General features: G+C 41.5%; 1 long non-coding RNA gene across 1 annotated transcript; it reads right to left on the reverse strand.

Annotated features, from left to right (window-relative positions):
• Positions 1 to 15,921: 15,921 nt before the first annotated feature.
• LOC115471019 lies at positions 15,922 to 35,779 on the reverse strand. Its single transcript, XR_003942271.1, has 4 exons — positions 35,769 to 35,779; positions 29,842 to 29,844; positions 16,190 to 16,270; positions 15,922 to 15,933 (listed from the first exon to the last, which is right to left on the reverse strand). It is a non-coding gene; the product is annotated as an uncharacterized LOC115471019 (long non-coding RNA).
• Positions 35,780 to 72,089: the final 36,310 nt, after the last annotated feature.

Consider the following 72,089-nt stretch of genomic DNA (forward strand, 5'->3'; position numbering starts at 1 on the left):
CAACATTATTTGTTAACTCCCAACTCCTCCCCTACTCTCATTGAACAACCAGTAACATTTTACTTTGCAACTTATCCGGGAACCCATTCCCCAGATCTGGATCCTTCACCACCCACAATCTCAGAATCCTCCCCTCAGAAACTCCGGAGAATTATTGGATGATCTTTAGTAATCCCCATTATAAAGGGGATTACATATATAAGAAATCCTTTAATCCTCCTTCAACGAACAAAGAAGGTATTTACTAAAATACATTAGTCACATGCTATGGTGTTCATTTTGAAAACAGATTGATGTCTCAAAATGCCCCAAAAAGGTCCATCTGCCAAAAATGACCAAAATGTGATTTTAAAAAAGGCAGAATTTGGACATTCTACACTGTAGTTCATTTAAATATCAAGGGGGGTGTTGTGGACATGTTTAGGGTGGGATTAGGGAAGTCCAAATTTAGGCTGTCCAACAGTGATAATTGAATAGACAAAATGTCCTGGTCTAATAATAAGTGCGTCCTAAATTAGACCTGTTTCAATCATGTCCAGGTTGCAAAATAATGCTCTGATCACTAGAGGCATTAAGGCATGACCCTCCCTCCTTAATCTCCAAATAGTTACTGTCTCCTTCCTTCACTCCTGAAAGTGACAAATATCAGGTATTCTGGGCATTCTGAATATAGCAGCAAGCAAGGCAAGCAAATATGGACACACAGACATCCCTGCAGAGCAGAGGGGCAGCCTAGTGGTCAGTGCAGTGGACTGTAAATCAGGGGAACCAGGTCCAAAACCTACTTCAGATTTCTCCTTTTTTTTCTTTAAATTGTGAGCCCTATGAAAACAGAGATAAACCTACTATTCCTAAATATCAAAGACACCTGCAAGTCTGATGGCCATTGAGGTGGTATACAGTCAGGTACAGTAGGTATTTCCCTGTCTCTGGAGGGCTCACCACTTAAAATAACAGAGTTGCAGTGAAATATGAACCTGGGTGCTCCGGATTAAAGTCCACTGCACTGACCACTAGGCTGTCCCTCTGCTCTGCAGGCATGTCTGTGTATCCTTTTTGGTACAAATGCTGCCAGACAGACATTCTTGTCCCTGCTTTTTTTGGCGTTTGTAATTTGGATGCTTTATTTTGGAAAATAGTTGTTCATTTTGGATGTTCTCGTGTATTTTTGAAAAGGAAACCAAGTGTTTTTCCTGTTCGAAAACGGATGTAAGATGGACCTTTTTTTGTGGAAGTTATAAGTGGGATGTTCCAATTCTGACTTGGATGTTCTTTCAAAAATGCCCCCCTATGGGTTTTAATGTGCAGTAATGATAGTCACCAAAAAAATAAAGACAAAATAGAAAACATTTTTAAAAAATCCCCATCCAGGGTAGGTTTAGCAAATCTAGACCACTGCAGGACGGACAGCTACCCCAAACTATCATAATGGAATAAGTGTTAACATGCTGTGGCCATTTTAAAACCTAGTTTCTGATTTTTACTTTCATTGTCAGCTCTGCGCTAAGAACAACAGAGTAGAATTTGCTCTTTGGTATTTGCTCTTTGGTATTTAAAATACTTTTCATTCAATATAATAAAGTGTGAAGAGACTTTTGCAAAAGTGCACTTCACACATAAAATGCTCTGAAAATGTGTTCTGCTAGTGTGTGCAGCACTGAACTCATGGTCAAGATTCAATAAAAATAATAATAATTATTATTATAATTATTATTATAATAATGTGTAATCTGTCATACTAGTACTACTTGACTATCACTAGTACACTTATTGGGGTCAAAATTCAAAGGGGTTTAAGCAGGCAAGAGAGGATCCGGATATTCAGTGGCATTTAACCACACAGCACCACAAAATAAGCAATGTGACCATCATGGCACTATCTCTTTAAGGAGTCCTTTTACTAAGCCGCGTAAGCACCTATGCACACCCAACGTGTGTCAATTTGGAGTTACTGCCCGGCTATCGCGTGGCTCAAGCACTAATTTCATTATTTATGCATGTCCACTATGTACGTCGGAAAATGTATTTTATTTTCTGGCGCGTGGTGAAACCCGGGCGGTAATTGGCATTGTATGCATGTTGATGATTACCACCCGGTTAACACGTGAGACCTTACTGCTAAGTGAATGGGTGGCGGTAAGGTCTGAGACCCAAAATGGACATGCACCAATTTTTATTTTGCCGCACGTCCATTTTCGGTCAAAAAAAAGCGCCATTTTTTACAGGCGTGCTGAAAATTGGATCGGCATGTGTCCAAAACATGTGCCTACACTAGCACAGCCCATTTTTCAGCACACCTAAAAGGACCCCTTAGTGAGCAAAATCATGGAGAAGCCAACAGTTTTGTAGGCACTGATGATATTCACTGCCAGTGGCAGCATAACAAACCAGACAGGTCAAACCACACTAGGATTAGCCTAGTGGATAGCATACTGGTCTTGACATTCAGAAGTGGCTGGTTCAAATCCTACTGCTGCTCCTTGTGATCTTCGGCAAGTCACAACCCTCCACTGCCTCAGGTGCAAACTTAGGACCTCTTTTACCAAGCAGTGGCAAAAGGGGACTGGCATCAGAGCATGTTTTACACGCCCGCCAAGGCCCCCTTTTATCGCAGCTAGTAAAAGAGAAGTCTCGCCTTCCTGCTTCCTGCATGAAATGGCCTTGTGGCAAGTAAAGCACTTGCCGCGTGGCCATGTTGTGTGTGTGGGGTGGGGCCCTTACCTCCACTCATTGGGGCAGAATCAGCCCATGGCAGTCAGCAGCTTAAAAATTGCTGACTGCCACAGACTTAATATTGACCCAAGTATTTAGCCACATAAATATATCTTTATAACCTAATAAGGCCCACATCTGAAAAACAAACACCTTTTACTGCTTGGTCAGTAGAAGGTGCCCCATACTGAGGGTAATAAAAAGGATCCTTAGTAAAAGGTTATAAAAAGAATTATTTTTCTAAAATAGAATTAATTTTAAAAAATCTGTAGTATTTAATGAGCTAAATGAACACCGAATAGATAGAAACAGAAAAACAAAGACAGAAACATTGTATAGCCTATCCAGTCTGCCCATCCATGCCATCTACTATCTCTTCCTCTCCATTACAGATCCTATGTCTCAAGCTTTCAGAAATTTAGATACATTTCACCACTCTTGATCTTGCTTGTACATAGCAACAATATCTAAACAGGATGAATCAATATAAAATCAAATTATAGTGTCTTTCTCTTATATTATAAGACAGCCCAGAAAGTTGCATGCATACTTCTAAATGTCAACAATTCCTTAAATAATTAAAATAAAATATCATGCAGAGACTTGTACTTTGGAAATGAGTTGCCATGATAAGGCTAACATCTCATAATTATAGATTATCATGAAAATCCCCTCAGGAGAGAGAATCAATTAAATTTTATTGCTCAAATTCACTGGAATTCTGTTTGAAGAACATTTTTTTAAAAACTAATCCAACATGTAGCAATTCCAAAACCTCCGACTAATGTATGTTGTTTATTAAGCTCTTATCTGCAAACTAAACAAGTAACTTACTTATTTTCCCAAGATAGCAGCTCTAATTCTGTACCTGACTGAAGTCTTCTGTTTTAATGCATTTTCCCAGAAATAATGGGAGGCCTGAAAACAGAAAAAATTGAAGAGCAAGAAGCAAAGGCTACGGCAAAGGCTAAGGGCCTGATATTCAAAAGCATCTGCTATACGTACCCTATCTGTGAATTTTCGGTGTCTCGATGCAGAGAGTGCCACTGAGAATTCTCACAGCCTATTTAGGTATTATTTATTCTATTTCCAAAATTTACAGTCCACTATTTCCATTAATCAGAGTATAAATCAAATGTGTATAAAACAGTACCTAATAAATATCATACTAAAATAAAACAAATATACAAAATTACATACATAAACAATTGCATAATAAAACAAAAGATAACTCACAAAATCAAAATCAGACAAGAATCACAAAAAGACAAGTGACTATTGTAACACAAATGTTGTTTTTGGCTTGCCCTACGAGGCCCTCTGCTGTGATCTAGATAGTGCTGGGGCAGAATGAAAGTAGTGCATATGCAGTTTGTCTAATTCTAAAGGATCCTTTTACTAAACTGCTGTATGTTTTGCACTTATGCATAACACAAAAATTAAAGTGTGGTAACTGCCAAGCTTGAACAGTAAATGCAAGGGGCATAGGCACCCTGTAAAAGAGGCTTGGACAGGCTAAGCCTCCCCTGCTGTGCTCTGAGAGGTTTAAATTGTTGATTTACCTCCATCCTCACAGCAAGAGCTGCAGTGAAAGCCCTCTAGCCTTGTGTAACCAATTGTAGAAATTGATTTATGGTTTGTTTACCTTACTGCTGGGAGAGCGGGGGGGGGGGGGGGGGGGGGGGGTTGGCTGGGTTGCCAGGGAGATATTTAAGGAGGATGACTTCCTGACCTGCACTGAGAACAGATAGCAGCAGAATCGGACAACCAGACAACAAAGGTAGAAAAGATCATTTTATTTTCATTATAGTGTTTGGAATATGTCCACTTTGAGAATCAGGTGCTCATCATTAAAAGTTTATATTTATTTACTTATTTATGGCATTTTATCCCACATTAAACATGAATTAGGGTGTTTTGTGGCTCTGCATGAGAATTGTGATAGTCTGATCCCTTGTTTCATATTGTTGACGATCTGCATTTTCCACATGGGTGGTATATTGGTGTATTAGGTTCTGCCCAGTGTAACATTTATGGTACAGTAAGGTTCTGAGTGTGTTTTTGCACAAAGTGTGCATAGTGTTTTGCAGTTGAGCGATTGTGCTTAGAATATGCTTTGAGCAACCACTTTATTCTTTGACATATGATACATATCTAATATCTAAATTTAATAAAAGGTATTAATTGTGACTTTTATTTTTTTATTGATTTTTTTCTGTGTGTTATCAGATAATTATGGATTTAAGCTCCACTCCTGGCCCCACCCCTAACCCCACCCCCTTTAGCCTCCCCAAACAGTTGGGCCACCAAACGCCTATGGCAAGGGGCATGCACTATATCTGCCATGCATTAACAGCACAGAGCACACAGTTATCACAAGGCCACCGCATTACATGCCCATGCCATAGTACGTGCCCTCCACATTGTTGGCCCAGCTGCTGTTGCAATGACAGGTGGCTGGTGCAGTGCAACTGATTCATGCCCCCCCCTCACTCAGTGCTTCCCCTCCCCCCAATTGCAACATCACATCCCCTGGTTGTGCCGGGTTCTTGATGTTGAAAGGGGTTGTCAGGGCTGTCATAGAGTGTTCTAGGGGTGTTGATTGGAAGGGTTCGGGGTTGTCTCAGTGTGCTATGATTGTGTCAGGGATGGTCTGATGTAGGGATTGTGGTTTCTGGGCCTGAGCAGGAAAGAAGACCTGATTGTGCCATCAGGGGTGCCAAGCCTGAGTGGGGGAGGAGGATCAGTGGTCTGATTGAAGGGATCAAGATGTTTATTGGGAGGGGTGGGTGTATCATGATAGCACCACTGCATGACCAATGACTGGGTGCTGTGCTACTGGATTGCCAGTAGCACAGTAGCACCTTGCATCTCCTCAAGGTGGCAGTAAGTTCAGTTGTGCTATTGGCAGTCAGGACAGCTAGCATATGGTACAGACCCATGCGCTAGCTGTCACTGCAGGCCATACCTCCACCCATCCCTGTGACAATGAGATCCTACCCATTAAGTAGGTAACTTGGAGGGGCATAATCGAACGGCGCTGGCCATCTATAAGGCCGGCGCCGTAAAGAGCTGTCCCCGACTGTATTATCGAAAAAGATGGGCGGTCATCTTTTGTTTCGATAATATGGTTGTGGCCGGCCAAATGTCAAGGATGGCCGGGTTTGAGATGGCCTGCATCATTTTTTGCCGATAATGGAAACTGAAGCAGGCCATCTCAAAACCGGCCAAATCCAAGGCATTTGGTCATGGGAGGAGCCAGCATTTGTAGTGCACTGGCCCCCCTCACATGCCTGGACACCAACCGGGCACCCTAGGGGACACTGCAGTGGACTTCAAAAATTTCTCCCAGGTGCATAGCTCCCTTACCTTGAGTGCTGAGCCCCCCAAATCCCCCCCAAAAACCCATTCTCCACAACTCTACACCACTACCATAGCCCTAAGGGGTGAAGAGGGGCACCTACATGTGGGTACAGTGGGTTTTGGGGGGGTGGGGGGGCTCACATTTACCACCACAAGTATATCAGGTAGGGGGGAATGAGCCTGGCTCCACCTGCCTGAAGTGCACTGCACCCACAAAAAACTGCTCCAGGGACCTGCATACTGCTGTCAGGGAGCTGGGTATGACATTTCAGGCTGGCATAGAGGCTGGCAAAAAAATATTTTTTAATTTTTTTGTGTGTGTGTGGGAGGGGGTTGGTAACCACTGGGGGAGTAATGGGATGTGATCCCTGATTCCCTCCGGTGGTCATCTGGTCAATTGGGGCACTTTTTTGAGGCTTGGTCTTAAAAATAAATGGACCAAGTGAAGCCGGCGAAATGCTCATCAGAGCCAGCCATCTTTTTTCCATTATCTCATAACCACTCCCCCGTCCCGCCTACCCTGCCACCACGCCCCCTTTAATTTTGGCCGGCTCTGCGACGGAAAGCAGTTGGAGCCGGCCAAAATCGGCTTTCCATTATACCGATTTGGCTGGGTTCAGGAGATGGCCGGCCATCTCCCGATTTGTGTCGGAAGATGGCCAGTGATCTCTTTCGAAAATAAGCTGGATAGGGATTTTTTTGCTATGGAGGCTGCCTTTATAGCACAGGAGATTGTAGCATGGGCCTTCTCTACTGTCAACTGTACTGAAAGCTGCTTAGTAAAAGGGTCCCTAAGGATGATATTCAGCTGCTATCTGTATAGCTTTGCAGATTAATTTGAAACAGCAAAAAGGTGGTTGTAAATTTAACTACACAGCTATACAGATACCCCTGGATTCTATATATGGTGTCCAAAATTGGGTGCTGATATTTGGGTTCCGATCCAAGCTGTACACCCAACAAAACTGGCTAACTAGCCTATTAGTGCCAATAATTTGGTATCAATTAGCATTAATTGGCACCAATTTGGATTTGCATGCACATCTTGCTATGCACTATTCTATAACAATGCACACCTGAACTCTATAGCATACATCCCAAAAGGGGGTGTGACCATGGAAGGTGCATGGATGGGTCAGGGACATTTTTAAAATGTGTGCACAGTGTTATAGAATACCGGGGATGTGGTTTTCAGCAGGCATAAGTCCCGGTGCCTAAATTTGGACACAGAAATCAACACTCAATGTTATGAATGTCCATTATAGAACAGCATCGGGTGCCAATTTTCTCAGCACTCAATGCTATTGTATAACACTTTTGAGTGCAATTTACTGAATTTTGCCCATTGTGGCCAAATATCTCTTTTATCTGTATAACCAGTGCTGGATAGTGATCTCTACATATATTCAGCTCCACTCACTTCATACTGACTTGTGAATTTGCAGGTCCCAGCTGTTCATACCAATAGCATGGTCTTCTGCTCTGCTCTGTATTCTTTCTTAAGAAAGCTGATCGTTTGAGTTGAATTTCCTTACACGTACCAAATGTATATCACTAAGGGATCCTTTTACTAAGGTGCGCTGAAAAATGGCCTGCGCTGGTATAGATGCATGTATTGGGTGAGTGCAGGTACATTCTTAAGCGCAAAAGGCCTTTTTTGAGCCAAAAAAGGATATGCGGCAAAAATTAAATTTGGCACTCATCCATTTTGGGTCTGAGACCTTACCGCCAACCCATTGACCTAGCAGTAAGGTCTCACACGTTAACTGGGCGGTAATCTTCAGCACGTGTACAATGCTGATTACCACCCAGTTAGCGCCACACGCCGGAAAATAAAAAATATTTCCGGTGCATGTAGCAGATGTGTGTAAAAAATGAAATTACCGCCTTGGCCACGTGGTAGCCGGGCGGTAGTTCAAAATTGATGCATGTAAGAGGCGCGTAAGTACTTACGTGGCTTAGTAAAGGCCCCTAAGGCACCAAGATTTATTGTAGAGTTTACTGTAAGTAAGTAAGGAAAGTGTACCTTTCTTCTGTGCTTGTGTGTTCAAATTTTAGAACGCATTCACACATAAGATTTGTTACATGGACATGTGCCCAGCAATTTAGTAGCTGTAAATAACAATAAAAGTAGAGTGTACCTGCTAAATGATTACTGAGGAATTCTCTATCAATATTGTTTGAACATTTTTCTACACAAATTGCAGAGCATTCTATTATATCCTGTACTTTCAGAAAGAAAGTCAGAACTCAGGTATATCACTTTTCAAAATGATTAATATGGGTTGATAGTAATGTATTCACTTCAATTGGCAGCCTGAAAATTGTCATCCACCAGTGTAGCTAAAAGTCTTCATTCATCTTAAGGTGAGTTGGTTCACGGAAGTTAAAATATGCACATAGATTTTCCACTCTAGATATACTTTTTCCAACAAAGTTCTACCCAGCTATAAAGAGTCCTTATGAAGTTAGTACTTTAAAAATTGGTGTAAAGTTCATGTGCTCAAATTATCCATAAGCTTGGGGTCCCTTTACTAAAATGTGTTAGGCACTAAGGAGGAGATTCTATATATGGTACTCAATAGAAATCAAACAAAATAAAACATGGAAAAGAAAATAAGATGATACCATCTTATTTTCTTTTCCATGTTTTATTTTGTTTGATTTCTATTGATAACCTTAAGAGTGGACTAACACGGCTACCACACTCCTCTACTTATATATGGTACTAAAATCAGTGCCGACTAAGCATATTCTATAATTGATGCCTAGATTTATGCATCAGTTATAGAATACACAGTTCATATTTTGCACCTAAATCTACACACATCCATTTATACCAACAAGAACTTGGTGTAAATCCTTACACATAGATTTAGGCACACTAGGCTATATTCTATAACTAGGCATGTAAATCTCAGAATGCCCACAAAACGCCCATTTCCCCACTCATGACCATGCCCCTTTTTGCCTATGCACGTTAGAAGTTTGGCGCACATCGTTACAGAATATGCTTAGTGAGTTGTGCACCTAAATTCTAATCAGTGCCAATTAATGCTCATTATTGCATGTTAAGTGCTGTTATCAGTGCTCATTAGCTTGTTAAGCTTGTTAAATTGCATGCATTGTTGTAGAATCTGCGCCAGGGGGTTAATGCATATTTAATGCATGAAAACAGACTATCATGCAACCACATTATGGCACTTTGTGGGGTTTACCTGTTATTACCCAGTAAACTACACATTAATGAATTTCTCAAATTTTCTTTCTCAGGTGGCATGGCATGGGCATGTTATATATTTAGTGCAACTTGAGTTATGTATGCAAATCTGAGCGTATTGTAATTTGCGCTTGATAATTGAATGTTAACAAGCAATTATCAGCACTAATTGCCAGTAATTAAAATGTACACGCACTATTCGCTAAGTGTATTCTATAAAGTAGTCAATGTAAATTCTACCATGCGGATCTGAAAAGGGGGCTTGGGTGTTCCTAAAATTTACAAACATTGTTATAGAGTAATCCATTCCGCACCTAAAGTTAGGCATGGACATTTACACCAGGTTTTTATTGGTATAAATAACAATGCCTAAAATTTAGTCATATGGACAGAGCTATGTGTATTCTGTAAACTGTGCAGTTTATAGAATATGCATAGCCTCGTTTTCTCTCGGCATTGATATTTTTGGCATCAAACATAGAATCTGGCCCTTAGCACATTATGCTTATTGGGGGATAACTGGCTAATGCACAGTTAATGCAGGAGCATGTAACACCTCCTAAATAGGAGGCACAAAGTGTTCCCGCATTAACTGTAAGCAGATTCCACACTAACGGGAACATTAATGCACAACTTGAATTAAAAAAAAAATACTACAAATACATGAGATTTGCAGCTAACACACAGTAAATTCCTGCATTATCTCACGTTAACTGTAAATCTGAACACACTTTAATAAAGGGGCCCCTTTGTCTCAGTGAGAATTGTTTGAAAATTGTCTGCTATATAATGGATGTGGATGTAGGAACCATTTCTTTTTTACCTCATTCATCATCCTTCTTTGCTGACATTCTCACTCCTTTGATACCTGTTCCAATTCAACTCATTTATTATGACAGGAAATCTGAACCTGCAGTGCTGTGGGCCATCATTGGAAGCCTCTTGGGTCTCTTCTGTTATGATGCGTAGTTTACTTTTTCTGTGATCAGTTCATTTCAAGCAATAGTTTTTGGTAAGAGGTCAAAGGCTCAGTTTTGATTCTGAACATCATGCAAAGGTATTCCTGCAGAAAGACTTTTCACAGCCTCCGATAATTTGAAAAGCAAAAAACACTGGTAAGGGGGGTGTGCACCACCAAAAAGAAGCTTGCTTTATGATTGTTTAAAGCACATTTTTCTTATTTTGGGGCATTCTTTTGTTCGCTGTACCTATTTCTTCTTTGCACATGCATTGTCCCCTAATTTTAAAAAATGGCACCTGAAGTTAGGCACAAAATTAGGTGCACAGTTAAAGAATAGGGACAGTTATGGAGAGGGTAGTCAATGCCAAAAATAGTAATGGAATTCAAAAAGGCATGGGATGAACATAAAGGAAACCTATTTAGAAAATAGATGGTAGAAAACAAAAATAAATTCAAGAAAAAAACCTTAAATGGCTGCAGGGGGTGAACGTGTGAGTGACACTTGGACGGCTATTCCAACTTTGAAGACCTAAGGCCAGTGCCAGGCAGGCTTTGTAGGTCTGTGTCTGTATATGGCAATCCAGTTTAGGATAGGCAGGAAAGGGCTTCAATGGCAACTTCAGTAGCTGGAAGTGCTAGGCAGACTTTTACGGTCTGGGTCCTGCAAATGACAAGATGGATTTGGATAGGCTGGAGTGAACTTTGACAGCAACTTCAGTAGGTGGAATATAAGGACAGAGCAAGGTGGACTTCTACGATCTATGTCCCAGAAACGCCAAAGAAAACTTGTGATAAAGTATATAATATCACATTCAGTGTAGATTTAATCATGAATTGATAATGTGTGACTGTTGGGCAGACTGGATGGGCCATTCAGGTCTTTATCTGCTGTCATTTACTATGGAATAATTAATTGTCACTGAACTGGAAATAATTGGTGATAAATACCAATAATTAGCATTATCAAGCTCTAGCTAGTGCTAATTTGCATTTCAGCACATAACAGACTTATTCTGTAAAGAGCACACCTAACTTCTCTCATACACAACTACAAAGGGGCATTCTGACTTTCATTGCATGCACTTTATAAAATAGTTGCATTTACACATCCAACTGCCACATTTAGATGTCCTTTTACTAAGCTGCAATAAAAATTGGCCTGTGCTAGTGTGAGCACGTGAAATTGGCACATACTGGGCCATTTTTTACTGCAGCAGGTAATAAGGCCTTTTTTAAATGGAGCAGTAAGTGGTCATGCGCTAATATTAAAAGTAGCATACGGCTATTTACTGCCTGAACCCTTACCGACACCTATTTACTTGGTGGTAAGGGCTCATGTACTACTCGTGCAGTAACCAGTCAGTGCGCGGCAATGTGGACGCGCTGCCAATTACCACCAGGAATGCCTCCTGCAATAGAAAACAGAAAATTATTTTCTACTGCGGGAAACAGCGCGCGCCAACTTCAGAATTACTGCCGGGCACCCGCGCTACCCCGGCGGTAGTGTTAATTTGGCACACACTACCCATGCATTGGCCCTACCGAAGCTTAGTAAAAGGGCCCCTTAGGTGCCATCATTTACATCAGACATAGACATGGCATAAATGGTTGTGCCTAAAGTTTAGCATCTAACTGTAGACTTACACTAGTATTCTGTAATAGATTTGGTGCACAACTCTGCCATTATAGAATACTAGCGTAGTGTACAGTTTTTTGGCACCTATCTTTTAGCAGCTGATATAGAATGTACCCTCATATGCAGGGGCAGCCCGACCATTAGGCCACCTGAGGTGGGGGGCTTCAGGCAGCATTCTTCAGGAGTGGTATCTCGGGGAGTGGCATCTCCCCCTTTGCAGCATTTTACCCCACCATGGTGATGTTCTAAACCTGGCAGTGATTCCCTAAATGCTGCCCTGCCGCCGGTGGCACCTGCCTCTTCCCTTTACTGTGGCCACCGCTCTGATGTAACTTCCTGTTTTGTCAGAGGCTCAAGCAGTCGCAGTAAAGGGAAGAGGCGGTTGCTGGCGGCAGGGCAGTGTATGGGAATCGCTGCTGCTGCAGGGTTTGGAAAATGACGCGGTAAAAGCCACCCAGGGGGAGTGGCATCTCTGCCCATGGCAGGTGGCATGTTAGCTCCGCCTCAGGCAGCATCTTGCCTTGGGCCAGCCCTGCCCATATGTGCGCTAGAACTTTTCTAGGTATGTAAATTGATTATATGCACATTGATTTGTGAGTGATTTGAGCCTACTTTAAAGCATTACAGGGCCAATTCTTAGTCTGCAGGGAGGCAGCCCGGCTAACTCCTGCAGTTGGCGATGAGCCTGGATATTCAATGCTGGGCCATTTCTGGTGACTGGCATTGAATATCTGTTTTATTTTTGGCTGCTATAAACTTAGCCAGATAGGTCAATATTCAGCTCTAGCCAGCTAAGTTTATAGTGACCAAAGATAGCCCTGCTATTTCAGTGGCCCAATTTGGCCAACGAAGCACTGAATATTCATGGATAGCCTGTTATATCAAGTGATATAACCGGTTAGCTGCTATGCACTAACTGGCTATCTCCCACTGAGAATTCATATCCTAATATTGTGGCTAATATATCTTGATTTTCCTCTTTTCTAATAATAAATTACTCATACATTATTCAATTATTCAATTTGCATATATTATCATCCAACTTATTCAAATAAATACAATAACCAATACAAAAATTGAAAAAAATACAAAATATATCACAAACAACAAACAATACCAAACAGATGATGTACGACGCTGTCCTTGTTTTGAGTCAATTATCAAAACGTTCCTTCCATGATTCGCTCACTGAATATCACATTGAACCATTGTAGTAGGTCATTCGTAAATCCTTATGCACAATGACCAATGTACCAGTAGTTGAAAATGTCACTGTAGCTGAGTCAAAAACACTGTATTCCCAGTCTCTAATTATTCACAGCTGAATCGGAAGTCCAAAGTTAGACGAATCAATCACCGCCGCACATCAGATAGCTGTTTAAGTGCTATTTAACCAGACAGAAGCTGTTCCAGGCAGGTTAAATAGCGCTGAATATTGGCCGGTAGGTGCCCAAAGGTACCAGATACACAGTCACAAATACACACCTCTAGTTTATGGATTCTGGTTTGAAATCTGTCCTATCCATTTATGACTGAATCACACATATTTTTCACTTCTGACTGACTTTACCACATGCATTATCTTTCGTTATAAGATAAATCAGTTGCTTTGTTTGTTTAAAAAGTGACTGTCATAAATGTTGAAGAAATGAAACTGAACCATAGTTAAAATACACATCTATCTAAACCAGTTAAAAGATGCTTGGCATTCTGAAGCATACCTTCATTCATAAGCAATTGGAAATTTGCATGAGACCATGATTTCTCACTGGCTAATAATAAAAAACTTTTAAAGCCTAAAGGTGTGGTGAAAGCAGTCAGCAGCTTAACATGATTAGGTAAGGGGAACTGCTTGTTTCTTTTACATAGATCTAAAGTGCTAATATATTTATTCTGACCAATCCTTCCAACTGGGTTATCTGCCCACGGCATGAAACAGTTCTTTTTATTTTTCAAACTATTGCAATTCTGTCAGTTTACTCAAATATTTTTCTCAGGTGTCAGTGTAATTGGGGCTTAGTCAAATGACAATGAATTTTTCCAGGGTGTTCAATAACCTGCACATTTTACCTAAGGGGTTTGTCTAATTCAGTAGATTGTCATTTTCTATTAAATATGGTTATGAGCCTGAGTGCTTCTGCTACAGTATTGCAGCCTGGATGCTTTGTCTATAGATGAGAATTCTATTTTGAGCCTAGGACTGATGAATAAGAGCTGAATGGAATGGTAAAGCTAAGAGAAGATAGAGAAAAAGATACATTTTAGATATATACAATTAGATTATTATATATGTAAAAAAATTATGGTCAAAGATACATGTGAAGAACAATTCTATAAACTAGGGGGTCAATATTCAAACTCTTCTGTGTACAAAGCCATGTGGCAATGCCGACACAACCCATTCAAAGTGAATGGGCTATGTCAGCATTGCCACATTGGTAGCCACACTAGTGTGGCTTTTTAAACAGGGAGGAAATTGATTTAACAGGCCATAAAGGCCCCTGGCACCTTAATTCACCTGTTTAGGGCTAACTGCTAATTTTCAGTGGCGCTGAAAATAACCAGTTTGTGCCAGACTGAAAACCGGCTATTTTGGGGGCATTCTAGGTAAGGATTGGCACTTGGCTGGTTTTAAGTGATGGTATTCAGATCAACCACATAAACAGGACTGCATAAAAGTCAGTCCTATCTTTATGTGGTAGCCTATTGCCGGTTAAATGCTGAATATCGCACTTAACCGGTTAAACGTTAGCCGGCTCCAGAAACTCAGAAATTCAGCATTGGTGCCTGGATACGGCACAGCATTGAATTTATAGGTATAACGCTTGTGGTGGTCAGCAAAATGTACTTACACGCTTAACTTAGATAGTATGTATCTGCAAGGGGGCATACACAGGGGATGAACATAAGTGAGACATGGGTAAGCCTCTCTTTATCCAAGTTACAGAATTTGTATGTTACATACATCCCTTCCATATTTAGGTACTTGCATTTACACCAGCTCTATGGCTAGCATACATGTGGGTGCCTAAATGTTAGGTGCACTGATATCCTATCATGCCCCTCAGAGCTTGAAGATGGAGATGCCTTGTTATAGAATTGCCTTCATGGAGCCCCATTTTAAGGCAGGTTTCACTTAGAAATCTGAATTGGAATTGTATGAATATACTGAAAACATTCAACCCCTGTGTGCTTCCTTCTTACAACTTGAAATAAACTTTAAACTAGGTTCCATGTCATTAATCCTTTTTTTATTTCACAATTCTCCCACATTTGTTTGTGTCAAAAGCTCAGACATGCCAAACACAGGGGCTGGAGGTTCTTGGGACCCCCCAGACCCCTTTGCAATGCAAGGTCCTGGTGGCCTATTGCCCCTCACCCCCCACCCAAAGCCCGTGACATGGGGGCTGGAGGTCTGGTGGACCTCCAGTCTCTTGATCCCCCCCCCCTGACACAAGTGCATAGGGAGCTGGAGATATGGTGAATCTCCAGCCCCCTAACCCCCCTTGCACCCCAATAAAAAAACCATGCTGACCCAGTGGGCTGCAATCACAAGCCCCCCAACTTAGTGGTCTAGTAGCCACATTTCCCATCCACCCCTATATCTGAATGGCGAAGAAGGGAGTAGTACACTCCCTCCTCTTCCAGCACCGCCTTGAAAATGGCGGTGCCCAGCTTTGCCCGTCCATGGTGGTGATGCACTGTGCAGGGCTGGGCACCACCACGTTCAAGGCTGCACCGCCATTTTCAGAGCTGCACTGAAAGAGGAGGGAGTGTACTATTCCCTCCTCTGCCACTCAGATACAGGGGAGAGGGTAGGGAGAGGACTGCTATACTACCAGGTTGGGGGGTTTGTGATTGCAGCATACTGGGCCACCAGGGCTTTTTATTGGGGTGTGAGGGGACTGGAGAGCCACCAGATTTCCAGCCCCCTATGAATTTGTGTCGGGAGGGTGTCAGGGGGACTGGAGGTCCTCCAGCCCTCATGTCACTGGCTTGGGGGTTGGTGGTTGAGGTTCCTGTGAGGGGGCTCAGGGGCTCCTATGGGGGGGGGGGGTCCATTGGGGGGATGGGGCACCGCTAGAATGCAAATGCATGCTGGACAGGGCTCACCATTGCTCCCCAATGTTCTTCAAACCCTAATGCTAGCTTCAAGATGGTGTAGGATTTGCCACAGGCAGTGCACCAGTGTTTGGTGTGCTGCCTGCTGATCATTGGGGAGGAATAATAAATTACCTGTTTAGCATGCATTTGCATGCTACTTGTGGTCTGAGCCTGTGAACGCGTTCGGGGACACTGATCATGGGGCGGTAGTAAATGTGGACACTAGTATGGTGCTATTAGCCTCTGGCACCCGCATTTGCTTCTGATCATTAACCTGCAAGTTAGTTACTAGTGTGGAACTTGCATTAACTGCTAGCATGTGTTAATTGCCACTCAGCTTAGTAAATAGGCTGCAAAATTAAAAAAAAAAAATACCACAAACCATTATCAAACAGATTTGTTTAATTAAATGTAAAAAGTCCCATGAAAGCTTTTTTGTTTTGTTTCATTTCATCTTCAGCACATGCTATTTGCTAATCGTGCATGTGGAGTGTAATTTACAAAGAACAATCCTAGGTTTCAAGACACATAGAGGTGCATTTTATACAAGACACACAACTTTTAAATGATGAGTATGTGTGACCTGGGAAGTAGCAGAGCTACTATAATGAAGATTAACTTTATTTAATCTGTGTCATCAATACCTCATTAGTTACAGTCCTAGCCAAGGGCAGAAAGACAGCTCCAGTAAGTCATTAAGAAAACAATAGTTCAGGGAATAGCCATCACTATTGAGGCTGTATTAACAGACCAATTAACATTAGCAGTGGTTTCATGTCCTAAAAGAGGGTAGCTGTGGTCCCATTTCTCATGACCAGATAATTCAAGCTGGTTTTGTTGCTGTATATTTATTAAGGGACTGATGATATTTTCTCTTTTATTTGCAGACAACTTTCAACACACCTGGGGCCCTGTGTACTAAGGCACGCTAGCATTTTTAGCGTGTGCTAAAATTTAGCACGCGTTAACACTAGAGACACCCATATATTTCTATGGGTGTTTCTAGCATTAGTGCGCTAAGTTGTAGCATGCACTAAAAACACTAGCACACCTACAGCGTGGCTTAGTAAACAGGGCCCTTAATCTATTAGCATTAAAGCAGAAATACTTTTATTATCTTTCTTTCCCAAGTTTCCCAGGGCGATGATGTCTATCATGTTGCTATTCTTTAATATGCTTTCCTTTTGCAAGAAAAGCACATTCTGTCTTAAGACCAACTCTGCTTTATGTATTTTTCATTTCTTCATTGAGCTTCCAGTTATATGTCATTTTTGTTATGATTTAGCAGTATCGGCTGCAAGCTTAACCTTTTCTAAGAAGTACCGCTATAACATGATTCATCTTCTTGGTTAGATAGGAGAAATAGAACCTTTATCATTATAAACATGGTCTTTCCACTCTACCTGGGGTTGTTTATATGGTTGCATGTGTTTATTCTTAACAGAGTAATTTTAGATACAGGATCAGCATTACTACTGCTACTTCAAAGCAAAAACAATAAAGTGCTTCCATTTGTCATCCTTCCATTCTTTCCTCAGAGAAACATGCTTTCTTTAAATTTGTAATGCCACCGGATTTCTACTTGAGTACTTTCTGTAGTCAAATGAAGGTCTGCCCATTATCTAAATTGTTCCTTGTTTCTTGTGGATGTGTCATAGAAATTCTGCCATTTAAAATAAATGAGGTTGCATATTGCATTTATTGTTAGATACATGGTATTCTATATTTTTGTTAATTGTATAAAACATTTTGTAATGCTAAGTTTGCTAGATCCATTCCTTGCACTCTAAAGAAAAGGAAAAAGAAAACAAGAGAGGAAGATTCGCAGAATAATATATCTAATAAAACTTTTCAGATACCATTTAGAAGAGTCTTTTCAAGACTGCAATAAAATTAGAGCTATTGCTACTGGAAAAATGTTCATTTTCTATCCAGACTAGGGAAGCGCAATTATTCCCAGTTGCCATTCAAGTCTGTTAAACATAAGTAAACCTGTTATTATATCAAATGAAATCTTTGTTAGTCAGTCATATTACAACATTACTGACCATTCTTTAATCACAAAAGCATAAACGCGAATCAGAAAGCAACTAATTCACAAAGCCTTAGCAAATGTTTTAGTTAAGTAGAAAAACTGTGGCTCATACAAATGATCTAAATGCATTTTAAACCAGAAAGCTCTATAAACTGAAAGGTTTACTAAAACGCTTTCCTGGGCAGTGGAATTTGATGAAGAGGTTCTGGTAGAGATTTTCTTTCTGAATGATTATCTGCGTGCAGCTGTATATCCATAATGGCTCAGTGGGAGCATTTCAGTGCTGTTCGGCACAATCATCAGGACAACTCTTGTAATAGACAGCATCATCAAAATTAATGGTATTTTTCAAATGTATGAAGCAGTCTAAAATATAGAACTCCAGTTCTTCAACATAGAGGATTTTAATTCAATTCCCCAAAGTGGAACCATGTTGGAAAGCTAGCTAGAGGCTAGAGTGCTTCCAACACAATGTTTTACTAATTTTGCTAAAATAAATTGGAAAAGTCCAAATATGGAGGGGGGGGGGGGGGGGGGGACACAGGGTTTTTATAAAATTACCCAGAGGACATGTATGCAAAAGTGACAAAAGGCCTACTTTTACATGACTCAAGTGTAGACCTGTTCAGAGGTGGTGTTTAGGCAGAGCACAGGGAAGCTTCGATTTATACGCATCCTATATAATAATTCTCACCTCCAACGTTCCATGCTTGGGACCGTGGCTCCCTGGCTGCAAGTGGTCTGCGAGGCAGACATGCACGGACGTCACTGACGTCAACACAGCTGATTCCAAGGCAAGGGGAGGAGTAGGGAAACATGCACAGCGTGTTTCCCTACTCCTCCTACTGCCTCGGAATCAGCTGTCACCCCCCCCCCCGCGCTATGGCCCCCTCGAAACCCACCCCCTCCCGCGAACCTGTCGATCCCCCCCCGCCGGAACGCCGAAAACTGCCGCCGCCGTTGTTGTGCTATCTTCCCTTCCCTTCCCTTCCCTTCCCGTAGGTTATTCAATCATCTTCTTAGAAAGTTTAACTCCGTGCGTCTGACGTCAGACGCACGGAGTTAAACTTCCTAAGAAGATGATTGAACAACCTACAGGAAGGGAAGGGAAGGGAAGGTAGCACAACAACGGTGGCGGCGGCGGCGGTGGCGGCAGTTTTCAGCGTTCCGGGGTGGGGGGGATCGACAGGTTCGTGGGAGGGGGTGGGTTCGAGGGGGCCATAGCACGGGGGGGGGGGGGGGAATTGCCTGCCTAAGGCCCGTTTCCTTGCCTACAGAAACAGGCCTTTTTTACTAGTTGTTTATAAAATACTAGTAAAAAAGGCCCGTTTCTGACACAAATGAAACGGATGCTAGCAAGGTTTTCCTCGGAGCGTGTATGTTTGGGAGAGTGTATGTGAGAGTGACTGTGTGTGAGAGAGAGAGTGAAAGTGTGAGTGTGTGTATGTGTGAGAGAGAGAGTGAGTCTGGGTGTGAGTGTGTCTGTCAGAGTGTGTGTGTGTGTGAGAATGAGAGTGTGTGCAAGTGCGTATGTGAGACACAGTGTGAGAGAGAGAGTGTGTGTGTGTGAGACAGTGTGTGTGAGACACAGATTCTCTGTGAGAGTGAGTGTATGAGACCAAGCGAGTGTGTGAGTGACTGTGTGACACACAGAGAGTGAATGTGATACAGTGTGAGACAGAGTGTGTAAGAGTGAGAGTCAGAAAGACATTGTATGTGAGAGAGAGAGAGTGTGTGTGTGTGACAAAGATACCTCCCTTCCTCTCTCTATCTCTCTGGTATCAGCCCCCCCCCCCTCTCTCTGTTGTCTGAGATTCCCGCCACTGCACCCAAGCAATTGGTGTGCTGGAGGAGGGGGAGAGAGAGAGAGTGTGTGTGTTGGTGGGGGGTGGGGAGGATGTGTTGGGGGGGGGTCAGCTTGGAAGAAGAGGGGTGCGGGGGGTTCATGAAGCGCTACCAGATGTGAGTGAGAGAGTGAGTGTGTGGGGGGGGGGGTTCAGAAAGCGATGCCAGATGACAGAGTGTGTGAGTGTTGGAGGGGCAGGGGGTTCAGGAAGCGCTGCCAGATGAGAGAGAGAGAGAGTGAGTGAGTGTGTGTGTGTGTGTGTGTGTGTGTGTGTATGGGGTTTCAGGAAGCGCTGCCAGATGAGAGAGAGTGAGTGTGTGGGGGGGGGGGGGGGGTCAGGAAGTGCTGCCAGTTGAGAGAGTGAGTGAGTGTGTGTTTGTATGGGGTTTCAGGAAGTGCTGCCAGATGAGAGAGAGGGTGTGTGTGTTTTGTGTGGGTATATGGGGGGGTTCAGCTTGGAAGAAGAGGGGTGTGGGGGTTCTGGAAGTGCTGCCAGATGAGTGAGTGAGTGTGTGTGTGTGGGGGGGCGGTTTATTAAGCATTGCCAGATGAGAGTGTGTGTGTTTGGGGCGTGGGTTCAGGAAGCACTGGCAGAAGAGTGAGAGTGTGTGTGTGTGTTGGGGGGGGGGGAGGGTTCAGGAAGCGGAGCCAAATAAGAATAAGTGTGTGTGTGTGGGGGGGGGGGTTCAGGAACGGCTGCCAGATTAGTGAGTGAGTGTCTGTGTGTGTGTGTACGGGGGTTCAGGAAGCGCTGCCAGATGAGAGTGAGAGAGTGTGTGTGTGTTGGAGGGGTGTGTGGGGGTGTGTGTGTGTTGGGGGTTTCAGCTTGGAAGAAGAGGGGTGTGTGGTGCTGCCAGATGAGTGAGTGAGTGTGTGTGTGTGGGGGGGGGGGGGCGTTTTATCAAGCGTTTCCAAATGTGAGTGTGTGTGTGTGTGGGGGAAAGGGGGGGTTCAGGAAGGACTGTCAGATGAGAATGTGTGTGTGTGTGTGAGTGTGTGTGAGTGTTGTATAGTTCAGTTTTGTGGGGGGGGGTCCTGCTTTAAAGAAGAAGGAAGGAAGCGCCTCCTCAGCGCGATGCCCCCCCCCCGCCGCCATCCTACCCATTGCAATGCACCCGCCCGCTGCCATCCCACCCACCGTCGCCATCGCACCCACCATCGCGTAGTTTTGCTGGCGGGTGACCCAAAATCCCGCCAGCAGAAGTCCTGTGTTGTCTGCTGAGTCTCACTCCAGCAATCTTTGGCGTTGCTTGCTAGCCTGTGCAGGGCGTGGTTCTGTGCGTCTGACGTCCTGCACGTGCAGGACGTCAGATGCACAGAAGCCCTGCCTGCACAGGCTAGCAACGCCGAAGATCACTGGAGTGAGACTCAGCAGACAACACAGGACTTCTGCTGGCGGGGTTCGGGACCCCCGCCGGCAAAGCAACACGACAGTGGGTGGCTTAGGGGGGGTGTTTTGGGGGGGTGTTGCGGGGGGGTGTTGCACCTCCTGCATTCTGTGGGCGGGGCTTCTTTCGAACTGCAGCTTTGGTGGGTGGCTTGGGGGGGGGGGGGTTGAACCTCGAACACTGGTGTCCGGAGTCATTTGGACTCCGGAGCTTTGGAGGTGGTTTCCCTCCAGATTTTTTCCGCGGGTGGGTCTGAAGGTTGGTGGGCTTCGTTTCCTAGGCAGGGGGAGGAGTAGGGAAACACGCTCTGCGTGTTTCCCTACTCTTCCACCTGCTTGGTTGCGATCCCTTTCTTTAGTTTACTGTTCTGAAGACAACATTCTGACGTTTGACGCATGGGCGGGGCACGGGTCAGTGGAGTGGCTTCACCACCATGAATCCACGAACCCTTCAGGGAGTGATTGAGTGACTTCAGAACGTTGTCTTCAGAACGTTGAGGGTGAGTTTTATTATAGTACATATGTGTTACAAGAAATGATTTATTTGGGGAAAAGAGCTCTAGAGAGCACTCGCTACTGTTTATAATTTAAGAGCAGGTGCTGTATTTATAAGTTTTAGGATATTAATTTCTCCACCAATCACCAAAGGTGATAATTGCAATAAATTAAATAAATTAAGTATATATAAAAGATACCATATACTCAGAACACAAAGAGACCGTAATTTTAGCTTCAAAAAGGTTGATTTAATATACAATTGCACACGAGAGGTAGGTTTTAAGAGATCTTTACAGATAATCTGTGCTTAAGTAAGGCAAAGTAGCAGGTCTAGATCAAAAGTTATGTTACTTACAAGTCCTTGTTACAAGCATGCTGTGGTCCAGCTGATTGATGAGCACATGTTTCAGGAGCAAGGCATCAGCGGACCCCAAAGAGAGCAGCAGGTCCCAAGAGGAGGCAGGTTCCAAGAGAGCGAGCTGGGCTGTTTCCAGGCCTTTTATAATGTTAGCAGAGAAGCATGGTGTGTGCATGTCCTGGATATTTTGCAAGGCATTATGGTTAATGTAGTCTGTTCACATGACCACATTATAAGTCCTTCCTTTCTGCACATGTCTGAAAGCTGATGGGAGGGGCAGGTATACCTTTGACAAGCAAATGTCCTGTTTATGGTTTCCCCTCTGAAGTCTTTGTCTTCAATGGGGTATTGCAGACTTTCAGTCTCTTGGGTCTTTGGTTTTCAGAGATGTCCTGATGAGCGTCCAGGTACCCACCTTAGTCATGCTTTTGTTCAGTCCTTTTAGGTGGGAGGGCAGAGAGAGTTATATATCTCTCTTTTGTCTTTGTTAAGTGTTTGTAATTAACTATCCCTGCTATCAGAAGTTCCCAGAAAAAGGAATGGGGAGAGAGGGGCTTGAAATGAAACTATTTTCTCTGCTGCAGTGTCAAATATATAAAAGCTGCACAAATATATTGGTGTATATATAATCCAGCAAAATATAATAAACTGATACCATTACATATGCATACATCCAAACATGTGGGTCTGCATCTGAGCAGGTGTACATGTCTGAAGCTTCAATCTAGGTATGATTTCTGCCACTTTGCTCCTAGTAATTTATAAAGATAGATAGGTGATTATCCAGCTTATTTTCGAAAGAGAAAGACGCCCATATTTCAACCCAAATCGGGAGATGTGCGTCCGTTTCCCGTGGGCGCCCAAATTGGTATAATCAAAACCCGATTTTTGGCGTCCTCAACTGCAGTCCGTCACGGAGACAAACAAAGATCATGGGGGTGTGTCGGAGGCATGGCAAAGGCGGGACTGGGGCGTGGTTATCGGCCGAGGAGAGATGGGCGTCTTTAGCTGATAATCGAAACAAGAAGGGCGTTTTTGATGAGAATTTGGTCCGCTTTATTTTGACCCTTTTTTTTCCAGGTCCAAGTCCCAAAAAAGTTCCACAACTGACCAGATGACCACCGGAGGGAATCGGGGATCATCTCCCCTGACTGCCCCAGTGGTCACTAACCCCCTCCCACCAAAAAAAACCCACTTTACAAACTTTTCTTCCCAGCCTGCATGCCAGCCTCAAATGCCGTACCCACCTCCATGACAGCAGAATGTGTTCTATCCTCTGACAGCCTTTCCCTGGTTCTGATGTGGCTCTCGGGTGAGTGTGACACCTTTTCTGTTAAGGGCACTGCAGAGTCACATCAGCAATGCATTGTGGTGGGTGTAGGGTATTGGGCTCCGTGATTCCAGTAGCTTGTGTTAAATGCTCACAATGTTGGTAGTTGGTAGGCTCTACTCCCATGGTGCTTTTCCCTCTGCTTACTGGGTCAGAGTGTGCCCTGTTTTGTTTCCAGTAGTCCATGAGGTAGTGGTCATTTGTGTAAGACACTTTTAGATCCCTTTCATGTGTTAGCCACGTTACAGCACTTAGTTCTTACCTTGAATGTTGCTGAAAGAGGGCATTGTACATCATTCTGCCAGCTCGGACCTACTGCTAATCTCAGTACCAGCGAGACTCATTGCCAGTGGGGCACAACCTCTGATCTGCAGTTAACTGTGAGTAAATGTGCTTATTCAAATAAAGGACATTTTCAGTGAGATTAGTCTTCAGGTGTGAACTGTTGTGCCAAGGTTATACACCAGCAACAAGTCCTGTCCCTGGAGCACTTTTAGTGGGTACTGCAGTGCACTTCAGGCAGGCAGACCCAGGCCCATCCCCCCACCCATAACACTTGTGGTGGTAAATGGGAGGCCTCTAAAATCCACTGTACCTACATGTAGTTGCCCCCTTCACCCCTAAGAGCTATGGTAGTGTTGTACATTTGTCCCTCCCACGACCAAATGGCTTGGATTGGGACGTTTCTGAGCTGGGCGTTTTTAGTTTCCATTATCGCTAAAAAAAAAAAAAACGCCCATCTCAGAAGGGACCAAATCCATGGCATTTGATCCGTCCAAACCGTATTTTCAAAACGAAAGATGGACGCCCATCTTTTTCGATAATACGGTCTGTCCCGCCTGTTTACATACCCGTTTTCAGACATTGACACCCATGGAGATGGGTGTTCGCGTTCGATTATGCCCCTCCACGTGTGTTTATAAAAATAGGAGGTCACATGTCATTGTCTTTTTGTGCTTTAGGCTCCAGTGTACCTACTTTTGCCAAATCACATATGGCATAGCATATTAGTAAGTGTTTTTTCTTATTCATTCAGTGGATGCAGATGAATTTAGCAGGAATATGGGCACCTCAGTAAGAGATTAGTCTGCTAAATTTCAGCCATATCTGAAAATGGATTGTGCCACAATCTGTGTGTAGGATGGACAGACATACAGATCAATTGAGCATTGGCAATAAATATAACCTCAGTAACAGGCTGAGCCCACTCCCCACTTCATCATATAGATGGTTTTTGGAAAGATGGGTTTTAGGAGTGGGAAGGATCTTAAAGAAAGGAACTGTTTGAGTAGGAAGACTTGAGGTGGATTAACAGTAGCCTAATTGTTAGATCAGTCGGTTGACAATCTGGGGAACTAGGTTCACTTCCCACTATGGCTGCTTATGATCCTGGAAAAGTCACTTAACTCTCCATTGCCTCTGGTACAAAAATGAAGATTGTGAGTCCGTTAAGGAAAAAGAAAGAACTGGAATATAATAACAGTAAACTGCTTTGGTTATACCATAGAAAAGTGGTATATCAAATCCATGACCCTTTAACAGTTTAGAACTGGGCAGTGGGCTGAGAGGAAGGTTAGAGATAGGAAGAGGGAAGAACTGCTGTTATGTTTGATGTTGAATAGGGGATTTTCAAGTTGTGGGTTAAGGGGGTACTAGTGTGTTATAGTTTGTACCAGCAGAATATAATGTAGCAAGCAGGCCTAGAGCTCAGGTAGAGATAATTAGCTACTTGAGGTCTATTAGAAAAGTGTAGTGGTGAACTTAAAAAAAAAAGTTAAATAGTTCTGCATAAAGGCAGGACAAGACAAAGAGAGAGATGGCAATGGTAATCCCTGTTGTAAAGCTTCAGGAGAAAATCAGAGAGATGAAATGCAGTGAGTCTAATGGATAGACCCCTGAGGGGAGGAATTCTTGCAGGAAAGAATGCTGTGGTGTTATTAAAGAATTGTCAGAGTTTGGGGAAGCGGATTAGAGGCAACATGTTTGCCTTGCAAGCTCTGGAGTAGAATCCATAGTAATAATAATCACCTGGTGTTTAAATGCCTGGGCATATAGTCTGTGCTAGAAGAAAAAACTATAATACCTTTTGAGATACACTCAGTTCAATTGTTCTCCTCATATTAAAATTGTTTAAGTGGCCTAAAATGCATTATTAATTTAGGCACAATAAGACAAAAATTGCCAAGGAAATTTAATGGATGAGTAGCTGCCTCCTTTTCATGTACACCATTTTCAGGTCTGATCCTTGCCCATTGACAATCATCCCCCTCCCCTCAAAAAAAAAGAGGTCTTAGAAATACAGGCTGATAACCTGTCCTTCCCAGAATGGCTAAATTCCATTTGAGAATTATGTTGTTCAGTGTGCCATCCTTTGACAGTGCATTGACTTTGATTAGAAAGTGCAGTCAAGGCACCCTCCTTGCTAAGGCAGACATTGAATCAGGTTTTGTGTTGCTTCCAATCCACCCAAACAGTTTCTCCCAAAGTTGGCACAACTATCAAGTAACCTAAAACCCTTTTGTTTCTTAACTATATCTATGACTCTATCTATGTATAGATAATTGATTTTAAAAAAAGGCAGATTCCTAAAGCCATTTATCTTGGTAAATGGACAAGTTGAGAAACACCCATTCTTCCTGGGGTTAAAAATACACATTGATGGATCTCTGAGTGGAGCTGTTTTGCTTTGAATGTATCTGCTCTTTGCTATCCCTAAAAGATGTTTTAGGTGACCACCTAGTCTGCTTAATGGTTAAGCCTATTCTGGCATCCCTTCGTTGGGATTCCAGTTCTAAGGTTTCATTTACTATGATAAATGCATGCAAGTGTACTGATCTAACTCACGTGCAACCTTCAAGGTGTTCAGCATATTTGCCAAATAAGTGGTAGAGAAGCATTCTAGTTCTGCATCTGTGATTCTTATTGATTTGGCTTTCTATTTACAATCCAGGGAGGGGGGGGGGGGGTACAATAGGTTGTGAATAGTTTTCCCAGGTCTTCTGGGCGATGTCTGCTGGTTTCAAAATTCCTTTGGCTATTGACAAATCACAAGGTATCTGGATTGCTTGTTGATAAGCTGATGAAGATGTCGGCCTCATTGCTACCAAATGGACATCAAAAATGTTGCAGGTAGGATATTCTTCTACAGTCTAACTAGAGCAATTGCTGGTCTCTCCCTTGATCATGCCATATGTGAGTTAGGAGAGCACTGGAGAGGGAGTTGAAAGAGGAGGGTAGAAGGAGAATTAGAATACTGAGATGGAAAAAGAGAGGATTGAGGGAAACCCATTTTAAATGTGGTAAGCATTTTAAACTGTTGTAAGCTTGCACTAGTACTTACCACATCTTAATGAAATGACCCTTATCAGGCTTATTTTCAAAAGAGAAGGGTGCCCATCTTTCGACACAAATCGGGAGATGGGCGTCCTTCTCTCAGGGTCGCCCAACTCGGCATAATTGAAAGCCAATTTTGGGTATCCCCAACTGCTTCCCATTGCGGGGATGACCAAAGTTCCCGGGAGCATGTCGGAGGTGTCACGAAGGTGGGACTGGGGCGTGCCTAAGAGATGGGCCTCCTCAAGTGATAATGGAAAAAAAGAAGGGCGTCCCTGATGAACACTTGGCTGACTTTACTTGGTCCTTTATTTTTTATGAGCAACCCACAAAAATGTGCCCTAAATGACCAGATGACCACTGGAGGGAATCGGGGATGACCTCCCCTTACTCCCCCAGTGGTCACTAACCACTTCCCACCCTGAAAAAAACAACTTTAAAACTTTTGTCTTTTTTTTTAGAGTATGGGTGACCTCCTTTGCTATGCCTCCGTCCCTGCGACGGCAGTTGAGGACGTCCTTCGCTATTTATTTATTTAGATTTTACTCACACCTTTTTCAGAAGTAGTTCAAGGTGAGTTACATTCAGGTACACTGGATATTTCTATGCCTCCATCCCTGCAATAAATAGCAAAGGACATCGTGAACTGCCGTCACAGAGGCATAGTGAAGGACATCCCTCACCCATACTCTAAAAAAAAAATACAAAAGTTTTTAAAGTTGTTTTTTTTCGGGGTGGGAGGTGGTTAGTAACCACTGCATGCCTTTTTCCATTCAGTTAGTGCATCAGTTAGTCCACTGCAGTGCCCCCTAAGGTGCCCAGTTGGTGTGCTGGCATGTCAAGGGGACCAGTGCACTATGAATGCTGGCTCCTCCCATGACCAAATGACTTGGATTTGGTCATTTTTAAGATGGCTGAAAACCGGGGATGACCATCTTTAAGGTTGACCTAAATGTTGAGATTTGGGCATCCCCGACCGTATTATCGAAACAAAAGATGGACACCCATCTTGCTTCGATAATACAGGTTTCCCCGCCCCTTCACGGGACGTCCTTAGAGATGGGTGCCCTTAAGATGGTCATCCCCGTTCGATTATGCCCCTCCACATGAATTAGTCAGCTTTTCACAAAAGACAGGGGGACCATCCAATCTGAGGCATCAGCTTTGGAAACATACCTGACTGTCTCTAATTTGACAATGCACAGGAACTTATATGTTGATTCTATAGTTCTACTGAACATCATGACAAGGGTTTAGAGATCTAATGTTGCAAAGCAAGCCTGTAAAATGTAATTATTTATGGAATTGGAAAACATTCTGTATCCATGCTGATTCATCCAGATATTACTTATTGGGGAAATTGTTACAGGGGATCAGAGTATACTGACAGGGGGTGTTTTCAATTCTTTCATCTTATTTTCCTCCTACAAGATATACATGAATAAATAAATAATGCTGACTTCAGAGTTTATCCTAGAAAATGTCAGAGCTTATTCTACAGGGGATAAAATATGATAATATTTTTGTATTTCTTTGTCTTCATCTTAAGCCAAAATAGGTGTCTCTGATCATAGGCATAGCATTGTCTCTTAGGGGCCCTTTTACTAAACTTTGTTAAGCACTAAAATGCACTTAAAAAGAGAAAAAAAGGCTTACCACAAAATATGTTAAAGTATTTTGCTGTAATTTGCCTATCAGCATGCACCCCATGGGCAGGAAATTCACATGGAAGTATTATTTAGCTAGCTTGTTCACGCTACTTAGATAATTAAGGGTTAATGCAGGAGTACTTATCACCTCCTAAATAAATAAATAAAATAATAATCCTTAAAATACTGGAGGTAGGGAATGAATAAAGTTTTCTTTACCCACCTGACTCTCTCATTCATAAAGAGTCTCTCACACACATTTTCACATCTACACACTCTCCATCACTCTCTCTCTCTCCTCCTCACCCCACCCGGCATAACTTTCCCCAATCAACAGGAAAAGTCTGTTGCAGATCCTCCATCTTTTTCCGTCTCATCACTTCCATGCCATCCTTTCCAAGTCCCCACTAAAGCAGATTCAAGGCTTCCTCTCACTCCCCCTATTCCCAAAACATCCTAGATCCTTCTGGTCTAGGACTGCAAAAATGCTGAACAGTGGCACCAATTTGTGACAAATATAGCATACGTCCAGAGATACAAATCATGTACTCATAGACCTGACCACATGCCTGTTTCCTCATTCTGCATGATTATGCTTATTAAACATGAATCCCCTGTGGTAGAAATGGTTGGGGAAGTCACCAGACCCATGAGCATATGTATTGGCTCAAAGGCTTCAAACTCACAATGTGCAAAGTTTAGGGCTGCAAAAGACAGAACAAGACTGAAGATGCCCAAGGCAGAGCAACTTTGCTCATCTCTCCCCAGTAATTGTGGCATTGAAATTCAATACCAGCACCCAAAACATTTGGGGGCATGAAACTGACCAGAACTATAGAAAATGTAATACAAACATCCTCTTAGATCTTAGTAGAATTACATGAGGCCATCTAGTTTTGAAAAATGAAAGGTTGAATTATATGTTTTTAATAGGTCAGTTGTTTCTTTTCCTTTTTTCTTGATACATAGAGGGGCATAATTGAACGGGGTTGACCATCTCTAAGGGCGCCCATCTCTAAGGACGTCCCGGCGAAGGGGTGGGGAAACCTGTATTATCGAAACAAGAAGGGCGTCTATCTTTCGTTTTGATAATACGATTGGGGACACCCAAATCTGACATTTAGGTCGACCTTAGAGATGGTCGACCTAAATGTTGAGATGGTCGACCTTAGAGATGGTCATTCCCGGTTTTTGGCCATAATGGAAACCAAGGACGCCCATCTCAAAAATGACCAAATCCAAGGCATTTGGTCATGGGAGGAGCCAGCATTCGTAGTGCACTGGTTCCCTTCACATGCCAGGACACCAACCGGGCACCCAAGGGGGTACTGCAGTGTACTTCACAAATTGCTCCCAGGTGCATAGCTCCCTTACCTTCGGTGCTGAGCCCCCCAACCCCCTCCCAAAACCCACTCCCCACAACTGTATACCACTACCATAGCCCTAAGGGGTGAAGGGGGGCACCTACATGTGGGTACAGTGTGTTTCTGGTGAGTTTTGAAGGGCTCACATTTACCAGCACAAGTGTAAGAGGTGAGGGGGGGATGGGCCTGGGTCTGTCTGCCTGAAGTGCACTGCACCCAATAAACTGCTCCAGGGACCTGCATACTGCTGTCATGGAGCTGGGTATGACATTTGAGGCTGGCATAGAGGCTGTCAAAAAATTATTTTTTTTAGGGTGGGAGAGGGTTGTTGATCACTGGGGGAGTAAGGGGAGGTCATCCCCGATTCCCTCCAGTGATCATCTGGTCAGTTTGGGCACCTTTTTGAGGCTTGGTCATGAAAAAAATGGACCAAGTAAAGTTGACCTATATGCTCATCAGAGACGCCCTTCTTTTTTTTCCGTTATTGGCCGAGGACGCCCATCTCTTAAGCACACCACGGTCCCGCCTTCGCTACGCCTCTGACACGTCCCCGTGAATTTTGGTCATCCCCACAATGGACTGCAGTTGAAGGTGCCCAAAATCGGCTTTCAATTATTCTGATTTGGGCGACTCTGAGAGAAGGACGCCCATCTCCCGATTTGCGTCGGAAGATGGGCGCCCTTCTCTTTCGAAATGCCCCTGATAGTGATGAAATAATTTGCAAATGAACAACTTAGAAACATGGACTATAGTTTCTTTCTAAAACTAGAAATTTTAGACCTAATAAATCAGGGAATGAGAGTCAGTGCTTGTAGCTCTAGGATTATTGAGGGACTTTCAATCCTGGGAAAATCCTGAGAAAAAAGTTGTATATTTGAAAAAAAAAAAAAAAACTGAAAGAAACCAGAGATTGAAGTAAGAAACATCAGCGAACTTCAAATCTATCAAGAAGTGGACATAGCATTGATCCAAAGTATTTTTTTTTTTTTGTTACATTTGTACCCCGCACTTTCCCACTCATGGCAGGCTCAATGTGGCAATGGAGGGTTAAGTGACTGGCCCAGAGTCACAAGGAGCTGCCTGAAGTGGGAATCAAACTCAGTTTCTCAGGATCAAAGTCCACCACCCTAACCACTAGGCCACTCTTCCACTCATGCAGAGCAACTGCCCCCACTAATTTGATATATACCTTTGCACATCTGAAGAAACACATTTAGATCCTTTTTGTGTAGAGCACTGCATAAGAATTTAATGCTGCTTTTCTTGTACTCTGTTCTTTACACTCCTTTCCTCCCCTAAACAATAATTATGATGACATCTTTACCAGTTTTGCAGATATCTCATTTCAGTTATTAATATCATCAGGTGATGGCTACAGAAACATATAGCATATAGGGTAAGAGTTGAAATTGACATTGAAGAACAAATAGGGGAGGAAAAGATATTGTATTTAGAACTTGCTCTGAAAGAGAAAAGCATCTAAGTTGAGCTGTGGTGACTATTAGAACCTCCCTCCTGCAGTGCAAAACAGGAACTCATCAAATGTAAGGATGATGATCTAATAATTAATTAATAGATCTGGTTGAGAGCACTGATTTACTGTGCATGCTCAACTTGTCATACTGTTTCATGATTTTTTATGCAGCTAATTGCATTTCCCCTCCTTGATGTAAATGTTTGTGTTGGTTTGCAATATGCAGTACTAGCTTTAGAGTGCAGGAAGCTTCCCTGTTGTTTTGCAGCAATCAAAACTCTGTTTGGCTTAAGGAAGCATTTTGATTATATATTGATGAACATGTCACCAGCTGACTATTTTGTGTAGGGAAAGCACTTTTCCTCTTTCTAGTTTGCATAGTAAGCTGAAATACAGCAGTGCTTTCATCATTTATTTTAGGCGATCAGCCTCCTGAACTCCCAATCCACATAATAATAGTAGCAACCAAGGATCAAGTACATGTGTGAGATGCCATTGATTTGCTTTTGCAGTAGTCAACTGTTTTCCTCTTCGTTTGCTTTCTTCCCCATCCTAGGATCCTGGAACTTGTTTTCTTCTTAGCCTAGTAATACAGGTAATAAACACACCCAGAACATTCTCTACCTTCAAAAGAGCCTTTCATGACAGTTGTGCATATTCCCCTGTACATTTCAGTCTGAGGATCAAGAACAAAGTCAGAGAATGGAACTGCATATTCTCTACAGTGAACAATCAGGACAGCGAGCAAATAATTTAAGATAAATTATTACTGGAGTACTCAGGGTACTATACATTGACACCAATATTCAGACCATGGGAGAGAGCCTGGCTAACTCCCGTGGCCAGTAGTCAGCCCAGATATTCAATTTCGGGCTGTTTCCGGTGACCGACATTGAATATCCAGTTTATTTTTGGCTGATTTAAACTTAACGAGCTAAGTCAGTATTTGAAGATAGCCAGTTTTGTTTAAACTGGCCAAAGATATCCCAGCTATTTACACAGCCTAATGTGACTGCTTACAATAGCCGGCTATATGACGCGATATAGCCAGTTATGTCCTAGCCACTAACTGGGAATATTCAGCAGGGGATAACTGGTTATCCCCCATTGAATACCAGCTGGTTAAGTGCCATTTAACCAACCAGGTGCCATTCCTGAATATTGAGGGGGGGGGGGGTTAATATTTTCTAGATATATAGCAATTCATCTGAGGACGATTATTTTGTATTCACCACAAAATATTCATTTTTTCTTTTATTGTTTGTTCATTTGCTATAAAGGAAAAGAAAGCCATATTACAAGGTGTCATATCCCAGATGGCTTCCAAAACATTTTTTTTAAAATAAAGTCTTCAAGCACATATCTAATGATAGTGAAGCCAAGGACAGTGTGATCTGGTGACAGTAAGGAACTAGATACATGAAAATTACAGTCACAGTTTGAAATTATTGAATTAAAAAAAAAATAAAGTGCTTTTTGTGGTATGAACATTGCACTTATCAAACATTTTTAATCCTTTCCAATATATCTGGATTGAAAAAAATATTTAATAAGACAAATTTTACCACAAAAAGTACTTTATTATTTGTTTTATTCATTTTTCTCCTAAGAATATATTTACATTTTTAGTTTCAATACTATTAAAAAGAAAACCAGCTGAGACCAATGTAGTGCAGATAGTGTTAACAGCACAAAAGCCAGTGAGGTTTTGTTATAGTGCCTGAAACAGATGGCATTATTGGGTTTTGTTATGAACACAAACTTAAAAGCAGTCAGCCTATCCTTGATGGAAGTATATGTTGTAATGGCTAGGCAATATCATCATCTCAGGAAAATAGTCCTATAAAAATCAGTGTTGAAGGTACTGTTCAACATTTTTACTTTGGACATAACTCCACTTATGAAGGGCTAGAGCAGTGTGGAGGAGTAGCCTAATGGTTGCAGTGGCCTGAGAAAATGGGGAACTGGGTCTGGGATCCAAGATGGCACCTTACTAAGCTGCTGCGAGTCTTGGAACTTCCGATTAACAATGCCGAAGCGCAGAGGGAAGCTAGTGGCCAGAGCCTCATCACTGACTCCCTCTTTACCTGGATCCATTGAGAGATTTCTGAGACCGTAGACGGTTAACCAGGATAGCGGAATGCTGCCAGTAGGGAGCGTCGGTGTTTCGGGAGAATCAACCTCCCCTGGCTTTGAGACCATGCTGAGCCCCGCTATGCGCACCCCACCTCCTCAGCTGGTTGGAGCGAGCTCCTTTCTCGATGACTCGACGGGGCCTCCCCGCGAGTGTAACATGGGCCCGGAAGAATGTCGAGCTGCAGGTTTGCTTCTATCAGAAAGAGGAATGGGAGGCCTTGAGCCTGTGAGACCACCACGGACTGAGGAGGCAGGAACCGAGGGTCAGGACAAGCTACCTGTGAAGTCTTCTGAAAGGTTTGCAATTCCAGTGGAGTTAGTAGTCAAGCCAAAGGAGGTTACACTTGATGCTTCATGGGATCTCGTTTCTAATCTGGGGCAGACTTTTCTGAAGCAAATTAATGAGACTATACCTAAAGTAAATTCATTAGAAACTGCCTTACAAGAGATAGAGGAAAAGATTAAAGTTGCTGAAGACAACGGAGAAAAAATGGAACAAAGAGTTATGAAATTGGAATCAGTACAAACTTTGATGACAAATGATTTGACAAATCTTAGGAGAAAATTGGAAATATTTGACAATTACACTAAAAATCATAATCTAAGATTTGTCAATTTTCCCAGGATAATGACTGTTGTTCCTCTTGATATGCTAAAATGTTATATGCGGGATATTTTGAATATACCAGAACATAATTTGCCTCCATTTACCTTAGCATATTATATCCCAGGAAAGGAACCGAACCAAGTTTTGGACTCATTAGATGTATCTCGTTTGCTTGAGACTTCTGACACCGAATTAGCAATGGCTGCAACCGTTGCATTATTACCTGATAAAAACTGGATCTTTCATCTGTTTTTCCGTAATAAAGATAAACCCTTTTGGGGTTTTAAAGTATTATTATTTCCTGATGCTTCTAAGGAGACACGGAGACGAAGGAAACAATTCTTGCTCCTTAAGTCTGAAGTGTTGCACTTGGGGGGGCACCTTTTTTTAAGATACCCCTGCAAGTGCATAATAAGACTTGCTGAGAAGAAATATGTCTTTACAGAACCGGCACATGTAACAGCCCTGATAGCATCGGCGACTAGGGATGAGCGTCAATGTATAATTAACTGAACTTAGTTTTTTTTTTTTGTAATTTACCTGATTTACTCACGGAATTCCTAAATCTTGGATCCTAAATTATGGACTTGAGTATCAATATTTACCTTATTCTGATGATGCTTCTCTAACCAAGATGTTTCTTGTAAAATATGATTGAACTGAAAAAAGAATAAATAAAAAAAAAGAAAATGAGGAACTGGATTCAAATCCCACTGCAGCTCCTTGTAACTCTGGGAAGTCACTTTGGGCCGTGTTTACTAAGGTGCACTAGCATTTTTAGTGTGTGCTAAAAATTAGCATGCACTAACCATGTAGACACATATAGGAATATTATGAGCATCTACACGGTTAACGTATACTAATGCTTAGCACACACTAAAAATGCTAACGAGCCTCTAGCATGGCTTAGTAAACAGGGTCCTTAGCCTTCTGTTGCCCCAGGTACAAAGTAAGGGGCCCTTTCACTAAGGTGCACCCAAAAGTGGCCTGTTCTGGTGTAGGTGCATGTTTTGAAAGCCTGCTGGTCCATTTCCTGAGTGTGTCTAGAAAAAAGGGGATTTTTGTAATGTGCTGGAAAATGGACATGCGGCAAAATTAAAACCAGCGTGCATCCATTTTCAGCCTGAGATCTTAACGCCACCCAATGACTTAGCAGTAGGATCTCATACACTAACCAGGTGGTAAGCATGCAGCATATACCAACTGCTGATTACTGCTGGGTATGGGCCCCACGCATGCCAAAAATGTAATTACTGCCTAGGCCACGCTGTAGCCAGGTGGTAGGCCAATTTGACCTGCGTTGGATCATGTAGGTGCCTATGCACTTTTGTAAAAGGGCCCCTAAGTGCCTGTATGTAACATGAAAGCCACCTTGATTGTAACCACAGAAAGCCAGTATATCAAATCCCATTCACTTTCCCTAGGAGTAGCCTAGTGGTTAGTACAGTAGACTTTGATCCTGGGGAATTGAGTTTGATTCCCACTGCAGCTCCTTGTGACTCTGGGCAAGTCACTTAACCCTCCATTGCCCCTGGTACAAATAAGTATCTGAATATATTATGTAAACCGCTTTGAATGTAGTTGCAAAAACAACAGAAAGGTGGTATATCAAGTCCTATTTCCCTTCCCTTTAGATTTATTAAAAAACTCTACTATGTTACCCATATATGATGATCTCCAAATGATTCAGTGACAGATAGAATGTGAGTCAGTACCACATGCTAGCTGTCATGACTGCTGATAGCATAGCTACACTTAATGTCAGAACCTTATTTACCATACTAGAGGTATTAGTATGCTAGATGATGACTTTTTTCCCATTTATATAGAGCAGTGATTCTCAACCCTCAGGACACACCTAGCCAGTAAGGTTTTCAGGATATCCAAAATGAATATGCATGAGATAGATTTGCATACCATATGACAGGCAACACAAAAGTCTGCAAGAGGGGAGGATATCGTGGCAATTATCAACTTTAATTGCCAACCATTGAAGTAACTCAAAATGAATTGGCAAATGGACTTATAAAAATGTATAAAGTACCATCTATAATGTCTACTGTTGAGGTACAAATATTGAAAAACTATTAGGCTCAAAGAGAGAAGTTCATTTTAAAGAAACAACTAATGTGAGGCATTATCCTTGTGGAAGCTGTATATGGTGCTATTATGCAATCATTGGACTGGAGTGGGTGCCCCCAGGTTGGTGTACCGTGATAAATCAGAGATCTCAGATAGATTGTAAGACAGGTTATGTGGTTTATTTTGTCATTATCTGTCCTTGCACATTTGATATATATTGGTTGTACTAGTAGGAATAAAAGCAGTAGCATAAAAGCCAAGTCACTGTGAAGATTATGAAAACCCCATTGGTTGAACACTCTGTACAGGATATAAAATGGATGTTTATAGATCAGTTTCTACTCTTTATAGAGAAGGTGTTTAATTACTGTGAACAGTGGTGAATTTCTATGTTAGGAATGGTGCATCAGGATGGGCTTAATAATATGATTGAATGGCAACCGTTATGATTGGTGCATTTGAACTGATCCACAGTATTGCAAGTAATTGGCAAGCTTATAATCCTGGTCTAAACAAGACATTTATTATCAATCAATTGAAGACCAAACAGTCACCAAACAGGAAGTTTGAAAAATATAATTGTGCCAAAAAGCATAATGTGAATTATAGTATAGGGTTGACATGGAGGAAAAGGTCTCATAAATCACCCAGTCAATTCTCCATGATTAAAGGAGTATTTTGTGACTTTTGGTGATGAATATAATCACTGCCCAAAAACCTTTTCCATCCTAAACCATATGCTGTGCACACAATGTGAATACTAGCAAATAAGAATCACTAGCAGTACTTTGCAGAATGAGGCAATGTGGTACTTATCTCCGGCTCCACCATACCTGACTGATATCCGTTTCACAGTTGCTTTGTCAAGGGAAAGAGCTTAACCTGGGGAAATAATGGAGTCACTTCTCTCAATTGGTGAACATGCAAAAACCAACTACGGTTGTGGAAATAAAACAAAATAAAACTTGGACTTACAGTAGCCTCATATGCCTGATGCTGACACTGCTTACTAGAAAATGGCGGTGGCATCTTTTTAACAGGGAATGCCGGTTGATGAACCTATCAACTGGATTGCCAGAGACCTGTGTCCTGTCATCAAAGCTATCTGGAGACACATTTGCTTATTACATCTTCATATAAAGCAGCCCCAATTGGATATGGGTATTTAAACCCAAAGGTTCAAGTGTGTTTAAATGAAAAATCCAAAAAAAGCTCTCTCTGAAGTAACAGTCTGTTGACATCCCCACCATGTGTAGAAGGAAAAATATGGTCAATACCGAAGCATTTTAGATCTTGGAAACCACAAAGTTGTACGATTGGGGCTCCAAGACACTGTTTTGATACACAGGATCTGTGTTCTGTGATGCTTGCATGTAAGGTTCTCTTGGTTTTACCGATATACAGCTTGTCGCAAGGACGCTTAAGTGCATATTCTGCTTATTTTCAAACGAGAAGGCTGGCCATCTTCTGACACAAATCGGGAGATGGCCGGCCTTCTCCTAAAGCCGGCCAAATTGGTATAATCGAAAGCCGATTTTGTCCGGCTTCAACTGCTTTCCATCTCAGAACTGGCGAAAGTTCAAGGGGGTGTGTCAGCAGTGTACCGAAGGCAGGACTGGGGCGTGGTTAAGAGATGGCCGGCTTCGACCGATAATGGAAAAAAGAAAGAAGAAAGCCGGCCCTGACGAGCTTTTGGCAGACTTTACTTGGTCCTTTTTTGTTCATGACCAAGCCTCAAAAAGGTGCCCCAACTGACCAGATGACCACCAGAGGGAATGGGAGATAGCCTCCCCTTACTCCCCCAGTGGTCACCAACCCCCTGCCACCCCCCCAAAAAATATAAAAAACATTTTTTTGCCAGCCTCTATGCCAGTCTCAAATGTCATACCCAGGGTGCAGTGCACTTCAGACAGGCGGACCCAGGCCCATCCCCCCCTACCTCTTACACTTGTGGTGGTAAATGGGAGTCCTCCAAAAAACCCCAAAACCCACTGTACCCACATGTAGGTGCCCCCCTTCATCCCTAAGGGCTATGGTAGTGGTGTACAGTTGTGGGGAGTGGGTTTTGGGGGAGATTTGGGGGGCTCAGCACACAAGGTAAAGGAGTTATGTACCTGGGATCAGTTTGTGAAGTCCACTGTAGTGCCCCCTAGAGTGCCCGGTTGGTATCCTGGCATGTCAGAGGGACCAGTGCACTACAAATGCTGGCTCCTCTCACGACCAAGTGCCTTGGATTTGGCCAGGTTTGAGATGGCCGCCATTAGTTTCCATTATCGGCGAAAACCAATGGCGGCCATCTCTAACGCCGGCGATCTCTAGGGGCAGGCCAAATGTTGAGATTTGGCAGGCCCCAACCATATTATCGAAACGAAAGATGGACGACCCGTTCGATTATGGCCCTCTATATCACATTCATAGATCAACAAGTTTTATGATGTTTCAAAAAATATTGTTTCTTGCCTGCTGGATTGACAAAACTATCTAATTTGGTAATGTTGCAAGTTTTGCATTCTAGAACACCGCATTTGAAATGTCCCACTTGTAATACAGCAAGGTCCTTAATGGCTGTGGGTAGCTGTGCAGGGCTTAGTAACTCCTTTACATTCTTTGAACATGAGAAGGCTACTAGTAAATGTTAGTCTTGAAAGACTGGGTGAGTCTGGATATTATGCTTTAGAGAAAAGAAAAAATGATCAAATATTCTGTACAAGAGCCATCCATAGGAAGCCAGTGCAGCCTATCCAAATGAGGGGTAGCATGGTCACATCTTTTCTTTTTCAACACTATGTTAGCTGCAGTGTTTTGTAAAAGTTGTAATTTTGAAATTAGTTGAGAAGACAGAAGACAATATATGCTATTACAATAATCTAAAGAAGATAGAACAACAGACTGAACCAACACAGAAGAATGCTTCTCTGATAATAATGCACAAATATACCTAAGTTGATGCAATTGCTGCTGCTTTGCTACTCTCTTTATTCAACTGGGAACAATAAAAATACATAAAAATGAAATCAAAAAGAAAAAAATTCTCTTTCTTTGCCTATCCTAGGGTGTGTTTGACTGCTCATGCTCATTTGCCCCTCTCACTCTGCCATATGAAATGTTCAAGCTACTCCTCATGCCATTTTGTGTCATTCTTGGTATCTGGGATGCTATTGCTTCTACTACTGATGTCTGCCTACAAAATTCATAAAACTTGGATAGAACACCACATTCTATTACTACTACTACTACTACTACTACCTATCATTTTTATAGTGCTACAAGATGTACACAGTGTTGTACACTTGAACATGTAAGAGACAGTCCCTGCTTGACAGAGCTTACAATCTAATAAAGATAGACAAGCAGGACAAATAAGTGATTACAGAATTACTTATGGTAGGAAGAATTGAAACAGACATGGGTGCCAAACAAGTGAATAGGAGTTAAGAGTTAAAAGCAGCCTCAAAAAAGTGGGCTTTTAGCCTTAATTTGAATTCTGCCAGACACAGAGCTTGACATATCAACACAGAAAGTCTGTTACTGAAGAGCTGCAGAGTGAATGCACTTATAAGTAAATTAAAGGGAGTTTGAACCATATACAGAAACAGATAGGGAGCCAATGAAATAACTTGAGGAGAGGGCTACTGTAAACATAGTGACGCTGGTAGAATATAAGTCTTAGAATTAAAAATAGGAAGAATATTTCTACCATTGACTTTAATAGAAAATGACTTAGCAGAACAAAATAAATGATGTACCATTGAAAATGAAATGAAAAAAGTGACAAAAATGGTAAATGAAATTAAACAATGAAGCAAAATGAACATCCCTACCAGAAACTAGATACTGTAATCTACCAGAGGCTGATTCAAATATGTTGTCTTTTGTTCTTTCTCCCTTTTTTGCACTCACACTTTGCCCTACATATCTCTTCTTTATGTGACTCTCACATCATGCACAATGAGTTTGGTGACTGTTCCCATGATAAAGGTTGTCATGACTAATTATTATCTCATTCCAAGGCAGCCTGACCCCCTGCCTTGAATCAGTGAAGCATAATTGGTTAATCATTAATTTTTGTGTCATTATCTTACCAAATTATAGGTAATTTGAGAATCATAAATTCAAAATATAGCCATCAACATATCAAGCAAAATATCAAAATATAGCTATCATGTTCTATGCTTGAAGTTTTATTGTGTATGATTCATGTGCTGCAATGCATCAGAGCCACCCGATTCATCAAGGATGTGAATGGGGGAAAAAACTTACAGGACCTTTTACTGAGCTGCATTAGATGCTAATGCATGCCCAGCTTAGCTTAAAATAGTGTACCGTGGGACACGCTCAGGCATCTTGCAGTAAGTACTAAATGTGTGTGTGCTAAACATGCTCTACAGGGTCCTTTTACTAAGGTGTGCTAATGGATTTAGCACATGCTAAATTATTATATGCCAATTATGGGTGTCTTATTTAGCACTTACTAAATAAGACACCCATAATGGGCATCTAAATAAGACCTCTATGGTTTTTAAAAGATTTTTTGCTTGAGGGGGCATGTCTGGGGGTGATGCGGGGCATTCCTGTGCTAATCAGTTAGGATAATTACATTAGGAAATACTAACTGGTTAGTGAGGATTGAAGCATGAGCCCTTACTGCCTACACAATAAATGTGCTCACAGGGTATTTTATTTTTAATAGCCATGTGCTAGTGATAATATTAGCACATTTTATAGCTGTGGTAAAAATGGCCTTGGCACTCTAAGGTCACATTTTGCTGCAGTTTAGTAAAAGGACCCCTTAATTTCATTTACTATTTGTGGAATCCCATAGGCTTGACTCTGGGGTGAATAACATTCTTGAGTGAGCCAGCTTTCTGGTAAAGGGTTCATGGTAATAGTGTGGAACGGGGGAAGGATAAGGTGAGGGATGTCTCGTGAGAAGTAGCAAACACAGGAGTTGGATAAGGATAGGTGGAGAAAGGGTAGCAACAGAAGGAAGAGGTTTAGGAGGGGTTTTGAACAGCATTGGAACAGGTTAAAAGGAGGCAGGGGTGGAGTTAAGGGAAGGTTGGTAAGGAAGATTTTGACGGGCTTTGGGAGTTTTTGTGAGAAGGGAGGGAGTGGGAAGGGTGAGATGGAGTAAGGTTAGGGATTTCTCCCTCCCTCCCATGTGGTTGTCTTGTGGTCTTGGTTTGTGTTCTGTGTGTGTTTTGGTGATGAGGGTAGATGGGGGGGGGGGGGTGTTGATTCATTGTTAGGATTGAATTTTGGGGGTTGGGGGCTTGAGGTAAGTGCATCTTTTGCTGTGTGTGCCCAATCTGGGGATGGTTGGCTTAGTGCAGCTGAATCATACAGGGGTGTTTGCAACGATTGTTGGTTAAAGTGGGCTGCTCGTGGGTGGAACCATCATGAGCAGAGATGTGACTTGACATCACCATAGGCCACACCCTTGAAGGAAATGGGACTGGTTGAAGGAATATTGGAGAGCTAGTTTTGACACCGAATAGCTCTCTGGGGGTTGACAGCTGCACTGAGGGATGGAGGTTTGAATAGATAATTGTATAGATCAGAGATTCAGTATTCTGTTTAGTTGATGTTTTGGAATAAAGCTGCAGCCAAACTTGTTTCCACATGAACAGAAGAGTGAAGGTGACTATTTTGTTAAGCAGAAAAAAAATAGAGCAATTGAACCTCTTGCTGATGCAGGCCTGTCGGGTCATCTTTAATAAACAGTTTTTCTGAACACCATCTCTGAGAGGTTCCATTGCTCTACTTTTTTTCAGCTTGGAGTTTTCCCTTCAGTGGAGCAACTTGCCTTCTGTTTGTGACTGTCTTGGCTATTTTGTTAGCCTGGGGTGAGAGTGGTGTTTGGGAACCGCTGGTGAAGTGCAAATGAAAATGTTATATTTATTTTATTTCATTTCTGTACTTTAGTGCACTTTTGTAAGAGGTTTCCTAAATTGTGCAGCAGATATGTGCATAAGCTACCAATTTTCAGAGAAAACATGCATAGTTTTCCTATGAAAATTATCCCATGGAAAGTATATGCACATGTTTATACCTGTTATTTAGTATCCATATTTAATTATAGCATGCACAAAAGTACAAATTCTACCCATCCCCAGACTGTCAGAATGCCTCTGCTCAAGTTGGATAAATATGTGCATACAGGCTGCATATGCTCTGGTCAATCTTAAAATAACCATCTAAATATTTTCTGTTGTTTTAGATGAAAATGACAAAAAAGATGTGATTTCACTGTTATTTAAATATAACAGCATATCCCTAGGATTCTTTGGACCAGTGTAAAAATGATCTAAAAATGCTATTGCACACTTCCACAAAGATTCCTTCTTTAGACAGGCCCATGTGGTCTTGCAGACTCATGCCTATCATATTTGAATCACTCTTATATTGCTTCATAGCTTGCAAAGAATCCTGTTTTCTTTATGACCAACATGATTAATAAAACTGTACACTTCAGATTAATTTTAAAAGGTTTCTTCTCTATCCTTCCTCAAGAACCACACTGACAGGGTATTTTAATTGGTATGATTCATTCTCAATAGTGTACTCATCACTCAGTACTGGAATTAAAATTCTATTCTATTCTAGTGCTTATATTCCACTTATATCTACTCAGAAATCAAAGTAGGTAACATAAAACAGATACCAAGGCAGTTAATTTGCCATAAAAAAAGAACAAAGATTGAAATTAAGGGCCCTGTTTACTAAGGTGCACTAGTGTTTTTAACATGTACTAAAAATTAGTGCACTTACTGTGTAGACACCCATAGGAATATTATGGGCATCTCTACATGGCTAGTGTACGCTAATGCTTAGTGTGCACTAAATATTCTAGGGGGTCTTTTACTAAAGCTTAGCTCAAGTTATCTGCCACAGGGTCCATAGGAAAAAAATGGACTCTGCTGCAGATAACTTGAGCTAAGCTTTAGTAAAACACCCCCTAATGCGCCTCTAGCACAGCTTAGTAAAAAAGGCCCTAAAATTCACTAATTAAGATCATAGAATTTACTAAAAAGTCTTGAAGTCCTTTCAAAATTAAAAATAATTAGGCAAAGATCTAATTTGCAAAGGTACCATATTCCAAATCTTACTGGACAGATAACAAAAAGAGCTTACATGAAATCATTTCAGTTTAATATTCTTTAACTGATGGAAATACCAATTTTAAATGTAGAACTAAAATGAGAACTTAGTCTCGTAGAGGGGAAAGTTAATAATTCAGTAAGATATAATGAACAATTTCCCAAAATAATTTTATATACCCAGCATGTTACCTTGAACTCCACCCTAGATTCAACAGGCAACCAATGTAGTTTACACAATCAAGGAGATGCCCGATCAAACTTTTTACAGCTATTAATTAATTTTGTCACTGTGTTCTGAAGAATTTGAAATTTATATAAAAATGTATGATGTAATCCAACGTAAAGAGCACTACAATAATCAAGTTGGGTCAAAACCAATGCCTGTACTAAGATCCAAAAATCCTCCTGAAAAAAAATAAAGACCTCACTGTTCTTAATTTATTTAAAAAAAACCTTCCTACTCAGATTATTAACCTGATTTCCCATTGTTAGCGCAGAATCCAGAATAAACCCTAAAACCCTGGAAGAAACATCAAAAGGGAGTTCATCACTTGATTTTAATTTTATAGGCTTAGGAACATTGGAAACCGAAGTACCAAAACATAACAATTTAGTTTTGGTGGTGTTTAATTTTAAGAAATATAGGGGGCCTTTTACTAAAGCTTAGCTTGAGTTATCTGCAGCAGGACCCATTTTATTCCTATGGTCCTTGCTGCAGATAACTCAAGCTAAGCTTTAGTAAAAGACCCCATTAGGGCCCTGTTTACTAAGCCACGCTATATGCGCACTAACTTTTTAGTGTGTGCTAAAATTTAGCGCACATTAATGCTAAAGACACTCAGGAATATATAGCGCATGCTAATTTTTTGCGTGCATTAAAAAGTTAGTGTGCCTATAGCGCGGCTTAGTAAACAGGGCCCTAAAAGAAGCCCATCTTTGAGTTATTTCTATATTTTCCAAAATTAAACAATGATCTTGTTCATAAACAAAACCCAGTGTAATCAATCTAAAAATATCATCCGCATATGATAAGACCAAACGTTGTGATGATTCCATAAACACACCCAAAGAACTCATAAATACATTAAAAAGAATTGGGGATAAGGAGAAACCTGAGAAACTCTGTAATTTGGGGTCCACAAATTGGAAAATTCAGCATTCTTCTTCACACCATAACTCCATTTGGTAAGAAAACCTTTATTCCACTCCAAAACCTGTCCAAAACCAAGCTCATTCAACCTTTCTATAAGCAAAGCATAATCCACTGTATTGAATGCTCCAGAAGCATCAAATTGTAGTAGAACAGAAGGAAATTTCTCACTTAATAAAAATTTGGAAACCAAAGTAAGAACTAGTGATTCAGTACTGTGCATAGGTCTAAACCAATGCTAAGAATTGTGCAAACTTTTAAAAGAATGCAAAAATTGCATTGTTTGAGAAGCAACTAAGGATTCCAACAACTTGGCTAACGATGGAATACTTGCCACCGGATGAAAATTTAAAGGTAGAGATAAGTCTAATCCTTTTATTTGGGAATAGGAATCAAAATAATTTATCCCAAAGAAGAAGGAAAATTCCCTTCTTGAAATGAAACATTAACTAAAATAGCCAATGTACTACCTCAACAGGTATACTCCTTTAAAAAAAAAAAAGGAAGGGCAGCTATCTAACAGGAAAAGTTTACCAGCTAATGATTTTAATTTATGGTGTACTTCATTATCCTGAACCAGAGTGAAAGAAGTCCACAAATGAGCCACAAAAAAAGGTTTTTTGATGGACTAATTCCCTCTACTAAATTTACTAATGAGTTATTTAGCCCATCAACATATAAATTCTGCTGTATTAGATGCACAACTGTAAAATGATGATTTTCAATGTAGAAAGTAACCACAGAGAGGGGCATAATCGAACTGAAACGCCTATCTCCATGGGCGTTTATCTCAGAGAACGGGTCCGTGAAGGGGCGGGCCGAACCGTATTTTTGAAAAAATGGACGTTTTTGAGCTGGGCATTTGTTTTTTTTAGCGATAATGGAAACTAAAAATGCCCAGCTCAAAAACGTCCTAATCCGAGCCATTTGGTCGTGGGAGGGGCCACGATTCGTAGTACACTTGCCCCCCTGATATGCCAGGACACCAACTGGGCACCCTAGGTCAGTGCGGTGGACTTTAGAAAAAGCTCCCACACGCATAGCTCCCTTACCACGGGTGCTGAGCTCCTAACCCCTCCCCCAAAACCCACTACCCACAAATGTACAACACTACCATAGCTCTTAGGGGTGAAGGGGGCACCTACATGTGGGTACAGTGGGTTTTGGAGGCCTCCCATTTACCAGCACAAGTATTGCAGGTGGGGGGGGGGGGGATGGGACTGGGTCCACCTGGCTGAAGTGCACTGCGGTACCCACTAAAAGTGCTCCAGGGACCTACATACATGCAGGCCTCTAGGACTGGTTGCTGCTATATAACATTGGCACACTAGTTGACACCTGAAGACTAATCTCTCCAAAAACGTCCTTTATTGGAATAACCGCCTTTACTCACAGTCAACTGCAGATCAGAGGTTGTGCCCCACTGGCAACGAGTCTCCCTGGTACTGAGATTAGCAGTAGGTCAGAGCTGGCAGAATGGTGTACAATGCCTTCTTTCAGCCACATTCAAGGGAAGAACTAAGTTCTGTAACGTGGCTAACACAGGAAAGGGAACTAAAACTGGCTTACAAAAATGGCCACTACCGCATGGACTATAACAGGAAACACAACAGGGCACACTCTGACCCAGTAGGCAGGGGGAAAAGCTCCATGGGAGAAGAGCCTACCAACTACCAACATCGTGAGACTATAACACTAGCTAATGAAATCACGGAGCCCAATACCCTACACCCACCACAATGCAATGCTGATGTGACCCTGTACTGCACCCAAGAGTCACATCTGACCCAGGGAAAGGTTGTGACAGGATCGAACACATTCTGCTGTCATGGAGGTGGGTACGGCATTTGAGGCTGGCATACAGGCTGGAAAAAAAGTTTTTAAAGTGGGGTTTTTTTGGTGGGAGGGGGTTAGTGACCACTGGGGGAGTCCAGGGAGGTCATCCCCGATTCCCTCCAGTGGTCATCTGGGCAGTTGGAGCATTTTTGGGACTTGTTCGTGAAAAAAAAGGGTCCAAAAAAAGTGACCCAAAATCGCGGTAAAAACACCTTTTTTTTTCGATTATCAGCTAAAGACACCCATCTCTCCTCGGCTGATAACAATGCCCTAGTTCCGCCTCCACCACGCCTCCAACATGCCTCCATCAACTTTATTTGTTTCCACGACGGAGTGCAGTTGGAAACGCCCAAAATCGACTTTCGATTATACCAATTTGGGCGCCTTTGCGAGACAAACGTCTATCTCCTGAATTAGGACGCACTATAGGCATTTTTCTCTTTCGAAAATAAGCTGGAGAGTAATGTGGCAGTTCACCTTGGAAAGTGAAGTCTCTGGGGTCCTAAATTCTTAGCACAATACATTTTACAAATACCCCTACTCTGTTCCAAGAACACATACACACATAAACCTGGTAAGTACTTAAAATATACCATTTTTCCTTCTTATTAGAAGTTTTGTGAATCCTAGGGTACAATGTGAGAATTACCAAGGGAAAATTAGAAATACTGTCTTGGAAAACACATGAATAGGAAAGAAATAACATACTGTGATTTTGTCTGTGTATTCATAGCTGTGGACCTTCATGGCCTAAGAAAAATGGTTTGGTCAAGATAAACTACTTCTTTAACTATCACTGACATGATTGATGAAAGTCGATTTATCTTGATTTCTTACATGGTTCACATCACCAATATACTCTTTTATTTTGAGAAAACATGCTTGCTTATTTCTTGCTTATTCTCACAGTAATAACATCTCATAAAAGTCTGAGGTGCGCCAAAAAGTGGTCTGCGCTGGTGTAGACACATGTATTGGATGCACGCAGGTTAATTTTTCAGTGCACCTGTAAAAAAATACCTTTTTTGGCTGAAAATGTACGTGCAGCAAAATGAAAATTGGCGTGCATCCTTTTTGGGTCTGAGACCTTACTGCCACCCATTGACTTAGTGGTAATGTCTCACGTGTTAACCAGGTGGTAATCATCAGCACGTTTACAATGCTGATTATCGCCCAGTTAGTACCACGCACCAGAAATTTTTCAGCGCGCGTAGTGGGCACACGTAAAAAATGAAATTACCACCCGGACTACATGGTAGCCAGGTGGTAGTTACAAATTGGCTCACATTGGGCGCGTGTAAGCAACTACGCGGCTTAGTAAAAGGGCCCCTGAAGAAACTGCTCTTAAGAATTCTGCAGTTCACTAGTATTAATGGGGTCTCCAGACTACGAATGTGTATCCAGCAAGACTGGCCATCCTGTCTTACAAACGTAAGGCCTCCATATTCTTTGTAACACTCTCCAGTACTATAATTTTGCATGAGGGCTTGTAAGGATATTTCCCTGTATCTCACCTTTGTTAGGCCATGAACCATCTTTTATGAAACAACATAGATTCTGCATTTCTTCCTGGCATGGCTGTGCTTGCTGTCTTCATCAAAACATTGTGTTTACTTGAATTTGCTCTCCACATTATCCCTTGGGAAGGTGTGGAGGAGAGGGCTTTACAGACACACAGGGCTTTCAATATCTTGTGCTCTCATTTTTTCATTTTCATTTATTACCATTTATATACCGCCCTTATCCAGAGTGGTGTACATATCAAACATACATAATAAAATATTACAAAAAACATCTAATGCAATGCAACTCAATAAAGACATTAAAAAACAGATCACCACAAAGTGTCCATCAACTGCCTAGGTCACTGTTTAACGTGTACCAACAAGTGCTGCTTCAACAGTTTCTTTAATAACCCTGAATTCTTCTGTATCTTGAGAGTTACAGGTAACTTATTCCACTCTGTTGGTCCAGTGACAGAAAAAATGTGCATCTTTGTCTCTTGTAAAGAAACAAGCAGAAGTCCTGAAATGTCAACAAACATGTATTGTCTGAAGCACCCACTGTGGGCAATAAAGGTGAAGACAGTCTGATAAATACTGGGAGGAATAATGATGCACACAGTAATGAACCATTAACAACAAATTGTATTTAACTTGTATTTAATTCTATCTTGTATGGTTATCAAACGTACTGTCAAATTCATCACTACCTGCAACTCCAATATATGAACAACAAGCAATCCCAAGTACTACAATAATCCAAACCAGTCAAAACTAAATTCTGTAGTACCTTACAGAAACCATTTTGAGAAATTAACGGATATAATTTACTTAGTAGACGTGGAGGGGCATAATCGAACGAAAACGTCTATCTCCATGGGTGTTTATCTCCGAGAACGGGTCCGTGAAGGGGCGGACCAAACCGTATTTTTGAAAAAAATAGACATCCATGTTTTATTCGACAATTTGTGAGCTGGGCGTTTTTGCTTTTCAGCGATAATGGAAAATGAAAGCGCCCGGCTCAAAAATGAATAAATCCAAGGCATTTGTTCATGGGAGGGGCCAGGATTCGTAGTGCACTGGTCCCCTCACATGCCAGGACACCAACCGGGCACCCTAGGGGGCACGAAAATGTCCAAGTTCGGCTTTTGATTAAACCGTGTTATTCGTTTTTGTAAGATAAATGTCCACCTCCCGATTTAGGTCGGAACTTGGGCGTTTTTCTCGTTCGATTATAAGCAGGATAACTTATAGAATGATCTTTTCACCACAGAATGTTGGGATGAAAAAGACAGTTTAGTATCAATCAATACTCCCAAATTTTTCATAACAGAAGACACAGGAATCACAACATCAGCTATTACCACTTCAGATGGAAAAGACACTGCTGATTCAGTAGACACCAACAATTCTGGTTTTTTTTTTTAAGGGATTAAATATTCTGATGGACCCCCTTCTAAAATTACTTGTAATCAATTTTCTTTAACAGGCACCAGCTCTGTCAGTGGGAGAAAACATTGGATGTCATTTGCATAAATGCTGTATGCCACTCCAAACTTCTTTAATATCCTATAAACTGGAGCCATATAAACATTAAACAATATCCCAGACAGAGCTGAGTCTTAGGGCACTCCACATTTCACAGATCTCATTGTAGACAATTTATCACCCACACAAACTTGCATTCTCCTTTCAAATTCTGCAATGCCACAATGCATTATATGCTACAATAAAATCCAATGATTGAGAGTATCAAATGCAGCAGACACATTGAGGAATACCATGAGATAACTAACACGGTTATCCAACCCCTTCTGAACTTCATCCAGTGTTGCTGTCATCAACCCCTCAGTATTGTGTGCACTGTGGAATCCATACTGTAACTGATAAAATCATTGCACAGTCAACAAATAATCGTTCAATTGACAATAAACTACTCGCTCAGCAACTTTAGCCAACATTAGTAAAGAAGCAATTGGCCGAAAATTGCTCAGCATAGTAGATCACAAAGCAATATTCTTAACTCTGGGCATAACAGTAGCAACTTAGTCAGCCGTATTAACTCACTATCCAAAGATTTAACCATTTCAAATCAACACAGGTGATATTGAAGCAGACATAGTCCTTAAAACACGCTGATTACACACATCCACTACATACCTTGTTGGACAACAAGATTTCAAATATGTTGATACCTCTATATCAGACACCTTTGAAAATGTGCTCCATGTTATATTCTCCCTCTTAGTATCACATTCAATCACATTATGGGGAAATTCATACACCACATTCTTAAACATCATCTAAAAAAATCTGCAAACTCATCAGTAGACATTCCAGAATAATTCAAAGAAGGCTCTTTAACTGTAGTTAATGATTGAACTACAGAGAACAACTCACTAGGTTTATTCAATGACTCACTAATTAATTTCTGGTAATACCCACTTTTTTCTCTTACCACATCACTCGGTACTTCTGCAGCTTTATCCTATAACTATCTTTACAATCCACATCCTTTTTTCTCCACCACTCCCGCTCTGTCCAGCACAACTCATACAGTAGCTGTTGTAAACCAGCAGAGATCCAAGTTGTGGTGTTACATCCTGTTTTAACTTTCATCATGTGCTCAGGGGCCACCTGATCTAAAACTTTAAGCAATGTTGCATTCCAATGTTCAACCATTACAGGTAAATCCAAATCAGATGCTTTATTGAACTCAGGCAGCCACACTTCCCGTAAGCCTTGCATATCAATCACCCTTGTACTTTCTTAACAAGCATCTCATTTTTCTGATTATCTTAATAGCCTCAGGCAACGTAATCAATATCATATTGAGGCCTTTTAGAGCAGCGGTAAGCCCAACGCAGGCTTACCACTCACTCTTCCAGGACTACCACTGGCACAACGCGGCCGATGGAGGCAGTCCCACCCTGAGTATGTGCCATTCCTGGGGGAATAAGATAACCTCCAGAAATTGCTTGCATGGTGGTAACCCAGCGGTAATCAGACATCGCAGCGCACTGCACGGTTATCGCCGGGTTAGTGCGGGAGCGCTTATCGCCACCACCCTGGGGCCTGGTTTTGCAGGAAAAATGGCCCCTGCCACTAGCACAGGGCCCTTTTTCCCATAGCTTGGTAAAAGGACCACACTGTGATCAGTTCAAGGCAAAGGTGTAGAGGACATTATGCACTGAAAGATATGAATGAGGTAGTGCTTGTTGCTTACCTCAGTGGTGAGACTTCTACTGATAAGGTGGTCTTTCTGGATGCCTAAGATCCCTCATTGTGATGACCATATGTAACCTGCTATATAGAGGTATATGGCTCCTGATTGTCACGTGGGGACCCGGAGGGCAATGCCAACCTTGGACTGAGAGAGAGGAGTTGGGCTAAGAAAGCAGAAGATTAAAAGATCTTATGAAGTGCGCATTCTTCAGAGGAGAGAGACTGAATAACCAGAACACCTGTAGACTGTATCTCTCTGTACTGAGTTCAGCAAAAGGAAGGATTCAGAAGCTGATTTATAGCTTCCAATAAACTGACTATCTGGCTGCTTCCCAGAGTGTCAGACTTGTGAGTTCTTGTACCAAGTAGAGCGCTGTTGAGCCCGGTACTTGGACCAGATTCTGCTTGGCGGCTGGACAACCCCGGGTTTCACTTGCGCTGACCGCCGTTCCCCAGAGGTTGAGCCCCTAGGTGTGGGTGGCCTGCAGGGCTTACGGGATGGAGCTGAAAGAAGGGTGATGAGTGTATCGGCCAGGCAGCAGGTCAAGAGAGTAATCCAGGTACAGGCAAAAGTCAGTAGGCAGGTTGCAGGCAAGAGAGTAATCCAGATGCAGGCGAAAGTCAGTAGGCAGGTGGCAGGCAAGAGAGTAATCCAGGTACAAGCGGCAGGCAGTTGGCAGGCGGCAGGCAAGAGAGTAATCCAGGTACAGGCAAACGTCAGTAGGCAGGTGGCGAGCAAGAGAGTAATCCAGATGCAGGCAAACGTCAGTAGGCAGGCGGCAGGCAAGAGAGTAATCCAGGTACAGGCAAAGTCAGCAACGAGGAACCAGTAGAAAAGAAGCAGACTATAGATTTAGAAACACCTATCAAAGTAGAAGCCGAAGCATGGAGTCCAGGGAGAGCTCAGCTGATAAAGTGCTGGTGTCTGACATCAGCAGGGAGAAGGGGCACAGCCATAGGACAAGAGCAGGGGAATGAAGAACCGGAAGACCAATAGGAGAGAAGCAAGGGAAGCCAGGCAGAGGAAGAGCAGACCCAAGTGGGTGGAAGCAAAGCAATCAAGGAGCCTGGAAGCCAGAGAGAGAGAGAGAGAGAGAGAGAGAGAGAGAGAGAGAGAGAGAGAGAGAGAGAGAGAGAGCAGAAACAGGTGCATGAAAGCAAAGCAATTAAGGAGTCTTCAACCAGTGCTGTCTGAACAAACCCAGAGAGGACTACACATACATGGCTCAGGCAGTGCCAGTCAAGTGTGCGTGTCGATGGGACCCTGTGCAGCCCAAGGACACCACTTGCGTTGAGGTAGGGGACATGACACAGAGCAAGCACACCTGGGACTATACCTGATTCTGTTAGAGGGCGCACAGGGAATCCTGTCCAAGCCCTGAAGAGGAGTCAATTCATCACCCCCATCTGGACGCTGAAGCTATGGACTGCAAGGGTAAGAGAAGTGGATTTTCCTTTATGGTTCAGGGTTAGTTAGTTTCTGGTCTTTGCTAGTGAAAGATAGGTTATTGCTCAGGCAAATGGTCATTTATTTTATTTATTTTGACATTGTTTCAATATGACTTACAAACAAAAATAATTGTTACATTTGATAAAATTATCTATTACTGTGGAAGATAATTTCTATAGACCATGCTTAACTATCCTAAGTCTTCCAGAATCGTATGTGTTAGCCTCAAAGATATTAACCATATAATAATATACTTTAGCTTGTATATTAAAGGACTTTGATACATTTACCTGGTGCATTGGTTAAAGCCATAAAATAAAAATGTGATGTGAAAAGTAATGTCATAGATATATTTACATTTTTTTTAAAGTTTTAAGACATAGGAATTTTACAGTTGAATTTATATACCATAAAACCTATAAAATATTATCTAAATGGATTATAATAAAAATATAGCCTAAAATTAGGAGGAGAAATATGGACAACACAGGAAGGAAACCTAGGTTACAATCTTATCCCCATGCATACCCCCACCCTCCCACTCTGTCAGACTGTCAAAGTAATGCTTTGATGTTTCTCTTATATATTCTATCTGCTACCACATTTGCTTATTTCCGAACTGACGAAGAAGGGCAACATTCGAAAGCTAATCAAGAAATGTATTAAGTTATGTCCAATAAAAAAGGTATCATCTTATTTTCTTTTCCACGTTTTATTTTGTTTGATTTCTATTGATAAATCTTATCATAAAAATTAACAGCAGCACAGAGAATCAAACTTTAGTCTGTAAAAAATTTGATGAGTTCTGTTGGAAATCATACTTTGAAATTTAAAGATAGCTCTCGGTGTCAGAAATTTGTTATTGAAAACATCCAGCATCTAGCTAGAACAATCAGAGTCTCTTCAGGGAAGTTGATGTTTCTACAAGGTTTACTTCTGTCAAATTAGGACGTTTCTTTAACATGAGGTTCAAGAATTTCATGTTGTCATTTTTATAATGTGCAGGCTAATGGTCTGAAGAGAAGAAAGTTGGCCTAATGCATTTTATGTAAGTCCTGAATGGTCGAAGAAGATCAGCTCTAATTTCTGGATCTGTAGCTGGTAATTTCTTATCAGGATAATATTGTAGTATTGTATGATTATACCACTACAATACTATCCTGAGAAGAAATTACATATTATGCCCTCCTTGGGGATAGCCTTGCTCAGACCTAAGGACCACTTAGGTGCTCTCATACCTCTAACCATACGAGTTCAGAGTTATTGCTATCTGAGTGATTATCTGTTATACTAGCAGTGTCTACAGGTTTTACACTCCTTGCAGCACTCTCAAGAATTAAAGAATTTGAGAGTTTTGTTAGCTATACAAGAGCTATGGGGGGAATTTTATAAATAGCATCTACAAAAACGGTGCTGAAGAAAAATGTGCAGGGGTATCCTATAAACCGAGCCTATAGTTAGTTGTGGTTTATAGAATAGCACTTAAACCCAGGGATTGTGACTATGTTTAGGTGCAGCCATTTGCACCAGCAAAACATGGTGCAAATGCCCACACCTAAATATAGTAATGGAGCCCCCTTATTCTATAATTATGCACAGTAGTAAAAGTCACATCCCCGATCCACCCATGGCCCTCCTATTTCCACGTCCCTTTACCAACTCACGTGTAAAATTTAGGTGCATATCCTGTGCCTAAATGTATGCATGTACATGTTAATTGAATTGAATTAGTGCCAATGTTTGTTAAATAGTGAAATAATGGTACTAATTAGCTTATTTAATTTATTCATTGAAAATGCACACACAAATTGGGCACACACCCAAATTAGCAGGTGCATTTTTAGCACTTTTTATAGAATTAAAGGGATGTTCTACTAGTGCAATTTCCTAAGACCTTCACCAAATTATTTACATATTACAGATTGAAACACAAACACTGTGAGGATAATATTAACAAGTATTTATGTGTTTAGCAGCTGTGCTGACTGCACAAATGCTTTTAAAAATAATAAACAGTGGGAATTTATATATATATATATATATATATATATATATATATATATATATATATATATATATATGTGTGTGTGTGTGTGTGTGTTCATAAAAGCAGTTAATAAATTAAGTAAATAAATAAATACATAGGGATATCTATATCTACAGACAGAAAACAAATATATAATTATAGATATATGGCTATGGGAATATTTTTCAAAAAAGGATTTCACAATACGTAAATTTTTTAGCATATAAAATGCCTCTTTTAAAATTACCCCATTCATAGAAATAAACACCATCACAAGCAAGTGCATACTTCTGGGTTCTAGTGTATTTGGAGAAAAAGTGTGGGTGGAGCATCACATATAAAGCACCCATCAATATGCTTATTTCAGCCATGAACATTAATACCATTTCTAGAGCTGGTGTAAATGCATAGGATCACATTGTATCCATGTTTTGGGCTGCTTTTGTGCTGGCACTTTATAAATAATTGTGGAGAGGTATTTTCAAAAAACATCTAAATCAAAATTGGGACATCCTGCTCATAATGTCCAAACAAAACCATCCATCTCACAGCCATTTTCATTCAGGAAAAATGTTGGGATTTCCTGTTTCAGAACATGTGAGAAGGATGTTCTTGAACTGAAAACATCCAAAATGAACAGCCATTTTCCAAAATGAAATGTCCAAAATGTGAATGCCAAAAAAAACAAGCACTAAAACGTCTGCTTGGTATCATTTGTACAACAATAGCCACACAGATGTTCCTGCAGCGGGGCAGTATAGTGGTCAGTGCAATGGACTTTAAATAATGGGTCCCAGGTACAAATCCTACCTTAATTTCTTCATATGTTACTGTGAGGTCTCCAGGAACAGATAAAAACCTAATATACCTAAAGGTACACCACTACAATAGCCATCACACTTACAGGTGTCTTATAAATTCAGGTATAATAAGTATTTCTATGTTACGTACAGTGGTGGAAATAAGTATTTGATCCCTTGCTGATTTTGTAAGTTTGCCCACTGACAAAGACATGAGCAGCCCATAATTGAAGGGTAGGTTATTGATAACAGTGAGAGATAGCACATCACAAATTAAATTCGGAAAATCACATTGTGGAAAGTATATGAATTTATTTGCATTCTGCAGAGGGAAATAAGTATTTGATCCCCCACCAACCAGTAAGAGATCTGGCCCCTACAGACCAGGTACTGTAGATGCTCCAAATCAACTCGTTACCTGCATGACAGACATCTGTCGGCAATGGTCACCTGTATGAAAGACACCTGTCCACAGACTCAGTGAATCAGTCAGACTCTAACCTCTACAAAATGGCCAAGAGCAAGGAGCTGTCTAAGGATGTCAGGGACAAGATCATACACCTGCACAAGGCTGGAATGGGCTACAAAACCATCAGTAAGACGCTGGGCGAGAAGGAGACAACTGTTGGTGCCATAGTAAGAAAATAGAAGAAGTACAAAATGACTGTCAATCGACAAAGATCTGGGGCTCCACGCAAAATCTCACCTCGTGGGGTATCCTTGATCATGAGGAAGGTTAGAAATCAGCCTACAACTACAAGGGGGGAACTTGTCAATGATCTCAAGGCAGCTGGGACCACTGTCACCACGAAAACCATTGGTAACACATTACGACATAACGGATTGCAATCCTGCAGTGCCCGCAAGGTCCCCCTGCTCCAGAAGGCACATGTGACGGCCCGTCTGAAGTTTGCCAGTGAACACCTGGATGATGCCGAGAGTGATTGGGAGAAGGTGCTGTGGTCAGATGAGACAAAAATTGAGCTCTTTGGCATGAACTCAACTCGCCGTGTTTGGAGGAAGAGAAATGCTGCCTATGACCCAAAGAACACCGTCCCCACTGTCAAGCATGGAGGTGGAAATGTTATGTTTTGGGGGTGTTTCTCTGCTAAGGGCACAGGACTACTTCACCGCATCAATGGGAGAATGGATGGGGCCATGTACCGTACAATTCTGAGTGACAACCTCCTTCCCTCCGCCAGGGCCTTAAAAATGGGTCGTGGCTGGGTCTTCCAGCACGACAATGACCCAAAACATACAGCCAAGGCAACAAAGGAGTGGCTCAGGAAGAAGCACATTAGGGTCATGGAGTGGGCTAGCCAGTCACCAGACCTTAATCCCATTGAAAACTTATGGAGGGAGCTGAAGCTGCGAGTTGCCAAGCGACAGCCCAGAACTCTTAATGATTTAGAGATGATCTGCAAAGAGGAGTGGACCAAAATTCCTCCTGACATGTGTGCAAACCTCATCATCAACTACAGAAGACGTCTGACCGCTGTGCTTGCCAACAAGGGTTTTGCCACCAAGTATTAGGTCTTGTTTGCCAGAGGGATTAAATACTTATTTCCCTCTGCAGAATGCAAATAAATTCATATACTTTCCACAATGTGATTTTCCGGATTTAATTTGTGATGTGCTATCTCTCACTGTTACCAATAACCTACCCTTCAATTATGGGCTGCTCATGTCTTTGTCAGTGGGCAAACTTACAAAATCAGCAAGGGATCAAATACTTATTTCCACCACTGTACATAAGAACAGCCATACTGGGTCAGATCAATGGTCCATTTAGCCCAATATCCTGCTTCCAACAGGGGCCAATCCAGGTCACATGTACCTGGCAGACACCTAACATTCCATGATACCAATCCTGGGGCAAGCAGTGGCTTTCCCCATTTTCTATAGTGCTACTACATATATGTAGCACTATACACACTATACACTGAGCTTCTCATTTTCCCCCCAAACCCACCTCCCCGCTCCCCCCGTTTTCTATTTCTGTTGATGGCTCTCTCATTCTCCCTGTCTCCTCAGCTCAAAACCTTGGGGTCATCTTTGACTCTTCTCTCTCCTTCTCTGCTCATATCCAGCAGATTGCCAGGACCTGTCGTTTCTTTCTTTACAACATCCGTAAAATCCGCCCCTTTCTTTCCGAGCACTCTACCAAAACCCTCATCCACACCCTTGTCACCTCTCGTTTAGACTACTGCAATCTGCTTCTTGCTGGCCTCCCACTTAGTCACCTCTCCCCTCTCCAGTCGGTTCAAAACTCTGCTGCCCGTCTCATCTTCCGCCAAGGTCGCTTTACTCATACTACCCCTCTCCTCAAGACCCTTCACTAGCTCCCTATCCGTTTTCGCATCCTGTTCAAACTTCTTCTACTAACCTATAAATGTACTCACTCTGCTGCTCCCCAGTATCTCTCCACACTCGTCCTTCCCTACACCCCTTCCCGTGCACTCCGCTCCATGGATAAATCCTTCTTATCTGTTCCCTTCTCCACTACTGCCAACTCCAGACTTCGCGCCTTCTGTCTCGCTGCACCCTACGCTTGGAATAAACTTCCTGAGCCCCTACGTCTTGCCCCATCCTTGGCCACCTTTAAATCTAGACTGAAAGCCCACCTCTTTAACATTGCTTTTGACTCGTAACCACTTGTAACCACTCGCCTCCACCTACCCTTCTCTCTTCCTTCCCGTTCACATTAATTGATTTGATTTGCTTACTTTATTTATTTTTTGTCTATTAGATTGTAAGCTCTTTGAGCAGGGACTGTCTTTCTTCTATGTTTGTGCAGCGCTGCGTATGCCTTGTAGCGCTATAGAAATGCTAAATAGTAGTAGTAGTAGTAGTAATTTTATGTGTCCCTAGTAGCTCATAATCTAAAGGGGCCCTTTTACTAAAGGATGGCAGGGCTATCATGCTGGTAGCACAGGGAAAAACAGCACTACTGCTGGGCATGCTCAGGCAAGGCCGCCGAGACAATAGGCCGGCCCCGAGGCAAGGCCGCCCGCCTCCTCCCCCCCCCCCCCACCGCTGCTGCTCCCTGTCGCACTCTCTGCCTCTGCCGCCCCCCATCACTCCCCCTACCGCTACAGTCCCCGGTCTCACCTGCCTGCCTCCACGGCTCCGGGTCCCCTGCATTCAAAGCATGCAGTCGCAGATCGCCTCTCTTCTGGCCTTCCCTCCCTGTGCCCCGCCCTCCATAGGCACCACGTATAAGAGGCTTGGGGAGGCAGCCCAGCTGTGATCTTCCCCCCTGCTTTCTCCTCCAATGTGGCCAAGCTGGTACAGCCAAGAACAAATTGTATCTTCCGCCTCTGCCCCCCCCCCCCCGGCTGAGCCCGCCCTGAACTCTCTGACAGGCCTCCATTCCATTCCTGATGCAGCCGCCCTGTGTTTAAACCTCTTAATTTAAATCACAGCGGCAGCTCGAGTCAGTCTTTCCCCTTCCCGCTCAGTGTCCCGTCTTCCTCTGATGAGGTATTTCCTGTTTTCTCGAGGGCGGGACATTGAGCGGGTAGGGAAAGGCTGGAGGCGAGCCGCCACTGCAACTTAAAAGTAACAGGTTTAAATGACAGGGTGGCTGCGGCAGGAATGGAATTGTGGGCTGTCAGGGAGCTGAGAACAGGCAGGTGGGGCTGGGTTACACCTCGAACTGGGGGTCTGAAAAGGGGGACTGGGGCAAGTCAACAGACATGGATGGTAGGGGAGGACAGGGCAGGGGCAAAGGAGAATCGTTGGACATGGATGGGAAGGGAGGGGAGAATCGCTGGACATGAATGGGAGGGGAGGACAGGGGAGAGAGGAGAAATCACTGGACATGGAGGGGAGGACAGGGGCAGAGGAGAATTGCTGGACATGGATGGGAGGGGAGGACAGGGAAGAGAAGAAAAATCACTGGACATGGAGGAGAGGACAGGGGAAGAGGAGAATTGCTGGACATGGATGGGAGGGGAGGACAGGGGAAAGAAGAAAAATCACTGGAAATGGAGAGGAAGGTAGGGGAGAGAGGAGAATTGCTAGATATGGATGGATGGAGGGGCCATGGGGAGAGAGGAGATTTGCTAGATATGGATGGCGAGCAGGGGAGAGAGGAGAGTTGCTGGACATGGATAGATGGAGGGGAGGGAAGACAGAAAGGAGATGCACATGGAATATGGATGGAGGGGAGGGAAGAGAGTAGAAATCTGGATATGGATGTGAAACCAGGGTTAAAAGAAAAAGAAAAGTTTAAAAGTTCTTACCTGGGTTTCTGGGGGCTCAGGGGAGCCGCAGGGTCCGGGCATGATTTTAGAAGGCTGTAGGGGAGCGCTGCGGGAGGCAGGTTGCTTTCTGGTCATTTGTGGCCAAATTGCAGCGAAGATGTGCTACGAGGAGCAGAGTTGTTTTGTTTTTTTTTGTAGGGGAGAGGGGAAGGTAGTGCCGCTGTTTGCAGGGCGCTGTTGAAGGTTGGGGCCGAGGCGGGAGAGCGCCGGGCTTTCCTGGCTCCCGGGGACGTGCCCAATCGCATGTGTTTGGGAGAGCAGTTGAGCTCGCCATCGCATTGCTGGCATTCGACTACCTCACCACCTGGATGAGCAAAATTCAAGACCCCTGATGACGCTTTTATAGCGAAACATGAGCATGTCGGGTCCTGGTCGTATGGTGGAACACCAAAAGAATATGAAAGAGTGATACTCTAAAAAGAAGTGCAATAATGATTTAAAAATATATATATATATATATCTGGAACATTAGATATTGTTAACAGTGAAGATGGGCATCTTGGATATTTATGACTGACATCATCATTGACTGCTCATGATTTATCACTGATATTATGATGGTCTGTTGGAAGAAAGAATATTATTACTCCACATACTGATGGTTGCTCTGGTGGGAGACTTCAGAGCACTGGATTGACAAGTGACTAAAAGAACTATGATCACATATTGATGCAAAATATCGCCAGATATATGTTATTTAATGTTGTATTGTAATAGTATTTTGGAGAATTGTGTGCAATATTAAATGTGTTGGTGAATGTGAGTGTGTATGGATTGGTTTGGTGTAACTATGGGTTAAGGGAATGGATTTAATTTTAGGAGATTATATTGATTTATTAATAAAGAATTTTTTAAAATGTTAAACGGTTACTAGAGAGTAATTTACAACAAAAGTATAGGGACACCAAAAAATATAGTTTAGGTTTGGAAGACAGGGCTTCTAGTTAATTTTGTTTTTAAAAATAGTTGGCCACAGTTTCTGAGGTTTAATCCCTTAGAGTTCCAGTTCAAACAGGAAGAGAGGGTTTTGCCTTTATTTAATTTATTAAGGGCAGGTGTAGGAAAAAGTTTACCGAAAGAAGAACACCGGACGACATCAAAGAAAACCGGACAACTTCAAGGGCCCCTCCGCAAGAAAGACTTCAGCAGAACGGAGCGAATACCAAACGCAGCTAAGTGACATTGTTGGAAAGAGAAAAGAAAAAGAAAGAGAGAGAGAGAGACACAAACATACGCACACAAAACTATACTTACCTTATTTCCTTAGAGAGAAGGGTGGGTTGTCCTTGGAAACCTGAAAAGAAGGAAAGCCAAAGAATCAAATTCAGGAAATAAATATATAGGATATAAAAACACATAAAGTAATTGAGATTTCTGATGTTAAGTTTTACTTATCTGAGATTGGGCTTGTCCTGAGGGGAGCAGATGAGTACCTAAGAGAGAAAAATAAATTTAAAGTTAAGTATCACAGCAAAGTGTTAATCTGAATACTGACTTGTGATAGACATTAGCATTTACTGTTAATAGTAATGTTTATAGTTATTTTTAAAATTAAAATTGTCATTTTATTGTAAGGTTCAATAGTGGTGTGGTCCTGTTTAATTTAAATAAGTATCCAATTTAGTTTATTTTCCTCCCACAGTACCGTTTGGTGTGAGGGACGAGGTTTGTATTCCTGCACCATCCCCTGAGCTCCGTGAGGTACCCAACATTAGCCACGACTTCTAACAACGGGTGTTGGGTAAATCACCCCAGAAACAACGGAGCACAGGAGAGGGGTGACAGATGGAGTGGAGGACAGGGAAGAGAGAAGAAATGCTGGACATGGATGGAGGGGAGGGAAGACAGAGGAAGTAAATGTATATGAATGGAGGGAAGGGGAGTGAGGAGAAATGATGAATATGGATGGAGGGGAAACTGCTGAATTTAAGGGCTGGATCTGAATGGTTTGAGGGCAGATGCTGCAACAGGAGGAAGGATAGGGACAGGGCTACAGATGGTAGACATAATGCATAAGGACACAGAAGGATGGTGGACATGCATATTTCAAAGCACTTAGCTTTCCAAAGTTCCATAGAAACCTATGCAACTTTGGAAGGCTAAGTGCTTTGAAAATGAGCCCCCATGGTAAGTGAAAAAATATCAAATGGAAAGAAGACACCATAAAACAGAAGACACTGGGACCAAAGCAAACAGAAAAACTAAATGCTCAGACAACAAAGGTAGAAAAAAGTATTTATTGTAATATGTCAGCTTTTGGAAATGTGATATTTTGTACGTACGTTTCAATTTCTCTAGTATTGCTGCATGCCGAGTCTGACTTCTTAAGGTAACTTTCCAGTTCAGTATTTTGCCTTCATATCTTTTGATTTCTAGTTCCTCGTGTCATATCTGTTGTCATGTGTTTTTCATGTGTGATCAAGGTGCAATATTCTGCAAGCGTGTACTATTTGCAGCCCTTTTGGTTTAGTTTTATTCACTAGGTAGTGTATTGGTGTTTTAGAGCCTGGTGTAATTACAGTGCTGCCTTTCCACGCATAAGGTTGTAGCTCGTCCTGTCCTTGGAATTAGTGCTGTTATGTTATGGTTTGGTAAGGTTCTGAGTGTGTTTTTGCACAAGTTTGTGTATAGTGTTTTGCAGTGGACAGATTGTGTGTTGGCCATACTAAGGTGACATCAAAACTTTAAATTAATTTTAGTTGTTTTGGAGGATCTGATGTTGAATTGTTACAGGGTATTAATTGTGACTATTTTACTTTTATTTTTTTTTCTGTGTGTTGTCAGACAATTATGGATTTAAGCCCCACCCCTGGCACCACCCCTAACTCTGCCCCCTCTAGCCTACCCAAACAGTTGGGCCATCGACCGCCTATACTGCCCTCGTCTGATGTAACTTCCGGTTTCCGCGAGGGCAGGATACAGGGAGAGAAGGCCCGAAAGGAGGCGATCTGTGACTGCCGCTTCGAATGCAGGGGGCCCAGAGCCGAGGAGGCAGGCAGGTGAGACCGGGGACTGCAGCGCCGGTGGCCTGGGCCCAGGGAATTTTGTCCTCCTCCTCTCGGCGGCCCTGTGCTCAGGCACCCGGTGGTAGAACTGTGTTCAGTGTATGCAGTTTCCCATGCCCAGAAAAAGAGCTCTGGCAGTAAATGGTCACTCACCAATGTTTTTATTAGCACACAACCATTTACTGCCTCCATTGAAAACAAAGGTTTTTACATGCACAACTTGCTAAGCTTATTCTGTACCGTGCTACATGCAAATTCCAAGTTGCACACTTGAAAAGGGGGCATGGTTATGGGCGTAGAATGGGCGAGTTTGGGTGTTTCAAAAATCTATGCACATTATTATAGAATACACCTGCTCTGCACCTAATTTAGGTATTGGGATTTACACCAAGTAAGACATGGCCTAAATAAATGCAACCAAATTTGATTGCATGGAGAAGCGCTTGGTATTATTCAATATACCATGCACAACTTTAAGACTATTCAATAACATTTAGGTATACTTTAGAGAATATGCCTAGGCATTTTTTTCTCTGCACAGATTTTTCAGGTGCCATATACAGAATCTAGTCCATAATGTGTAAGTCCAATTTGGGACATTTTATGGAAAATGTCTAAAAATTAAAGGGGTCTTTTACTAAAAGTTAGCTTGAGTTATCTGCAGCAAGGCCCATATGAATAAAATGAGACTTGTTGCAGATAACTCAAGCTAACCTTTAGTAAAAGACCCCATTGTGTGATGAATAGAGTGATTTTCAAACCAGAAAAAAAATCTCTTTTTTGTTTCAAAAATTGCCATTTTCTAGACATTTTTGTGCTCAGTGTCTTTGAAAAAAAAATGTCCTAGGAAAAAATACACAAAAACAAGCCATTGGAAAGTCTGGGAGCCAGCATTTTTAGTAGACTGGCCAAACAGACATCCCATCAGAGCAGTGGGGCAGCATAGGAGGCACTGCAGTGCACTTAACATAAAAGGTCCCAGGTACAACTTTCACCATAGCCCCCTTATATTGTATTGTGAGCCCTTCAGAAACAGAAAAAAAAAACCCCAACAACTGTACCTCACTGTGCACCAATACAATAGCCCTCAAGCCTGCAGTTATCACCTATATATAGGTACAGCAGGTATTTAATGTTTTTTGGAGGGCTTACACTTTATACCAGTAACAGTGGGATATGGCCCCGGGTCCCCTTCTCTACAGTCCACTGCACTGACCATTAGCCTACTCCAGAGACAAGCTTGCTGGTCTACTAGGAATAGTCAACATACCTGAAGCTGTCATATATACTGTCACTGTAACATCTTTGGGGTGGGATGGGGTCAGTGACCATTAGGGGATTAATGGAGTCATGACTTAATCTCTCCAGTAGCCATTTGGTCATTTAGGGCACCTTTTTGTAACTTAGTCATGTTTGAAACATATCTAGACAAAACTGTCTCAATATTTGCCCCAGATGTTTTGGTTTTGTTCGATTATGGCTGAGAAACATCTAACTTTTGGGAATGCCAAAATCCTGCCCAAAACACGTCCCGAACATGCCCCCTTGAAATTTGAATGAACTGCGGAGAAAAACATCTCAAATCAGGGTTTTGAAAATCACAACTTAGACTTTTTTTGAGAATATTACCTGTCTCTTCTTCCCCCTTTTCCTCTCTATGTTCCCCCCAACTGTACCTACTTTACATGTACCTCATTCTACCACAATATCACTTTGTATTCATTCATACCATGTATTTGTTCAGACCGTAATCGGCTAACGCCATTAACGGTTATATGTAAGCCACATTGAGCCTGCAGAAGGTGGGGAAATGTGGGATACAAATGTAATTAATAATAATAATAATAATAATAATAATGTCTTTCTGCTGCTTTATGATGGTTTTCAGATGTTTTTCTCTTTTGAAATTGAGCAACATATTATCTTGAATACATGTGAAGGAGATGCACTCATGGTACACTTATACTAGACCTTTATGTTTTTCCAGCAAGAAATGGTGGTATGTTACATCAGTATCCACTGTGAAATATGCAGAAACATTGACTAGGCAGTCTTATTCTATTCATTTCAATTTTGGTATTTATAAATGAGGCTTTGTAAAAATTAGGGGTTTTTTTTTTTCATTTTTTAAAATTACATGTGTTTCTCTCTTTCTTTCTTTCTTTTTTTGCTTCTTTTCATGAACTTAAAACAGGGCTTCCCAACCCTGCCCTAGGGACCCACACAACTAATAAGGCTTTTAGGATATCTGCAATAGATTTGCAAGTGATAGATCAGCATAGTTTGAAGAACCACTGTATGTAAATTTATCTCCTGCATATTTATTATGGTTTTTTTTTTTTTCTGAAACCATGACTGACTTGATCCCCAAGATAGGTTTTGGAAGCCCTAATTTAAAATGGAATTGTAATAATAATAATAATAATGCAATCTCTTGTTTTTCTTGTCCTGACAGTGCTGCGATTACAAAAGGGGATAGCAGATCAAAGCCAGACCCATTGTTGATTTCTTCTAGAAAACAAAATGGCAGCAGCTGCCTTATACTTGTTCAACAAAATAATAATGAACACAATTTTTTTTTCTTTAAAAATATTAATTGAAATGGTGCAATATTTCATTTTTAGGTTCTCGTACATGTATCCAAATGACTGATTATTCACCAAGTTTAAGTGATAAAAAATAAATAATGATTGACAGTTCTTAGTGTAAACTATATCATAAAAGTGCTCATTTTCAAAGCACATAGACTTACAAAGTTACATAGGTGTCTTTTTACTAAGGTGCGCTAATGGATTTATTACATGTTAATGATTAGCGTGCACTATATGAAAAGACACCCATTATATTCCTATGGGTGTCTTGTCATTTAGCATTGCTAATCATTAGCATGTGCTAAATCCTTAGTAAAAGGACCCCATTGTAACCTATGTAACTTCGTAAGTCTATGTGCTTTGAGAATGAGCCTCAAAGTAAAGCAATGTATCATCACAAACCTGATGAATAAATAGTTTCACATTTTTTGTCTCTGGGAAAAATGTGTAATACTTTTGGCCCCTAATGTGAGATAGAGGCAACTACACAAGACAAGAAACATTTTGTGATGTATTCAATTAAAACTAACAAGACAGAGTAATCTTCAGCAAAATTATCTCTTTTTTTTGTCTAGCAAAAATTGGTGGCGATAAAAACATGACTGGCCAGTTGTCGCATAATAAAAGACCCATTAAAGCCAGACAGTGTTGCCACAATATATAGCAACATAAACATCAATCTGTCTTTATATAAAGACACTATCTCTAGGATGGAAGAATATTTCCCAGTTTATTTATATCCCTTGGCTTTTTATCTTCAAGTAGAACCTTCTCAGAAATGAGACAGATACTGCATTTTGTATGCAGCAGCATACTAGGAGGAAAGTGTAAAGTGAATGAAATAGCTCTGCTCAGTGATGATTTGAAATATAAAGCTGTAAGCTGGAAGAGATGGAGAGGAATATGGGATAGAAAGACAAGCAGATGTTGTGAAGAAAAGCAGTCTTTATTGGCTCATCAATACTCCATGCATAATAAGTGAACCTTCTCAGATCCTGACTTCTCTCTTTTCTTCCCAGGACTCTCAGCTCTCTTTGTAGGTTTCAGGTACTGGTTTCTATTGGTAAAAAGCCTCAATTACTTCCACAGCACCCTCCAGTGTGAATTTAGGGTGCCGCCTCACCCAGTGTTTCATGAGTGTAGCCCCTCAAGGAATTGTTTGAGGAGAACAATTCTTGCTGTTGGATCCATCTCTAGGCCATGTCTTTGAGCCTGTAAAAAAAAGCTTCAGGGATTCTCTTTTACTTGCAGAGACCCCTTCCATAATCATTCCTGATAGGCTTCCAGTGTGTAGCCTGCCTTCTCCAGAATGGCCTTCCCAGTGGAGTTGACATCCTGAAAGGTAGTCTGACTGCCACCAATTAGATTTCCAAAATAGGCAGTCCATGATTCTTCAGGCCAAACTGATAATCGTGAAGTCCTTTCAAAGTTTGTCAAGAAATAGTCCAGGTCATCTTTTGGTACCATTTTTTTTTAGCACAGGAACCGTAGGCTTATAGCCTAGATGTCTGGAGTGCCGGGTTGCCTGACCCAGACAGCCCTGTTGCAGCTCTACCAACTTCTGTACCATTTATTGCTGCAAAAATGTATGAAAAAGTGGGAGTACGACCAAGGAAACCAAAAACTGGAAGATGTTCTTAAAAAAGACTTTTTTAAGAACATCTTCCAGTTTTTGGTTTCCTTGGTCGTACTCCCACTTTTTCATACATTTTTGTACTTTTCCGTGGGGTGCTCGAGTTTTCCACCTGTTGGTGGATCTTCTCCTCCATTTATTGCTGCACCTGTTGCAGTTGCCACTGCTGTTCAAAGTGAGCTTGCATTAATTGCTGCTGATGCTGTTGTTGCTGTTGCCCTTTCAGGAGGGCCTGGATCAGTTTCTCCATGGTTTCTGTATACCTGCAGAATGCACTGTGTGAGAATCCAAACAAAATACAAATCTACCTGTCTAGCTTACTAAACTCTGTAAAAGTTCCATCTCTCTCTCAGGGCACAGCTAATCTCTTTAGCCCCTTGGTCACGTGTGGTTGTCCTACAAGGAGCCCTGGAGGCTAAGGATTCTGATGTCTTCTGGCAGGATATGCTCGAATCCCACCACTACCACAACATGTGGTACCGTGAGCAAGGGCAGGGAACGAAGCCCGGTATGACAAGCCATACACACTCCACAAGTTACGGTGAAAACAATATTTTATTAAAGGTGTCCAGGAAGGGCTCCTGTTTACTTTATAGGAGGGAAGAAAGCAATATCCAAAGCTAATTCTGTAAGCACAATAGAATATTCAGGTGCCCTGCTCCTACAGGGTCACAGCATATATGAATGTCTTTTCCTCAGCAGCAGTTCTTACCAGTTTCTGGCATGGTCCCTTGATCCAGGGTTGCCAGCACAGTCTAAAGCAGGCACACAAGGCCTGCTAGAGACTGTACTACAAGTCTCTAGCCAGCCAGGTCAAAACACAAGCTCTTCAAGGTTCCAAGCTGAGATTGGCCTACCTGAATGTAGTGGTTGCAGTTTTTCAGCTTCAGGGCCATCACTGCTTTCCTCTGGGCTCCTCTAACCTAGCCTTTTATAATTCCTGGGTCATGCCCTCCTAGCTCCATGCTTCCCATGTCACTTCCCCCTTGGGTAGAACTAGGGGATTTAAGGTGGCCCTGACACTGTAAGGAAATGGTATTGTCCTATAGACTCTCTCACAGCCTCCTATCAATATTCTCAACAAACGGCTGATGATTTGGCCTTGTTTGTCAGGAAAAGGTGGTGAAATTTACAAAGAAAATAATATTGTATTATACTTAGGAACTTTTCATCCCATTTTGAAGAAGGAAATATGTACAGATTTAAAAGTTGACAGGACCTGGGACATTTTTCATAAGTTACAGACCACAGAATAGAGTCTACTATATAGAAATTGTCCTCTGCTAACTGCAGACCTGACCTTTGTCTTGCCTGTTTGATGACGGATATGCCATGGGATTTAGCGATCTGGATAACACATTTGACAAATACTATGCTCCTCTCTACTTAGGTGATATTATGGTAACACCTTTACTAAAAGTGGAGGGCCTAGACTTAACAGTAGCCAGTATGTTTTGTTCTTTTTCTAGCATTCCTAATGCAGATAGATCATTAGAAACTTTGGTTGCTCAGCAATTTTCCACTTTTAAATATGTTTTACACCTTTTTCAATTTTGATTTAGATCCTGTCTTAGTACTCAGCTTTAACTGACTTTATTGGTTTCAGAAGTAAAACAGGCATTGAATCATGGGGACTAAATGTTACTGTTACAAGCAGCCCTTGATACAGTTAATCGCTCACTTTTGTTGCTAAGAATGAATGAGAATGGCATTGCAGGGATAGTTCTAAAGTGTTTTAATGGATTTTTATATAATCATAGGTATTTGCATTTGCAAGAATAAGACACAATCACCCACTTGGCAACCTTTCAGTGGTTTCCCTCAAGGTTCTCTTTGTCTCTTATTTTGTTCAACTTATATTTGAGCTCTGTAGGTAGGATTTTTGATGTTCTCAGTTGCCAGCTGTTTTCATATACAGATGATGTTTTTATTTTAGTTTCAGCTCTAAAGATCCTGCTCAAAAATATTGACATCCATCAAACAATGGGCTGCTTCTATTTAAAGCTGAACATCCAGAAAACCAAAGTCCTTTAGTTTAGTAACCTTATTGAGACTATCTCCCAGAAATATCTCTTAGTATTGGTATGCAGTTCTCTGTGGAAAAATATCTAGATTTTGGGGAGTTTTACTAGATATTACCATCTCTTTGGAAATGCAACTTTAAAGATTTTTCTAGACTCTCATGTTTAGGTTACACCAACTTTATTGTATTGGGGCATATTTGTTTGGAGAACCAGTTTAGAATACTGGTCTAGTTGCTTGTAGGGGCATATTTACTAAAGTGCACTAGTAAATGGGCTTAGCACATACTAACACAAGACTGTCCCATTCATTAAGCACATTTCTAGTGTGCCCATGGCATTTTCAAGTATTTCTTTTTCAGGACATGCACTAATGTTTGCATTAGCAAGTGTAGCCTGAAAAAAAATGACATGGGAGCACTTTCCACCTCCTATTTAGGAGGCAGTAAAGGCTCCCAAGTCATGGGTGCACTAATTAGTTAGCATGCACAAATATCGATGTGATAGCACTCTCCCAATAATTAAATACAAAAATATAAATACCATTTGCAAAATCAAAATAAAGTAAATCTTTTAATGAGATTTATGGTAAGTGTTTTCATAAATGCTAAGCTTGCATTAGGGCTTAACACTCTTTAGTAGACATACCGAATAGATTACTGTAATTCTTTATATATTTGGATTTCTTTAAACCTCATATATAGATTATAGCTCTTACAGAATACTGCCGCTAAATTGATTTTTGGCACTCAGAAATTTGGTAGAATGTCTCCTCTTCTTATCAGGCTACAGTGGTTGCCAGTACAGGTCGGAGTTCATTTTTAAGTTGGTCTGCATTGTTGATAATACCATGCGAGGTCTTGGTCTAGAATATGTTCTGAGTTTTCTAAAAGAAATAGTCAGGAGTTTGAACTCCTACTTTGTGGAATGCCCAACTATTAAAGGGATCAGGTATAAGTATGTTTTGAGTCTTTTTTAGATTTCAGTCTACCAAACCTGGAATAAATTATCTCTGAAGCTTAGACAGGCTACTTCTGATTTCAATTTACATTGCATGTTGAATACTTTTTATTTTGCTAAATATTATTTTAATTAACAAATTTTTCTTTTGTTCTTTATCTTGTAAACCTCCTGCTGATTGTGCATTTCTTTTGATATGTAAGGCACCTGGAACTATATTTAGGGAGGGGGAAACTAATAAAGCAATAGAACAGAATAGAATATTGGTGCTTAATTGCCAGTTTACACTAGTATTATATAATGAATTCAGTGCATAGATTTGCTGTTATGGAAAACTAGCTTAGCACTCAGATTTTTGGAACCTAAATTATAATGCCTTTTATTGAATTGAGCTAAATAATTGTAATTTTTATAACAGGTCACTTAAGTTTGGAGTGCAAGGAAGCACCTGTTCTTTCTTTCTTTCTTTCTTTCTTTCTTTCTTTCTTTCTTTCTTTCTTTCTTTCTTTCTTTCTTTCTTTCTTTCTGCATTTGTATACCTTATTTTCCCCACCCACTGGTAGGTTCAATGTGGCTTACAAGAGTCTGGAGTTGGTTATAGTTTGTATAGAACAAGGTTGCAATTATATAGAACAGTGAGATGAACAGATTTCTTGACTATGACAGACTTTATGTATTTATATTTGTTTCAGGCAAGCACATTGAGTGTTTGGGATAATTGGGTCAGGTAAACACATTTGGGATGAATTTTGCAGTGGAAGCTCAGTTCATTTTCTGTTTATTGTCGTGCTCATTTGTTAGTATTCAGTAGTCTGGTTGGTTAGGTTGGTTCAGTGGGGAGGAACTTTCTTTTATAAAATACTAGGGGTTAAACCAGTGCAAATGTTAGCGTGTGAACTAAAGGACTTTGGTTAGTGTGTAAAGTATGTGCATAATTTATAAAGGGAACAAAAGAGAGGGCGTAACCAAAACAAAGACATCAGTAACAGGTCAAATATGAAGAACTTTTGATTGGTCTGACATGGCCATGTTTCAGCATAATGCCTATGTCAGGGGTTCTATTGGATAAAACAATAAATATGGGCATTAGGAAATGCATAAACAATTAAATTAAATATATACTTTCAAAATGATAACAAACATATGCTGAAAACAGGGTTAATGACCATTACAATTGATTATGTTAACAAATGATTACAGCAGTTAACTTATATAAATAAGAATTAAAGTAATAACTCATACAACAGATAAATGAACTGTATGATAAATGTCAAATGATCTATTAAAAATACCAAAAGTGTTCTGCAAACTAGCAAGTGCAACAACAGTGGGAAGAACTCATAAAAAATCATGAAAAACCTTATAAAAACAATAGAATAAAATGTAAGGTATATGAAAGAGATAGCTGAATATAAATAAATAAACAAAAATACCTATGCTGTCTGTATTTATAATATCTTTTGTACTGTCAACAGTACCCCGGTACCAAATAAGCCATCCAAGGTACCTCAGCTCTTCAAAGACAAGTCTGATTCTGAAGTGAAGGACAGATTAGCTTTCACGCTACAAGGTACTTTAATCTATTGAAGTATTAGGCATGAACTACCATACATGCATCAGTCATGTATGCAAGTTCTTTTTAAAGACCACCTCATTATTCCCATTCAGCTACATAATCTCATTTTCATTTCCATACCATCAGACTCCTGAGGCAAGCACATTTTAGGCCAAAACACAGTGCCATGTTGAGTCATGACATTTGTTTTTATGCAATAAATTTTATCTGTTGAACCTGTGGTTTGTCCAGCCTTCCCTCATTTCCAACTTCTTGGTCTGTCCCATGCTAATCAGTAGCACCTCTTTTTAGAAGGGAGCCCAATATGTTTAATGCAAGGAATGGATGGATCTTCATGGTGCAACCTCATCTTGAGTATTACATTCAGTGTTAGTCATCCTATCTCTAAAAAATATAGTAGACTTAGAAAAGGTTCAAAGAAGAGCGACCACAATGATAAATGGGATGGAACTCCTCTTGTATGAGGAATGGCTAAAGAGGTTAGGGTTCTTCAGCTTGGAAAAGAGGCAGTTGAGGGATGATATGATTGAGGTCTAGAAAATCCTGAGTACTGTCGACTGAGTAGAAGTGAATTGATATTTTACTCTTTCAAAAAGTATAAAACCTAGGACACACTCAATAAATTTACATGGAGATAGTTGTAAAACAAATAGAAGGAAATATTTTTTACTCAACTAATACTTACACTCTGAAACATTTTGTTGAAGGATGTGGTAACAGGTCTGACCCAGTATGGATATTCTTATGTTCTATACTTTTTTTTCCAGCAGTGTGTGACAAAATAACATGATTTAAATATATGAACTGTATATGCATTGCAACTTTATAGTAGGTATACTTCCTTAGGA

The sequence above is a fragment of the Microcaecilia unicolor genome, chromosome 5 (genome assembly GCF_901765095.1).
Source record: "Microcaecilia unicolor chromosome 5, aMicUni1.1, whole genome shotgun sequence".
Taxonomy (NCBI): domain Eukaryota; kingdom Metazoa; phylum Chordata; class Amphibia; order Gymnophiona; family Siphonopidae; genus Microcaecilia; species Microcaecilia unicolor.